At 45.6% G+C, this 68,612-nt stretch overlaps 9 protein-coding genes and 1 non-coding gene across 12 annotated transcripts in view; 5 read left to right on the top strand and 5 right to left on the bottom strand.

The window, feature by feature from the left end:
• The window catches only part of LOC136355579 (uncharacterized), a 2,926-nt gene extending 2,708 nt beyond the window's left edge, over window positions 1-218 (top strand). For both annotated transcript variants that reach the window (XM_066308314.1, XM_066308313.1), the window contains exon 5: window positions 1-218. This exon is cut by the window's left edge and continues 31 nt beyond it. The gene's annotated coding sequence lies outside the window, so the exon portion shown is untranslated.
• Window positions 219-15,136: 14,918 nt separating this feature from the next.
• LOC4333621 (WRKY transcription factor 28) lies at window positions 15,137-16,800 on the top strand. Its single transcript, XM_015774328.3, has 3 exons — window positions 15,137-15,304; window positions 15,761-15,952; window positions 16,042-16,800. Exons 1-3 carry the CDS (start codon window positions 15,276-15,278, stop codon window positions 16,265-16,267), a joined length of 447 nt encoding a protein of 148 aa, XP_015629814.1. The 5' UTR covers window positions 15,137-15,275; the 3' UTR covers window positions 16,268-16,800.
• Window positions 16,801-25,118: 8,318 nt separating this feature from the next.
• Window positions 25,119-28,221, top strand: LOC4333620 (U-box domain-containing protein 44). Its single transcript, NM_001418393.1, has 2 exons — window positions 25,119-25,897; window positions 25,982-28,221. The coding sequence occupies exons 1-2, from the start codon at window positions 25,364-25,366 to the stop codon at window positions 27,920-27,922; spliced, it is 2,475 nt and encodes an 824-aa protein (NP_001405322.1). The 5' UTR covers window positions 25,119-25,363; the 3' UTR covers window positions 27,923-28,221.
• Window positions 28,220-32,736, bottom strand: LOC4333619 (TATA-binding protein 2-like). Of its 2 annotated transcripts, none has more exons than NM_001418392.1 (9): window positions 32,422-32,736; window positions 31,357-31,444; window positions 30,678-30,749; window positions 29,704-29,754; window positions 29,585-29,629; window positions 29,394-29,486; window positions 29,207-29,308; window positions 29,059-29,132; window positions 28,220-28,654 (listed from the first exon to the last, which is right to left on the bottom strand). In NM_001418392.1, coding segments are annotated over exons 1-9 (612 nt in total). In that variant the 5' UTR covers window positions 32,508-32,736; the 3' UTR covers window positions 28,220-28,653. The 2 variants fall into 2 exon arrangements, with proteins under 2 accessions (NP_001405321.1, XP_015631682.1); XM_015776196.3 differs by lacking the exon at window positions 32,422-32,736 and adding an exon at window positions 31,674-31,847 and having other exon boundaries at window positions 28,272-28,654.
• Window positions 32,737-36,163: 3,427 nt separating this feature from the next.
• LOC4333618 (uncharacterized) lies at window positions 36,164-40,204 on the bottom strand. Its single transcript, XM_015775877.3, has 7 exons — window positions 39,800-40,204; window positions 39,634-39,710; window positions 39,337-39,471; window positions 38,586-38,640; window positions 38,373-38,460; window positions 37,018-37,116; window positions 36,164-36,929 (listed from the first exon to the last, which is right to left on the bottom strand). The coding sequence occupies exons 1-7, from the start codon at window positions 40,075-40,077 to the stop codon at window positions 36,798-36,800; spliced, it is 864 nt and encodes a 287-aa protein (XP_015631363.1). The 5' UTR covers window positions 40,078-40,204; the 3' UTR covers window positions 36,164-36,797.
• Window positions 40,205-40,391: 187 nt separating this feature from the next.
• On the bottom strand, window positions 40,392-43,181 carry LOC4333617 (glucan endo-1,3-beta-glucosidase 8). Its single transcript, XM_015775876.3, has 2 exons — window positions 42,676-43,181; window positions 40,392-41,617 (listed from the first exon to the last, which is right to left on the bottom strand). Exons 1-2 carry the CDS (start codon window positions 43,014-43,016, stop codon window positions 40,480-40,482), a joined length of 1,479 nt encoding a protein of 492 aa, XP_015631362.1. The 5' UTR covers window positions 43,017-43,181; the 3' UTR covers window positions 40,392-40,479.
• A 4,912-nt stretch (window positions 43,182-48,093) lies between these two features.
• On the bottom strand, window positions 48,094-48,164 carry TRNAG-GCC (transfer RNA glycine (anticodon GCC)). Its single transcript has one exon. It is a non-coding gene; the product is annotated as a tRNA-Gly (tRNA).
• Window positions 48,165-51,107: 2,943 nt separating this feature from the next.
• Window positions 51,108-53,386, bottom strand: LOC4333615 (cation/calcium exchanger 1). Its single transcript, XM_015775874.3, has one exon. The coding sequence runs from the start codon at window positions 53,122-53,124 to the stop codon at window positions 51,397-51,399; it is 1,728 nt and encodes a 575-aa protein (XP_015631360.1). The 5' UTR covers window positions 53,125-53,386; the 3' UTR covers window positions 51,108-51,396.
• A 9,924-nt stretch (window positions 53,387-63,310) lies between these two features.
• On the top strand, window positions 63,311-65,785 carry LOC9267554 (uncharacterized). The gene is made up of 3 exons (XM_015773548.3): window positions 63,311-63,535; window positions 65,106-65,367; window positions 65,453-65,785. The coding sequence occupies exons 1-3, from the start codon at window positions 63,410-63,412 to the stop codon at window positions 65,509-65,511; spliced, it is 447 nt and encodes a 148-aa protein (XP_015629034.1). The 5' UTR covers window positions 63,311-63,409; the 3' UTR covers window positions 65,512-65,785.
• A 624-nt stretch (window positions 65,786-66,409) lies between these two features.
• On the top strand, window positions 66,410-67,754 carry LOC4333614 (inactive protein RESTRICTED TEV MOVEMENT 2). The gene is made up of 2 exons (XM_015773697.3): window positions 66,410-66,649; window positions 66,747-67,754. Exons 1-2 carry the CDS (start codon window positions 66,550-66,552, stop codon window positions 67,523-67,525), a joined length of 879 nt encoding a protein of 292 aa, XP_015629183.1. The 5' UTR covers window positions 66,410-66,549; the 3' UTR covers window positions 67,526-67,754.
• The last annotated feature ends 858 nt before the right edge of the window (window positions 67,755-68,612 follow it).

The raw sequence follows: 68,612 nt of genomic DNA, 5'->3' as shown, positions 1-68,612 counted from the left end.
TTGAGGAGGTTCGCGAGGAGATAGCTAGCTTCATCCTCCGCGAAATAATTAACCCCAAAGGAATGTTTAGGCTTAAACTAAAATGATGAACAATGTTGAACTTCTATGTTTAGGCAATGATGAACACTTATTATGCAACTGTGATGATGTAACTGTGATGCTTATATTTATGTATATATTTCATATGTTTATGTTAAGACTTGCTAAATAAATATTTGATCCAATTAACTCGGTTTTGCAGGTGAAATATGATAAATATTTGAATGGATGTGAAATATGTGAATGGATGTGAAATATGAGATGGCTGTGAATGTGTGGTTGTCTGAAATATGTTGATGTCTGTGTATGTGAATGCATATGTATGAATGGGTGATGCTGGGGAGCTGGGGATATTGGATATTTGTGTTTGTTTCTGTCATTTTTGCTGCGGGCATGGCTAGCAAAGGCCTGAGGCTAGCCAAAAAACAAAATTTATTTTTTTTGTGGATTATAGTCATCTGTGACGGGCCATAACTAAATGCCCGATTGAGATGAGGTCATCTGTGACGGGCTCTAACTTAGGCCCGATTGAGGTCACTAGTCATCTGTGATGGGCTCTAGTTTAGGCCCGATTGAGGTCAGCAGTCATCTGTGACGGGCTCTAATTTAGGCCCGATTGAGGTCATCAGTCATCTATGACGGGCTATAGTTTAGGCTCGATTGAGATGAGTATCATCTGTGACGGGCTCTAGTTTAGGCCCGATAAAGGTTAGTAGTCATCTGTGATGGGCGCTAGTTGTGGCCCGATAGAGATAGGTCATCTGTGACGGGCTATAGTTTGACTGGTCGTCTGGGTCAAAGCTATCGGTGACGGGCTTTACTTAGGGCCCGATTGAGATATATTCATTCGTGACGGCCGTTTGCCCGATTGAGATAACTATTCACATCAGTGACTTCTAGCCTGTGACGGACGCTGTGCCCCATTGAGATAGGGCTTACCGCCCGATTGAGATGAGGGTATCCGTTCTAGTGATAATTTTCAATAATTTAATATCGTGATATGCTAGTTATATATGATTATAAGATTTTTTATTAAAATCATGCATGTGGTATTTACATATGTTAATTAGAATTTTGAACAATTTAATATCATGATATGCTAATTATATATGATTATTAGATTTTGTATTAATTTTAAATCATGCATGTGCTATTTACATATGTTAATTAGAATTTTTAACAATTTAATATCATTAATTGTTCGACTTTAAATAACTGTAATGCATTATTTACTATTTTAGAAACACATATGCAATGAAATTCAAGACACAGCTGCTATTATCATTAGTCCCGGTTCCTAACCCTAACCGGGTTTAAAAAGAATTTGGAAATAGCGGGAAAAGATCTTTAGTCCCGGTTGGTGAGAACAACCGGGAGTAAAAATATCTTTACTCCCGGTTGGTAGTCCCGGTTGTTGTTACCAACCGGGAGTAAAGATATTTTTACTCCCGGTTGTTCTCACCAACCGGGACTAAAGATTCGGGGGTATATATATTCCCGGTGAGCCCTCGTCTTCTCCACCAACACTTAGACGTTTTTCGATCTCGGCTTCTCCTTCGCCGCCACCGTGCCTAGGGCAACCCCACGCCGACACCGCCGTCGTCTCTCGCTGTCGCTTGGCGGTCCTCGCCGCCTCCGCCGCAGACGCCGCCGCCGCATCACTTGGGTGAGAGCCGCCGCTGCCCCTCTCTCTCTCTCTCGATCTCGATCTCGATCTCTCGCTCTCTCCACGGCCGACGACCGACTTCGACGCGACCGCCGCCGCCGACGACGCCGTCGCCACTGCCACGAACGTCGCCCACGCCTCGAGCTCGCCACGCCTCCGCACCACGCCGCCGCGACGCCACGCCGTCGCCACTGCCACTCCGCCGCCACCGCCTCGAGCTCGCCACGCCGCCGTGACGCCACGCCGCGGCCGACGCGCGCCGCCGCCGCGCCCCCACGCCGCCGGGCCCCGACGCCGCCGCCGCGCCTGCACGCCGCCGGGCCCCGACGCCGCTGCGCCCCCACGCCGCCGGGCCCCCTCGCCGCCGCCGCCGCGCGCCGCCGCCACGCTCGCACGCCGCCGGGCCGGCCCACGGTGCCCCGACACCACCGCCGCGCCACCACGCCACTGCCGCGCGCGCCCAACATTGCCGAACGTGATTGAAACGTGACCGAACGCGAACGAACGTGAACGATACGTGGACGACCTTTGAACGAACGCTGAACGAACATAACGAAACATTAACGAACGCGAACGAACGTGAACGAAACATTAACGAACGCGAACGAACGTAACGAAACGTTAACGAACGCGAACGAACGGACACGAAACGGTAACGAACGCGAACGAGCGTGAACGAAACGATTACGAAACGTGAACGAACGTGTACGAAACGCTTACGAACGTGGATGCACTTGTACTAAAAGTGTGAGAACGAACGCGCTTATACTAATACGATTTGCTGGTAATACATATATGATTATATATGTAACTTGGCCCGTTTAGACTAATACATTGTTAACGAACGCGAACGAGCGTGAACGAAACGCTTACGAACGTGAATGAAACGCTTACGAATGCGAACGAGCGTGAACGAAACGATTACGAAACGTGAACGAACGTGTACGAAACGCTTACGAACGTGGATGCACTTGTACTAAAAGTGTGAGAACGAACGCGCTTATACTAATACGATTTACTGGTAATACATATATGATTATATATGTAACTTGGCCCGTTTAGACTAATACATTTTCCTGGTAATGTTGTAGAGAAGACGTCGTCGTTGTCCCTAAAGCCGAAGTGGTAGCTAGCCATCGAAGGAATTCGCGCAGGCAAGTGATGTAAAGAAGTTATTGTTAGATATTTAATATAAGATTGTTAGACTTAGCATATATGATTATTACAATTTTAATATAAGATTGTTATCGATTTAATATAAGATTAGTAGCGATTTAATATAAGATTGTTATACTTAGCATATATGACTATTACAATTTTAATATATGATTATTAGAGATTAAATATAAGATTGTTAGAGATTTAATATAAGATTGTTAGACTTAGCATATATATGTATGATTATTACAATTTTAATATGCGATTAGTAGCCATTTAATATAAGATTATTAGACTTAGCATATATAACTATTACAATTTTAATATAAGATTATGTCACGACCGGAATTAACCCAACGGGCGTTCCTTACGTGCGTGTATTATTCCTTGTCCCAGGAGGCAAGGTACACCAAAAGTTGATACATTTCAGAGTTTATCAAGCGGAAGCGTAAATAGTTAATTTATTGCATGGGCGGCGAAGGCCCAGCACACACAAAGACAAACGGGAAACAGCGGAAGACTAGGGCGACGACCACAGGCGCTTGACGACAGGCACGAGCTAGACACCAAAGCCTTCATCTTCCAGGAACTCCTCTTCTGAGTTTGGAAAAAATTGAGCAAGACTGAGTACAACCACCGTACTCAACAAGACACACCCACAAGTGCAGAATAAATGCAAGGGAGTACAAGGGGTTATAATATAAAGGGTTAGGGTTTGCAGTAAACAGCATTAAAAGACACTTAGTTGCTCAAAGCTATTTTGTAAACACGATTCTAGAGCTATATAATATTATTAATCAAGGCCGTGAACCCACACGAGCCTGCCTTAACCCAAGGCCTACAATGATTCAGACCAAACTGGCAACCCGACCCTGGGTCCCAGCTCGTCCCAAGCCAACCCAGGCCAACCATTCCACATTTTAGTTGTTAAGCAGGTTTTAAGAATTAAAACACTAACTTGGGTACATTGCTCGGCTTGCCCATAACCGAGGGCGCGGCTATTCGAATAGGTTATACTCTGATCAGAGGTGTACATCTTTACCCACAAGACATGTCTTCCTCACGTGTAACCACGTGCCACATACCACCACGGCATACGGACGGAAGACATGACATAGTTTCCAACCCATCCTAGCCATAGACAAGAGTACCGACCCAACCCCACTTACGGCTGGAACCCCCGGGACAGGTAGGCAGGACTGAGCCCCTAGCAGCAGGACACCGGCCCTATGCCATGACATCTCGACTATGTCTGCTAAGAGCATCTCCAACAGCCTCTATAAATTAGACTCTCCAAACACCCATATAGTCAACTCTCCATTTGATTTAGCTAATCAAACTAGATGGTCACTCCAACAGACTCTCTATTAATCCTCTCCAAAATAACAACGGACCCACACGTCAGCCTCTACTCCTCTTCTTCCTCTCCCCCCCCCCCCTTCTTCCTTCTCTTTCCTTCTTTTCCTCTTTCTTTCCTTCCCGTCGTCAACCAGGCGATGCAGCGCGGGGAAGGCGGCAGGCGGCGGCGCGGCGCGGGCAGGTGGCAGGCGGCGGCGTGGCGCGGGGAGGCGGAAGGCGACAGCGTGGCACGATGCGGCGCAGCACGGCGCGGTGGTGTCCGTTCTCCCTCTCCCCGCCGGATCTAGAGGCCGCCGGCGGCCTTGTGAACCTCGCCCCGATCTGCTCGACGAGGCGACGGCGGTGGACGGCTTCGGGGGGCAGCAGGCGGGCCGAGATGAGGCCGTCGCTGCTGAGATCCACGTCGCAGGAGCTCCGCCGCAGGCCCGCAGCCACCGCCGCCGCCGCCGCGACTACTCCGCCTCCGCGGCTGCCACGACCACTGAGCGGAAGGTGGCCATCCTTGGCGTTGTGAGGACGACAATGGCGGCGCCGTGACGACGACGACGACGGCGGCAGCGCCGGGACGACGACGACGTCGGCACTGGGCGACGGGACGACGACGACGTCGGGATGCTGCTGTGTGCCTCGGATGGAGATCGTGCGGAGAGAGAGGGGAAGCAGGCGTGGGTCCCACGGATGGCAAGTTGGCTTTGGCTGGCCAAATTTGGCTAGCCAGGGAGCCGGTTTGGCCAGTTGGATGGCTTGGCCGTCCAGATAGCTAGTCTGTTGGAGTGCAATTTTGAGCCAAACTTGTCAAATTTTAGCTTGGAGAGTAAGATAGTAAGACTGTTGGAGATGCTCTAATAGAAGTGATGATCAAATTAAGGTTATTATATATGTAAATGTAATCAGCCTACAGATATTGATGGGAGATGACTTCATGTAACTAGGGAACAAAGCAATGTTAAACACAGGAACATAGAATTTTTAAAGGAATGTACATACAAAATAGATGATTGTAAAATATAAGAAAAAAACAAAAATGCATGTTTGGGTAGATCAAGGGAAAAAAGGATAAATTGGATGAGAGGAATAAACACAACGGAAATTTTCCAAGAGATCGTATCTCATGCTAACTTTTATCTAAAATCTCCATTAATGGAGCTAAGAAATTTTGTTTTATTCGAATTCAATGGTGCCCAATCCTTTACCTCAAATAGCCTTTTTTTTTTACAGTTAAAACAACTGGAGAGGCTCCTACTTCACTATATTAAATATATAGATAATGTAGAGGGGTGAAAATTTATAGAGGAGAGGGAGAGGAGACAGAAACGGGAAGGAAAGAAGGAAAAAAAAAGAGACGAAAAGAAGGAACAAATTAAAGTTGTGTATCCATGATTGCCAACTGGGTTTATTTGCATCGTTTACTTTGTGCATATGCCGAGTAAAATCGTCCTTGAAATTTTCTTTCCATATTTCAAAGTTGATCGGTATGTTGTTGAAAATGAGATCATTCCTTCTAGCCTAGATATGCCAACATCCAATTCCTATTATCTCCATGAAAAAAGAATGTGGGAAGATACTTATTGCTGCTGTGACCATATTCATGAATTCCATATTTATGTTCCATGTTATACCAACATGGTTCCAGCATTGCTGTGCAAAAAGACATGTGAAGAACAGATGAAGGTAGTCTTCAGTGGTTGTAGAATTGAAGACATTGTATCTGGTTCCCCCTTGGGTGCTGAAATGTTTTCTTTGGATGAGTTCTTTGGTGTTTAGTCTGTTCATAAGCAGCTGCCATAAGAAGACCTTTATCTTCACTGTGTATTTACTTTTCCATATCAAAGTGATCGGTATCTCTTGCTAAATGTGGGCAAAGAAAAGGTCCAAATTCTTAAAATAAATCTTATAAGGTTCAAATTCTTAAAAAAATCTTTCATTTACCCTTTGTTCCAAAAGGGTCTTAGGGTGGAGGGTCTTACTTATCGACGGTTGGGGTTCGCCACTCCACAATAAGACAGTAATCGTACAGCTCTCGTGAAAAAACCATGTAAAATTCAACTTTAAATTATTTAATTCAAAATTCTCAAACTCCCTCCCTCGATCGGTCATGGTCACCGCGGTATGTTTTTTTTGGAAAAAAAGAAAAGGAAAAAAAGGAAAACACATAGGAAAATTGTAGAACAATTTAAAAAAATATTTTGTAGAGTGAGGGAGAAGATATTTTTTTCTCTGTTTGGTCTAAATGGGCTTCATGAATAACTCTGTTGGGCCTATTTTGAATTCTCTTGGCCTATTTATTGAAATTGTATATATTGTTTTCTTCTGTTTTCAAATTTAAATTCAAACAAATTTTGCCAAACCATATCGGCAGTTTACCCTATCAGAACCTGTGGTAACAGCTGTTACTGCGCAATAACTGTTGGTAATGTCATAGCCTCATCGCTTGCCCACATTCCTTAATAAGCCAAAACGGCTTATTAGAAAATAAAATTAATTTATAGATAAAACTTTTATATATGTATTCTTAGTGACTTAAAAACCAAGATAAAAAAACTACGTTAAAATTATCTTAACATTAACTTTGAAACTATGTTTGAAAATTTAAATTTTGGTTTCTACTTTGGCTTATGAGGCCAACCGATGGAGCCTCAACCTGGAGGAAAGTTCCAAATTTTGAGAAAACTGGAGCCTGAAACGTATAATTTGATCATATAATTTTTTGAGAAAACTCGAACCCGACACGTACAATTTTTTAGAAAACTAGGGCATTTGATAGACAACTTTCTAATAATTGAAAAGTATTGTACGTTAATTTTGTTTATCATTTGATTAACACAGTCAAGTATCTAGCTTAGACGTAAGCTGACATATATGTTGAACAGCTTATCTTAGGTTGAGAGATGAAACAATTCCCTCGTCGAAAGAATATTAAAACATGGGATAAGTTAACTTTACACCCTTCAACTTCACAAAGATCCCGTCCAAAATCCAAATGAAATCCCATGTTCCTAAGAGCAAATAAGTATGATTTGAGCATAGGCGATGCGTCGATCAAATCAGATCTGCAGCCCCGCCGCACTACTCTACTGTGATTCTATCATCAAACATTGTATTGTCCTCCTGTTTGCCTGCTGCCGTTGACCGGAGCTGTCACGTGGTCTTCTTCAGGGATCACAAAAATCTGGCCATATTTTAGCGTTTACTCCAACTCCTACCTAGCAGGTCGCGGGGATGCAAAGCACTTGAACGTGTCGTCAGGACAATGACGCAAAGCGACTGGCGTCTGGCGACAATTCCGCGCCCCCTCCTCTTGTGCCGATCCAGTATTTGGACGAGAGCACACAGGCAGAAGAAGCACGCAGGAATGCGCCGATGCAGAGGAAATTTGTGAATGCGCCGCCGATGCAGTGGAGGAAATTTCCATCGCCTTCTTGCCGCTCCTGCCCCGGCACAGGCGTCGCGCATCTGGGAGCAGAAACCGATTTGCTCTGCTTGACTCCGAGAAGACTCGCCAAACACGACGGAGGCATCAACACCTCCGCCGCTGATTCTTGGTGATTTCTCCGTCCGTCCGCTGCAACCACGAGGAAGCCAGCAGAAGCTGGCCGCTTTTTTCCGGCAAGGGCCGAGTGTAGTTCTAAACTTTTTCTTCGAGCTTTCAACTTTTCCATCACATCAAAACTTTTATACACACATAAACTTTTAACTTTTCTATTAGATCGTTCCAATTTCAACCAAACTTCTAATTTTGATATGAACTAAACACACCCAAGATATGCAGCAGCAACACACAACCGATTAATGAGTACATTCGTACAAAGTGAAAAAAAATGGGGGGAAATTTCACTGACATGGGTGTTCTTGTTCCCTCTCTTGTGCTCTAATCCAACAGAAGCGACATTTTGTTCGTGAATTTATCACGTGACAACGTACGAGACAGCTTGTGTCCGTGGACAGTCAACAGCTCAGCCAGATACAGACGATGAGTAGTATGCACCGTTCGCTAAAGAGTTGATCATTCTTTGTCGACAGGAGGAAATGTGTGGTAAAAACGATATGGCCGAATGGGATTGGTAATACTATTCCTGGTGCTTGTGTTGGCTCCATTCTTATCTTTTCCTGATACAAATTTAAAAACGACAATAGAAATGTCGGCAAGCCATAATAATTTTAAGTTTTTTTTATTTTTTTGATTACAAGCAAGATAAGCAATAAATGAAGTAATATACACAGGCGGATATCCATGCGTCTACTTAACACACACACCTGGTCATTCAAAAACTAGTGCTAAATTCGTAAATGCGCCGTTCGTAAATCATATAAAAATTCGTACACACTGCTACGTGGCGTGCGCACACCTTTTCATACGAAAGTTTTCATATAAAAGTTATTTAATGATTTTTTATAAAGATTTTAGATAAAAAATTTTAAAAGAAAATGTGCGCTGGGAACACACGTGTACCCAATAACAGCCCCGATAAAATGCATTTGAGTTTGTCTTAGGCCTTGTTTAGTTGAAAAAAATTTTGAGTTTGGTTGTCACATCAAATATACGAACACTCATTTGAAGTATTAAATGTAATCCGATAACAAAAACAAATTGCATATTCCGTTAGAAACTGCGAGACAAATTTATTAAGCATAATTAATTTGTCATTAGCAAATGTTTAGGGCCTGTTTGGTACAGCTCCAACTCCTAAATGTAACTTCAGGAGTTGGGTCTGGAGTGGAGTTGTGGAGGTGCCTAAACCTAGCTCCACAACTCCAGTTCGTTTTGTGAGAGAGTTCCACCCAACTCCACTCCTAGTTTTGGTGGAGCTGAAACTATTTTGTTGAGCTCCAGCTCCAGGAGGGGTGGAGCTAGAGCTAGAGCTGTGCCAAACAGGCACTTACTGTAGCACCACATTATCAAATCATGGTGCAATTAGGCTTTGTCTCGCAATTTACACGTAATCTGTGTAATTGCTTTTTTTTCTTACATTTAATACTCCATGCATGTGTTAAATATTCGATGTGACAGTGTGAAATGTTCTGTTTTAGCAACTAAACAGGGCCTTAGTATGGATACCGTGAGCTTATAACCAAACATTGGAATTTGAACCTGATCTTAAATTCTCCGTACCGTGTTTGGATGTTGGAAAAAGGTCATGAATTAGAAAGTGGAATATTGTGGTATTGTCAACATATGTTTTTGTCAACATGAATTGAGGAATAAAACTTATCTCCACTGCGGAGAATTTGGATTAACCAAATTCCCTACCTTTTTTTTAATCTCCACTTTGGACAAAGCATTGAACTGATCGATCGAATTTATTCACTTTCGTCCCCATTCCCTTTCCTCACATCTGTTTGAGCTCCAACGTTGGTACTTCTTTTAGTTAACTATCTCCTCCTCATTTACTTATTTTCTGTCCGCCCGGCCACCTTCACATTGGCACATTGCTATCTTAATTTAGTTGATTTTTACTGTTTTAACTTTCACAACAAATGATCTTTAAATTACATTTAACGATTATGTTTAGGATACAACGATATTTCTAAGTGTTTATAAAAAGTTACATACAAAAGACAGTTTGTCCAAAATAACAAATAAATAGTATCCGAGATGACAAGTGTCTGTATGAGGAGGTAAAAATACGGTGGTTTCTTAAATTTCTACTTATTATAAAAATTAAAAATGTTTCTACTAATATTTTGGTACGTCGTTCATATTTGAGTCGGTCTTTTAAGTTCGTTCGCTTTTGGAAATACATAAGGAGTCGTATAAGAAATCATTTTAAAAAACTCGCATATTAATTTGGGATGAGAGTCGGACTTCTGATTACTTTAGAATTTTTGCCAGATCATAAGAAAGCAATGTACAAGATATGGCCATTATCTCAATAAGAATCCCAAATTAGATATCAATATTATCAAAATAAAAATTCCATATACTTTTTATAAAAAAAAGTTCTAACAATAATTGATTAAAATAGTTTTCACCCGTTGTAACGTACGGGTATTTTTTTTAGTTCTTGAAAAAAAGAAAGAATATATCTTGCTTTCCGCTGCATTGTGCTTTCGGCCGACCCAACGACTCTTGTCAAGTCTTCATGCATGGTGTGCCACAATACCAGCTGGCAAACCGATCTCTGGGCGCGCGGTGCCGGAATTGATAGCGAAACCAGAGCGAAGGAATCACCAGTACCGGATCTCAACCGGAGACGGATCAGCCGAGAGCCGCGCGCGACGACGTCGCGAGGTGGGGAAGAGCCGGAGAGGCATACTATGTGGTTTGGCTAGCAGGCAGCTTCTGAGAAGGAAATTAAACGGCGTACGTGACGACGCCGCCGCGCGCGCGAGCCCAAGTGGCGTACGTACCGCGAGGCCCCGTCCCGCACGCGTCCGCGCGGCTGCTGGATTATTGTGCATGGATCGATCGATCGATCGATCAAGCACGCGGGCGCGGGCGCGGGCGCGCGCGCGGCTGTATCGATCGATCGGCTCGGCGGCGGAAAGATATGTGCGCCCGGTGATGTTGAGAGTCATCCACCCGGTGAAGTTGGCGAGTCATCCACGAGTCGTTTCTCCCGTGTGGACGCCTGGATTTGCCTTCATTCGTTTCTCACGTTACATCCAAGATAAAACAAATGAAGATATTTTCTTAAGGAAAAAAATTATCTACGCTTGCGTATATATAGTCAGACTAGTCTAGGTGGAGTCTCTACACATCCACAATTTAATTTACTACCACACCAAAAGTGATGTGTACTTCTCTATCTCGTTAGCAAAGAAAATGCTCACAGATATCATGCATGCACACGTTAAACCGCTATTTAAATCTTAACACATTCCCAACAAACTAGATCGCGCAGACAAACAACACAAAGAAGTTGCCATACTTGACTCTATATTTAAAAGCAATTTTGCAAGCGACCGGTAACCTGATTATGTGGACATTTAACCAGTCGCCCTGCAGTCTAGCGTGCATGCGGATTTGGCATCTGATGATCCATAAGTGTGTGTTCTTTACGTCTTAGTGGAGTTGCTCCCAGGGGCGGAGCTAGTACTGGATTTTTCACATTTTGGTCCTTTTAAAAAACTTATTTCGCAAATAGACCCCTGAAAAAACTTATCCCAGAAATGGTCCTTTTTTGGACGCCAGAGTGGCTGGCGCCGTCATCCAACGGGACGGCGCCAGAGAGGCTGGCGCCGTCCTCCTACCACCGTGGCGCACGCGAACCGACGTGGCAGGAGGAGGGCGCCAGCCATGCTGGCGCCGCCGCCTCCATTCCTGTTTCTCTGTATGGAGTTGCAATGGTGTCATTTTTATTTTATTTTTTCGGATGTTTTTTCACACTTAGGATCACGATACAACCAACCACAAAAAAAATTTAAACTCGAACTACCACTTAACTAAGTCTGAAAATAGCTACCATACCACTTAGTCTACTTTGCACCTTCACTAAAATTAGACCATAATTCCTTTAGTAAAACCCTTTGATCAGCATGTTAAACATAATGCACTCTACCACTATATGAAATTACTTAATCTAATTCAAAATATAACCACATAAAATGACATATATAAGTTAAACAGTACATAGAGATGCAATTTTTTTTATTTCATTTTTTTGATATTTTTTTCACACTTAGGAAAACATAGGAACCAACCGTATAAAAAATAAACTCAAACGGACAAAATATGTGACTTGTAGAATTTTCCGAAACTCTACCGAAACGGACAAAATATGTCATCTATTAAAATAGGCGTAACTTTCTCATACGGACTCGGAATCAGGCAAATAATATATGCACGGACATCTACAGAAAATGTTACATCCAATTCTCCCCACTTTTCCGGGTTTGGCGATACTAAAACCTCCAAATTCCGCTTGCAAGATTGTGTTTTCAAGGAGAGAAGTTTTTCGGTAGAACTTTGGAAAATTCCACATGCCACATATTTCGTCCGTTTGAGTTTATTTTTTACATGGTTGATTCCTGTGAGTTCCTAAGTGTGAAAAAAAATATCAAAAAATAAAATAAAAATAAAAAAGTTGCACATCTCTCCTTTGCACTAGTTCGGAGAGAGAGGAGAGGAGAGGAAAAATTCTACAGGTCACATATTACGTCCATTTGAGTTCAATTTTTCTATGGTTGGTTTATGTATGTCCCTAAGCGTGAAAAAAATATCAAACAAATAAAACAAAAATAAAAAATTTCGGGGGGGGGCGCCAGCCACTCTGGCGCACTCCCTAGCCACCTCAGCATCGCCCCGCCACGTCGGCAAGGGGACGGCGCCAGAGAGGCTGGCGCCGTCCTGTTGGACGACGGCGCCAGCCACTCTGGCGCCCCAAAAAGGACCATTTTTAGGATAAGTTTTTCTAGGGGTCTATTTGCGAAATAAGTTTTTTAAAAGGACCAAAATGTGAAAAATCCAGGGAGCTAGTATATGTTAGGGGGTGTCTAGAAACCTGGTTAAGAAATTTTTTTAGCTATACTTTATCTATTTTCACCATGTATGCACCCCCTCAATATAAACTTAGACACCCACATTAGCTTAAACTCGATCTAAAGTAGAGTAAATTAAGCAAGTGGCACCACCCTCTATTTCGCTCTAGCTCCGCCCCCGGTTGCTCCTGGGGCTAGGAGCTTCCACCCTGTCCATCTCTATTATCAACCTCTTCGGATGATAGGACATGGTGCTACCGGTGCATGCTCCTCGTCACCCTTTCCTATTGCCAGTCACCTCCATCACTGTCGCTGCCACCACTCAATGCCGAGGAGGAGGTGATTGTCATAGATGTAGAGCCAATAAGCATTGATATTAGTGACGCCTGCGGGTGCTAGACACCTTCGGGAAGGCGATGTCGTCTTTCCTCATCTCCGTGCCTTGGGTAGATTCTCCAGGTGAAGCCCTAGCTTTGAAAGACTAGAATAGCGACACTGGATATCGTGGCTTTTTTGGAGTCGTCGCATTGAAGGTTACATGTTGATTCAGTATCATTGGCTATGCATTTCCGTCGAATTGGCTTCGATGGATATGGTGGCGCTGCTAAGATCTATGTACATGACCGTTTATAGTTAAGTTAATCTCCGATGTTATCTTCTGCATTGGTTTCATGTCAGTTATCAGTGGTAATATGTGTGCAATTCAATGGCCACTATTTTCATATATTTTAGAGTAAATTTCACAAAACTACAGATACTATGACCAAATTATCACAAAACTACAGATTTAACTCGGTGTATCACAAAACTACACATTTAACACCAAATTTATTACAAAACTACACATTTAAGATGAAGTGTCACAAAACTACATATTTAGTAACTAAATTATCACAAAACTACATGTTTAGAATTAATTTAATCACAAAGTAATGATGTTTATAGCTCCACCATAACAATGGTGCTAGGGATTTAAACTCCAAAAGTTATAGTTTTGTGATAAATTCAATATTAAATATGTATTTTTATGATACTTAATCTAAAATCTGTAGTTTTGTGATAAATTTAGTGCTAAATATGTAGTTTTGTAATACAACTCCTTAAATATGTAGTTTTGTGATAATTTGGTCAAAATACCTGTATTTTTGTAAAATTTACTCTATATTTTATTTTTGACTTGAGGAAGATAAGGACTGCATACCTTGGACCTTTGGCGTGGTTGCCACCTCAATTTGTTTTTTTTTTCTTATTTTCTATTTGGTTTTCCTTCTCTATATCTTCTCTTCTTCCTTCGATTGTTGTCAAGAAGTGGTGATCGTGGTCACTAGCGTCGGCAATGGAGACCCCTGGCAGCACAACACGAACGATGGTGGGAAGGAATGACACACTTGAACGAGTTCTAGGATCTAAATCTGTATTTTTGGGTTTAGTGATCTCTAGATGGCACTTACAAATAAGTCTAAAAACAAGCCATGCAATATTTTACTCTTTTGGATATTTGATAACAACAAGCACTCGGCTATGTTCTTTCCTCAATGTTCCTCACTTCACCCCTTTCGTTTTTCGTGCACACGCTTCCCAAAATGTTAAACGATGCTCCCTCCATCTACTTTTGATATGCGTATTTCTAAATCTAAAAAATTTACTTTTGATAGGCATATTTCAATTCAACCACCTATCATCTTAATGACTTTATCGGATTTAATGCGTGACTCTCCATTCTTTCATACAAGATTGGCTACATGGGCATCGAGAAATATAAATATTAATGAATCGCTTGTTTACGAGGAATAACTAGTATTTTCTCCGTATTTTAATGTATGACGCCGTTGATTTTTTTTTACTAATATTTGACCATTCGTTTTATTTAAATTTTGTGTGCAAATATGAAAATATTTATGTCATGCTTAAAGAACATTTGATGACGAATCAATTAACAATAAAATAAATAATGATTACATAAATTTTTTAAATAAGACAAATGGTCAAACGTTGGATAAAAAGTCAACGGCGTCATACATTAAAATATGGAGATAGTAGCATGTTTAAATGGAGATAAGTAGAATTACTTATCCTTGGTCAGTGTGCCAAGATGAAATATAACTATCAAAACTAAATGGAGGGAGTATGTTTTTTTACACAATTTTTTTAGAAAAGTTACTTAAAAAATCACATTAATACATTTTTCAAGAAAATAGTTAATACTTAATTAATTATGTGCTAATAAATCGCTTTGTTTTGCTGTATGGGAGATGAGTTCCCAACTCATTAAGAAGAACACAGCCAGAATAGTTGTATTTTGGGATAGAACTTGATGAAGAAGACAGAAGGAATAACAAGCAATTTTGGGTATTCTAAAGCTGGGTAAGCAAGAGTGTACCCGAACGGAAAGACTTTGCTCCTTTCGTCTTCACGACGTTAACGTTGCATCTAAGAAGCTTCGAGTTGACCAAACCAAACATTGATAAATATACAAGACCCAAGGAGCTTCATTACCACTTCTCCATGCATCTCTCTCCCATCGATCACATGCATATATACAACTATACAAGATCTTCAGCAGCTGGCTCCCTCCATTTAGGTTGCAACTGACATGCAACTACCTGAGTTCTACGTACGGTGACCACCTTCTCCCATGGCATCAAATTCACAGACTACCACAACGTATGCTCTCGATCTCGCCCTCTTATCTCTCTTTCTCTCCCCATACAAGCAGCATATGCAGTAGCTTGTGTGCTAAGCCCAGGAAGATGCATGGCTAGCTAGCTGTCCGTTTATGTATAATCACCATTGCAAAAGGGTGATTATTCCACAGTTTTTGCTTCTCCCAATCCAAAAATATGACTTTGCTATCGTTCTGCATGTTTGTCTTATACATACACACATGCATGATTTCGTTTTTCAGCTATACGGGTGATCATAATTTAACAGTTCTCATCTATGCATGGTGGCCGGCCTAGTAATACAAAGCATACATCCCTTTCATATTGTAGAATAATTAGCTATTGGATCAGTCTGAAACTCTGAATATATAACTTGTTAGTGAGGAAGAACATCGAGCTCATAAACCCGTTCTTGTGCCGAACTGCCGATAGACTTATCGTGATCCATGAATAACAGAGGGGCCGGAGGAGGGAGAGGCCAAGGCGACGACGAGGAGCCGACGCCGACGCCGCCACCTGCGCCGCCGCCGGAGACAGCGCCATCCACTGTCGGCGGCGGCGGCGACGGCGTTCAGCTAGTGATGCCCGAGGACGGGTACGAGTGGAAGAAGTACGGGCAGAAGTTCATCAAAAACATCCAGAAAAACAGGTTCACTGTCTACCCTCACCGGAACGATCTGTGTTCATCTATCGGCCACATGGTGTGACACTGACAAGCGGGGCCCGCTCTGCCTGCAGGAGCTACTTCCGGTGCCGGGACCAGCGGTGCGGCGCCAAGAAGAAGGTGGAGTGGCACCCGCACGACCCCGGCCTCAACCTCCGCGTCGTCTACGACGGCGCCCACCACCACGGCTCCCCCTCGTCGGCCGCCGGCGAAGGAGGCACCTCCGCTGCCGCCGCCGCCAACCAGTACGACCTCAGCACGCAGTACTTCGGCGGCGCCGGCGGGCCCCGCTCGCAGTGAGCAACGGTGGCTGGCCAAGAACGGCTAATTCTCTCTTCTTCCATGTACGTACTACGTCTTGATCAGCGTCTCTCTCGCCGGAGTAACTAGCAGGGCGCGAGCGGGGGGTGGGGCCCACGGCGGCGACCGGCGGGGCGACGCCGGCCGGCCGCCATCGATCAGATGCCTACGTGCTTTGCAACTTGCAAGTGGCGGGTGCCGGTTGAAGGCTTGCGCCGGTAGCTGTGTGCAATCGTGACGTTGACCGGCAATTATAGAGGGTCAACGCTGTTGGACGCCAGCCAGCCGTGCGTGCATGACGATTATTAGTAGAGTTAATTAATTAAGCACCTGACGCTGGCAGCTAGCTGTCACGTACTAGTACTACTGGTAGATTAGCTAGACTGAATATTAGTAGTAACTAGTGCTATTGTTTTCTTTAGATAATGGATTAATTAGTGGTTAATTACTAGTACTACTACACATTTCAACACATATGTACTGGTAGTAGTTATTATATGGAGTAACATTGGTAGCTCTCTTAATTTTTTTTCTGTGCCTTGTAACTCATGGCGCGCGTCTCCTCCATGTGGTCAGCTGATCAACTTGATCTCGAGCTGTCAATTACCAGGAGGGGAGCTATCCAAGCATAATTTCTACTCCAGTAGCCTCTAAAGTGCGACATGGACTGCGACGATGTGATGTGATCAGGCGACCGATCGATCGATCTGCGAGGGCTAATTGAGCATGATGTAGTGATGTGGATACATGTGAGTTGTGACTGACACTAATGACGGACGGAGATGGAAGGACGTAGCCCTGGAATAGTTGTGCAGTGAAAGAGCTCAGCACACGAAGTCCTCCTCCTTTAGAATTTTGTACATCCGTCGCGCACGGTGGGCGCGCACACGCGCTGCTGCTGCTGCTTCCTGCGGGTTCGGCCCATCATTCAGCTGCAACTGAGCGGCTTTTCCAAACTAATTAGAGCATACATGAAAGTAGTAGTAATATTAGCATATGCTATTCCTAAAAAGAATATTATCGTTGCAACCATTTTCACCAAATACTTCATAAGGTTTGAGTATCAATACCATACAGGAAGCTGTTTAGAATAACCGACCTACTGGTATAATCATGTGGCAGTGTGGCACAAGAGCTCAGTTGCAAGGCGACCCAGCAATGCGGCCTTCAGAAACAAAGCCGCCGTTGGCTTGTGCGGCCCATGCATCCTGCCGCGTTAGCGCTCGGGCCGGCCATGCTGCAGGTTCGGCTTGGGCTAGCTCGACAGCACGCGCGGTGCTCGGCCAGAGCCCACATGGCAACCTTATTCGTATCTTTTCTTCCGGGCTCCGTGACTTCTTCCGGATTCCTACAAATAGGCAAGTGGTGTATTCATTCTAGTTAATAGCAAAATTATCAACTGTTGATGGTGTAGAAAAGACCCAAAAATTATCAAGTCTATTTTGTTTTGTTTATCTTGTTATTTCTCAGTTACAAGACTTACAATCCAAATATTCCCATTAACATTTAGATGTGTGAATATAGAGGCGAAATTTCTATCTATTAATCAAACGAAAAAGTTCAAAACACCCCATGAATTTTTTTTTAGTTAGTCCGATTTACCCCCTACACTTCAATACTAGACATCCTACACCCCTAAATTCTCTAAACCAATTTTAAGATGGTATTGGTCCTACATGGCAAACACGTGACAACGGTTTAGCCATGTGACAATTCAGTCATTAAATTAAGAAAATAATATTTCAGAAAATATGGTGAACTCACGTGTCATCCTCTACCCACCTTCTTACCCATTCCCTCTGTCTCTTTCCCGACAGAAGATGGAGGCAAGTCAGGCAACGATGGCACTGCCAAAAAAAACAACGACCACAACGGCACTCGCCAATGAGGCCGAGACCCAGGAGCCATGGCTGTCACTACGAAGCTCTTGCGCCTCACTACCTGAAGGTTGTCGCCGTCACTATGATGCCACAAGCTGCTCGTGAAGGTTAACGCCGCTTCCTCCTTGATCCCGCTGGTAGAGAGAAGGAGAGGAGAGGGAAGGAGGTGGAAGAAGGAAGAAGACTATGATAATGACAAGTGGGACCACTCATTTTAGGAACATTTATTTTATTAAACGTTGCTGACTAGATTGCCACGTGACTAAACCGTTACCCATGTTCGTCACGTAGAATCAATACTGCCCTAAAATTTGTTAGGCAACAATTTGTCTGGTTTGGAGAGTTCGGGGTGTAGAATGTCTAGTATTAAAGTTTATGGGGTGATTTGAGCTACATCAAAAGTTTAGGAGTGTGTCGTCGGACGCACGGCAACGGCTGGGGCGGGCTTGGCGAAGTACACCGGTGCTTGCACAGCGTGTGGAGGAAGAGCTTGGGGCTAAGCGTAGAACTGCTGGGTTTGGGTCTTGGCTTGTCTTGCTGCTTCGTACGCTTGCTGCTACTCTTACATCTGGCGAAGCGTGTCTTGAAGTTTAGCCATACTCTGACGCATGGCCCCCATGTCAACTTCGGCTTGAGCTTTGAGATTGGCGTTGGCTTGTGAGGTGGTTATTGCCATCGACATCGTGGCCTGTTGGGCGAAAGCGGCGGCTGGAGGCACCCCCGGTACTTGAGATGACAAGATCGCGCCCCTGACCTAGAGGGCCTTCGCCCCTGCCTCCACTTTCGCCGCCTCCGCATTAGTCGAAAGTGTAGGCACCGAAGGCGGGAGAGTTGGCTGCGCCACCGGAGGAGGCGCCGCTCCAGCTTCACCCTCGGAGGCCGAAGGCTCTGCTCCCTCTTCGGCTACCATCTCCCCTTCGCTACCGCCCTCCTTTCGCTTGGCAACTCTCTCCTTAATGATCTTCTTCGGTGACATCAGTGGTTTCGCTCACTCTCAGTGGTTTCGCTCGGAGGTCCCCACGGTAGGCGTCAGCTGTTGTCGAACCGATAACTGCGTCACGTCGAAAGGCGTGGTTCTCTCAATAGTAGTTGGAAGTAAAGACAATTGTATTACTTAGTGAAAATTTTTTTGGATCCCCCCATTACATGGCCCTAGGGAGTTATTTATAGTCCTATTACAGGTCCCCCTTTAGGGTTTAGGTTTTACAGGGGAATTTACATGGTTACCCTTATGATAGGGACATTGTTAGGGGCACACAGTGTCCTTTACAAGCATGAGCACCTATTGGGCTAAATGTCTTGGCCCATTTATTTGTCGAGATCCCCCGAAAGCACAACGGCCGCTGGGCCTCCTCCTGGTGGTGTTCGGTACTTGGCGGAGCCCGTGCCTCCGTGTCAGGGCTTTCGCCTCACCGTCTTCGCCTGTGTAGCCCTCTGACGAGGTCTTTGCCTGGCGAAGTCCGCGTATTCCGAGCCACGGCTTTCGCCATGTGGCTTTCGCTCATACGGTTGCCTCCTCGACCTTCGTCATTTGCCTCCGGTCTAAGCCTATCGTCTAACTTCTTGGCTTCGGTAGGTTCGGCCGAAAGCCCTCGTGGTGTACCTCCAACAGAGTATAATTTGGACTTTTTTTTCTTATTAAAAATTGTGAAAAAAAAATTCTAATCGAACCAATCTTCTGTTTCGATCATTTTCCGTTGTTTGATTATCTCTGATACTCCAACTGATGCGTAAGAGATAATGAAACTAATTGTTCATTTTTTTGGCCAGGAATCTCTTTTTCAACTTGAGGCATAGTACAAGTGATAATGAAACTAATTGTTCATTTTTTCCGTTCGTTCAAATATGAATGCAACACTTTTAGCTGACCTTGACCTTTACTAACTCACGCGGTCGCACTTACTGTGAACTCGGTTTCTCATAATAGCTCAACAGATGCTTCTGTGATTTTTTTTTTCGACGGTGGCGATGGTTGTTCCGTTGAACCGTACATGATCAAACAATGCGCGTGTGGTGCACTAATATGAGTTTTTCTTTTTTTTTTTGAACTAACCACTTTAAAATAAAGGAAGCGCGCGAAAAAAAATTAATTAGAACCAGCCCTCCACGCTACCTTAAAACTTGCCAGTTAAGTCCTCATCATATCGTTTTAAGGGACTGTTTAGTTCCAAAAAGTTTTTTTCAAAAATATCACATCGAATCTTTGGACATATGCATGGAGTATTATATATAGATTTTAAAAAAAAACTAATTGCACAGTTAGGGAGAAAATAGCGAGACGAATCTTTTGAGTCTAATTAGTCAATGATTAGCTATAAGTGCTACAGAAACTCACATGTGCTAATGATGGATTAATTATGCTCAAAAGATTTGTCTCGCGGTTTTCAGGCGGGTTATGAAATTAGTTTTTTTATTCATGTCCGAAAATCCCTTCCGACATCCGGTCAAACGTCCGATGTGACACCTAAAAATTTTCTTTTCACGAACTAAACAAACCCTAGTTGAGTTTCTTAATGGATATAGGAAAGATTCAAGTGGCTATAGCCCTTAAATCAAATAAAGAGGATTGATCTTATCCAGAGTAATTTATCTTTGCTTCAATTGGACAGGTGGATCATTAATACCGATTGATGCATCCGCAGAAAGAATATAAACAATACTTTGGTGATGAATGGGCACTTGCGTAGAAAAAAAACAGTAAGCAATTGACAGCGATGGTTAGATTAGTTGCATGGTCCCATCGCACCAAGTCGCAAGTAGCAAGCTGAGTACCAAGTACCAACGGTAGAGAGACAAGTTGGTCCTGTAGTGTCTGCATGGTGGTTAGCGGCCTCCTTTGTTAACGCAACATTTTATTTTCGATTCTCAAGTGAGGAACAGATGTTGTGTGGAATCATTCCAAATAAGGCCCAGCAGCAATTGTTAAGGAAAGAGGTATATTTCATAACCCTAACTTAACTTATAATACCGGTTCGACATCATTCGTCAACCAATGCCCGCAAAATTTCGATGGTATTAATGTGATTGAATATATAGTTTTGGGTGGTTAACCTTAGAAAGTGAACAATTGTAATAGTTCTGTTTTGAATCTAGATTTATTTTCTACTAATCCAAAAGTTAAGTGTTCTTTCCAATGTTGAAATGGTAAAACACGGCAATGAAAAAACACTACCTCTATCAGAAAATATATGGGACCAGGTTTTTGGGCTATGCATTTGCATAGTCAAATTAAAATACAAGTGATTTTGGCTATGCATATATTTTGGAGAAAATTCGATACATAGCACAGAAAACAACCCGATATCAAAAAATAGCACAAGAATTTCCCGCTTTCAACTAGAAGCATAGGACATCTTTTTTTTCTCGATTCTTAGCACTTCCGTCGTGGTAGTAGTTATGGTCGAATGTTTAGCCGTGAGTTGACACATGCAAATACCAATTTGCCCCTGGTTCTATCCCTGTGGCATATGGGACTGTTTGTGTTAGATTGTACCTGCTCCTTTTGTTAGTTTGGTCGGTTTTGCAAGGTGTTCTCCAAAATAAAGGATGATGATGGTGGTTGTTTCCGAGGTGTCGCATGCCGCGGAAAAGGGCGACGACGGCTTGCAAGGCGCCACGGGGTGGGGCAACGACGGCGGCTGCGAGTCGCGGTCGCTTGGTTGACGACGGTGGATGGTGGAGGGGAGACGGCGGCTACTTGTCACTATTACTGAGTACCGGAACAAATCAGTGAATAATTCTTAGGATTTTTGCTTCTTTTGCTATCTCTACCATTCATTGGCAACTAGAAATCAGCAGGATTGAAGTTCTTGTAAGCTAATGGTGGTTACTGCAAATGATACAGCTTTAGCTAGCTTATAGTGTTTGAGCTCGATTAGGATGAAAGAATTGCTCAACGGATGGAGAAATGGCCGGATTAGCAGTCAATCCAGTCGAGGCTCTCGGCGACGGCGCGCATTACGGGGGCGCAGGTCGGCGTCGAGCTCAATTGGTGCAATCGAGGTCGGCATGGAAGTGGAACATGGTGAGCACCTCACTGGGCAGTGTCAGGTCGACGACCTCCGACGACAGCCGCTCCTCCTTGAAGACGTGTTGTGCCTACACCTCCAGCTCTCAGCACTGCCCCTCTCCTCGTCAACCCGCGCCACGGTCACCGCCTCCAGCAGCATGATCCCGAGCGCGAACACGTTACCCTTCTGAGTCACCACGGCCACTCCAATGCGATGTACGCCAGCGCCGAGCCACCGATAGAGCCTCGCCCTCGCTACGCAGCGAGCGCGCCACTCTGCTGAGCTTCTTCGACTGCGTCGTCTTGTGAGCGTTGGCGACGAGACAGGCGAGGCCGAAGCCAGAGCTTGTCGTCGAAGACGATAGTAGGGGAGAAGCTTCTCGTCGGTCTCGTGGTAGTAGGCGCAGAGGTGGGTGACGTTGGGGTAGCGCGCGCGGCCGACGGCGGCGGCCTTTGCCTCGAACGCGCGGCGCTGGCGCCACCCAAAAAGAAGGGTAAATTAGTCTGACGATAATGTTATCTCCTCTAATCTAACGTCGTTTAATCAAAATGGAACGGAAGTGTTACAGATCAAAGAAAAATAGGTGGCATGTGCTTTTGAGCGAAAGTGAAAACTTCTTGTGCTATTTTTTGGTACTGGGTTATTTTCTGTGCTATGGATCAAATTTTCTCTATATTTTGAGGGCGGAGGTAGTATTGTAATATGAATATATGTGTAAAACATATATAAAAATGCATTTAAGGTTGTTTGAAAAGAAGGTGCAAAAATCATTTCTATAATTATAAAAATTGAAGATGTTTTTGCCGGAATTTTAGTACGTTATTCGTATTTGAGTTGGTTTTTAAGTTCGTTCGCTTTTGGAAATACAGATATATGTTTAAGTTGGATTTTAAGTTCGTTTGCTTTTGGAAATACAAAAGGAGACATATAAGAAATCTCTTTAAAGAAGCTCGCATGCATGCTAATTTGAGATAAAAGTCAGACTCCTAATTGCAGCTCATGATTTTCTAAAAAAATATCCAAACGAATTCCGACAGTGAATTTCATCGTAGCTAAACCATATAACAATAATAAGATTAAAATAACATTCACCCGTTACAACGTACAGGCATTTTTTCTAATAGAAGATGATATTTAACTTAAAAAGGAATTTTTTGTGACGTTGGATATCATGTTAAATTTCTTATAAAATTCTCGTGGGTTCAGAAATACCCAATACATTGGCCCAAAGGACCATTGGGCAAAGTGTTTGAAGTACTCAAATCCTACAATTTCCTCAGCAAATCTTTCGTTCAAAAGAACTATTGTAGGTCATAAAATAAACTTTTCACGTCATTTCAAAACCGAGAATTCCCGTGCATTTTAAGGTGAACTACAAAAGCCAACAATGTTTAGCATTGTGAATTTATGATGCAGATGTTGTTAGCTCATGCTGCATCAGACCTCCACCCTCACCTTACGGGTTGTAAGTGGGACGGGCTGTGGCAGCCCGCCCCACATCTGTGATGTACCCAAGCAAATTAGCACCTACGTCCTACTGTGAGACCGCTTGTATGCCCGTTGGGTATTTTGCGGGTTTTCACCAAACCTGTTGCATATGACAGGGCCGCCAATGAGGTCGTGCCGAGTGAACGATCGAACAGGGTCTCAAAATTTGGGGGCCTCAATTTCTTTATACTTTAATATATGCCAATGCGTTCCGGTGTATTTAAAGGCATCTCTTCCAGTTTTATAATTAAAGTTTCACTCTTACTCATCTATTGATTTGGCTAGAATGGACTTGTTTCCTTCGGTTTCGATAAGTACTGTTTGATGGCAATCATGGCTAACTAAAAGAGCTATAGCTCATGATGATTGCTAACTAAAAGAGCTATAGCTCATGATGATTATATGAACATCATCTTACAATGTTTGCCTATCACTAGCAGAAGCGGCAAATTGGGGCGTTGATTGATCTGCAGCTGGATGTGGAGCTGATGAAGGAGAAGGATGACAACATTGTCCCCGTCATCAACTCAGACGTTCCTGTGCTCGAGACCTGTGACAGCGCTGCTGTTGGCAGCAAGTACGAAGTTGTCAGACATGCTGGCGTTCGATGGCTAGTGGATCGATGCTGGAGCAGATCAACATGCGGCTGGTGATGGTTATCTTTTTATGGACAGTGGCCATGGAGGCATCCCTCGGCGATAGCCTCCTCGCGTAGGTTGCCAATGGTAACAGACTGGCATGGTTCACGGCCACCACTATCGTGTTGTCTTTGTGTCGTTGTTGCGGCCACCGTCATTGTGCTTTCCTTAGCGTCACTGGTGACACTAATTTGTGACAAGAGCGTGGAAGTCAAGAGCGATGACGTGATGAGCACCGGTGTCGAGCTCTAGAATGGGAAACCCCGGCGCGCTCGCCTTCATCAAAGCATGCGGATTGTTGTGGTGCTGCTAGACGATGCGGGCCAACCACATGGACCCACATTTACCCAAGTGGACTAGTTAAAGTGGGTTTGGTGGGTTAGTGGAGAGGGGTAACCCAACAGGTTAGCGGCAAACATGTCCCACTTTAGGTTAAATATCTCCTAAACCAGGGCATTTAACTTTTTGTCACTTTTAATATGTGGCAATTAAGAATTTACCACTCACAATCTATAACACGTGGATCCTCATGTGTCTATGATATATGGGTTTAATAACAAATTCTTAATTAACACTCGTAAGATTGACAAATAGTTGAATATCTCCTTAACCAGTAGTACCAAGTACCAACCATCGAGGCACCCAGGAATTGTGTGTTGTATGCAAGTATGACATCCACAAGTAACATTAACCGCTCAACCACGCCATATATATTACCCTTATCATTACCATGGCGGGAAAGAAAAGAACGTACGGAAGAACTCCCTCTGGTTGACGCACGCGGGTGAGGCTTGACTGATTAAAAAGGAGACAGAATCCTCCCTGGGTTGGGTTTGTTCTGGCTCGCACACAGCTCAGCAGCTAACTAGTCCAATGGAGCAGCTAGCAGGTGAGAAAATAAAAGCCAAGAACAAGTCGACGTGGCCGCCTTTCGTTACCCACCAACCCAACCTCGTTCTACGGTACGCCACGCCTCCCCTCCCCTCCTCCGCCGCCGCCGCCTCAATTAGACCGAAGCTCTAAACTCCGGCGAGCCCTCGCCGCCGCCTGCGTGGAGGGGAGGTCGGGAGGAGGGGGTTGATGGCGGGCGAGGGCGTGGAGATGTCGGAGGAGGAAGGCGCGTTCGAGGCGTTCGTGTGCCCGCTGACGAAGCAGGTGATGCGCGACCCGGTGACGATCGAGACCGGGCAGACGTTCGAGCGGGAGGCGATCCTCAAGTGGTTCCGCGAGTGCCGGGACAACGGCCGCCGCCCGACGTGCCCGCTCACGCAGCGCGAGCTCCGCGACACGGAGGTGTCGCCCAGCGTGGCGCTCCGCAGCGTCATCCACGAGTGGCGGGCGCGCAACGAGGAGAAGGACCTCGACCGCGCCTGCGCCTCCCTCGTCGGCGGCTTCGCCGGCCACGCCGGCGACGAGGAGGAGGAGGAGTCCGCGCTCCGTGCCCTGGTGCACGTCTCCCAGATATGCCAGCGGAGCGCCGCCAGCAAGGACCTCGTCCGCCGCCGCGGCGTCCTCCGCGCCGTCGCCGAGATGCTCAAGAGCGGCAGCCGACGGCTCCGCCTCAAGTCCCTCCAGGTCCTCCGCGTCCTCGTCGAAGACAACGACGATAACAAGGTCGCAAATCCCATCCATCCCCCAAATTTCAACCTCCCCCCAAACCAAGCGAGAATTGATCGATTCTTGGTTTTGATTTTGCAGGAGGAGTTGGGGAAGGGCGACACGATACGCACCATCATCAAGTTCTTGTCGAACGAGCATGTCCAGGAGCGGGAGCTGGCGGTGTCGCTGCTGCACGAGCTGTCCGGGCACGAGCCGACGTGCGAGCGGATCGGCGCGGTGTACGGCGCCATCCTGCTGCTGGTCGGGATGGGGAGCAGCAAGTCGGAGAGCGCCGTCGCCGTCGACAAGGCGGAGAGCACGCTCCGCAACCTCGACCGCTTCGACGCCAACGTCAAGCAGATGGCCGACAACGGCAGGCTGCAGCCGCTCCTCACCAGGCTGCTCCGCGGCGAGCCCGACACGCGGGTCGCCATGGCCGACTACCTCGGCGAGCTCGCCCTGGCGAACGACGACAAGGCCGCGGTGGCCGAGCAGGCCGGCCCGCTGCTGGTGGGGATGCTCCGGACCGGCGCCACGCCGGCGAAGGAGGCCACGCTCAAGGCGCTCAGGGAGATCTCATCCAGCGAGGCGAGCGCCAAGCTGCTGCTGCAGCGCGCCGGCGTCCTGCCCCCGCTCGTCAACGATGTCCTCTTCTCCACGGGACACCTACCGATGAAGCTCAAGGAGCTCGCCGCCACCATCCTCGCCAACCTCGTCGCCTCAGGCGCCGATTTCCGTTCCATCCCACTCGACGACGACGAAGACGACGACGGCGGCGGCGGCGGACGTGGGCGCCGCAGGACGCTCCTGTCGGAGGACGTCGTGCATAGCCAGCTCCACCTCATCAGCAACACCGGCCCCGCCATCGGATGCAGACTCCTCAGCGTCCTCGCCGGGTTGACCAGCTCCCGCGCGACGGTGGCCGACGTCGTCGCGGCGGTCAAGAGCTCCGGCGCCACAATCAGCCTCATCCAGTTCATCGAGGCAGCGCACCGGGACATCCGCGTCGAGTCCCTCAAGCTCCTGCGCAACCTCGCCCCCTACATGGGCGCCGAGCTCGCCGACGCCCTGGGCGGAAGCCTGAGCAGCCTCCTCCGGGCCATCTCCTCCGACGGCGGCGGCGTCACGGAGGAGCAGGCGGCTGCCGTGGGGTTGCTCGGCGACCTCCCGGAGGGTGACTCCAGCCTGACCAGGCAGCTGTTCGACCTGGGCGCGTTCAGGGCGCTGGCCCCGAAGCTGGCGGAGCTCCGGCGGGGCACCATCCGCGGCGGGAACCGGTACGTGACGCCGCTGACGGAGGGCGTGGTGAAGGTGATGTACCGGGTGACGTGCGCGCTGGAGGAGGACGCGGAGTACGTGGAGTTCGCGCGGGAGGCCGGCCTGGCGCCGCTGTTCGTCGAGCTGCTCCACACCAACGGCATGGACACGGTGCAGCTCTACTCGGCAATGGCGCTGGAGAAGCTGTCGCTGCAGTCGAGCCACCTGACGGCCATCCCGGCGCCGCCGTCGCCACCGGCGGGGTTCGGGTGCGCGTGCTTGGGGAGGAGACCCGCGGCGGCGGCGGTGCCCGCGGGGGTGTGCCGCGTGCACGGCGGGTTCTGCTCGCTGCGGGAGACGTTCTGCCTGGCGCAGGCGGACGGCGGGAAGGCGGTGGAGCGGCTGGTGGCGTGCCTGGACCACCTGGACGGGAGGGTGGTGGAGGCGGCGCTGGCGGCGCTGTCGACGCTGGTGTGCGACGGCGTGGACGCGAGGGAAGGGGTGGTGGTGCTGGGGGAAGCCGACGGGCTGCGCCCGGTGGTGGACATCATGGTGGAGAGCCGCACGGAGGCGCTGCAGCGGCGGGCGGTGTGGGCGGTGGAGCGCATCCTGCGGGTGGAGGAGATCGCCGGGGAGGTGGCCGCCGACCAGACGGTGGCGTCGGCGCTCGTCGAGGCGTACCGCAACGGCGACCCGCGCACCCGGCAGACGGCGGAGCGCGCGCTCCGCCACCTCGACCGGATCCCCAACTTCTCCGCCGCCTTCCAATCCAAACGCTCATAGCCTCTCCACAGATCTGCCATTGCCAATGTGCAACTGCAACTCTGCAAGGCTCTCCCTTCGCTGATTATCCCATTCCCCTCTTTCATTTCACTTGCTCTTTTTCCCATTCCCCTCTCACTTCACTTGCTCTTTTGCTGGATCGGATTGCTGATTTTTTTTTCTTTTTTTTGGTTTGTTTACAGCAGCATGATGCTTGTATAGCATAATCGTCTTAATTCTTTCAAAGCAAAATGGATGAAACAAAATTGGTTGCACCTCGAGTGCATTTTTCTGTGAGAATTAATCGAGACTGGGTTTGTAAATACACTAATGTTTCCAAGAGCAATCACAACAATCTCAGTCAAAGAGCTCCACCATCCAAACAGTCCATGACATTCTACTGTAAAACGCAACGCATCCACAGTACATATGTTCTGTTTGTTAAAAGTTAGCCGCCCATTTCTGTAATAAAATGTTTCGCTACAGATCTATTTGTGAAGGGAAAAAAATCAGCACGGGCTAAAGTACGATAACTCCACGTCTCCACCTCGTTCGACTGAACGCGATACTCAAGTCTCTCAGTCACCCAAGCTACAAGCCTACTACAACAAGTCTACAACACTCGTGCATCGAGGGGCTCACATAAATTACAAGATGCTATACGCTCCTCCAGACCATATGTACAGTTAAGATTAGCAGTCACTAGGCAGCAAAATCTCAAGGAAGCTTGTACTTGTGTATTCCATAAGTTTTCTGCAAATTGGAAGGAGCAAGAAACCATCAGTATATCACGCGGTATTGCTTCATGGCATCTAAAACCATCAGTATATCCTGTCTAAGATCAAGGTAGTGGTAAATTAAAATCTTTTTCTTGAGATAAATTGTGCCTTCAGTTTCTGCTAAACCATCTGGATTCTAATTGGAAAGTTTAGATTTATTAGGTGCTTACACTACAAAGGATAGTTTACAACCATAGACCAGTAACAATATTAAAAGATGCAACATATTGCAATTTAGTATATGCCCATGGTCCACTCACATATATAATATAACAAAAGACAGATAAGTTGCAATTATCCACTATCATTCCTACTTCATGTATTGTTCCGATATTTGTACAGCACACTGCATACTTAAATAACAAAATAAAGACATACCACTGCTGGACTTTTCTGAACTCCGTTAGCACAGGGTATATGTTCTCAAAGGCGGTATACGTCTCATCCCTCACCTATAAAGACAGTATATTCAGACATACAAAAAGGAATAGGCAATCAAGAATATACAAAAGGAAAGGCTGCTAACCTTTGCTCCGGTCAAAACAATCTTGCCTGAAACAAAAATCAGAAGAACAATCTTTGGTTGCTTCATCCGATATATCAGACCAGGAAAGAGTTCTGGCTCATACTGTTAACACAAAAGGCACAGGACATAAGAACAACATAACAAATGTGAAAGGCGTCCTAAAAAGGCATGCAAGGACTCAACTTACACTTGAGAAAGCACCATGAGAATATGCAAGTCCCTCCAGCCTGATTGGAAATTTAACATCACAAGAGCCAACAATGTTCTGAATCTTGAAATCCTGGTATAGTGCAATGAGTTAAACAGTTAGGTACAATTACAGAATGTATTTGGTAGGCACATGCACAGATGAAAATCAAGCAAGCTTGAAATAGTTACCTTGAATTTAGCAGGAAAGCCAAGCTTCTGGATAATACGAGCGTACTGGTGATAAAAACTAGTGTTAAGACTTCAGAGAGACAGATATAGCAAAATAAAATAAAAACTACCGCTCATACCTTTCTTGCTGCAAGCTTGGATTGTTGTTCACTCTTTGCCCCAGTACAGACCTGGTATAGGACACAAAAGATTTATAAACAGACCTCTAATTTAACCATAGATGCCAGACATCACGGTGGACACTGAGAAATTTTGGTTAACAGCCATATTTGTTTTTTTTATACAAAGGAAAAAAGAGAAGAAAAGATGCAACAAATTGGTGCGTCAAACCCATGGCAACCCTTTCTTTAAGTTCACTGCCTAACAGACAGGCCCCATACGACATACTAGTAAGCCTAAGGCTTCAACAGGTAAAGTTATTTGGATGGAGATATTGAACCAAAAGAAAATTCAAGTGATTTTCAAGAAAAATGAAGATATTGACCAGACAGGAAGCATGTGATGTGCTATTGCTGATTATCCTTCAACAAATAAATATGTTAGGTTCAATTTATTGTGAATAAACAATTCCTATTATGCTTTAAAGCCATAAAAAAGTTAACAAGGACAAACTATACATTCACAGAAAGAACAATACTCATGCAGTTATTACTATATGACACAGCAATGCAACAGCAAACATTTCATAAACTCAGAGCAAAATTAAATTTACAGATTCAACATTGAACTACAGGCTGCTTGGATCAGATATGGATGTGATAGCTATTGACACACCAATGCAACAGCAAACATGTCAGAAAAATCAGAGCAAAAGTAAATTCACAGATTCAACATTGAAATACAGGCTGCAATGCGGCACGGATAAAGGTAGGGATGTGATAGCTGTTAACAAGTAAATAAAAACTAAAAAGATAGTATGCTAATAGCAAAAGCAGTTACACAGCAGCAAAAACAGTTCATGAATCAATATGCATTATAATAGCTACAAGATCAACAGCTGGCCATTGGACAGATAACAAAACAATTCACAAGTCAATAAGCAGATGAACAAAACAGAACATTTGCAGTCACGGTACAAGAAGTTGAACCATACCATTTTACCCGATGCAAATATCAGAGCTGTAGTTTTTGGTTCTCTTATTCTCATGATAACCGCAGCAAAACGCTGTTTATGAAAGGAGGAATTAGCAAACTAAAACATAAATTACAGCAAATGAGTATGAAATTATATAGTGCGCCACTGACATAGTGTAAATCAATCTAAGATACTAGATAGAGATGTTTATAACCCCAGTGTGCGCTATGTCTGTTCCTTCCAAAATGTATTTATTATTAAAGCAAACATGGTACACCTAGATTTAGCTTACGATATTACATATAGTTACAAAATCTCCCAATACCTCGTGCTGCGTCTGGTACATGCAGCACAGATAAAAAGCCCAAAGCACTAAAAAGAGTAATTTTTATAATCTTATTTGTAGAGCAATTTGTTTATCTGTGGGACAAGCTGTCTTCACTATCTTAACTGAGACTTGCCTTACAAAACTCGACTGTCAACTATGGATTTATCCATACTGACATCTAAAATTGCACTAACACTTATGTTATACACAAAGGAAATATCACTCTAGGAACAGACCATAGGAATATATGGACCTTGTCTACATATTACATGCTACTAAGAATAACATTGGTATCATTTTAACATGCAATGAAGATATCCTTTTGAGCCAAAACAGAGACACTAGAACACACCGAAGCCATCATAATACCTTTGGATTATATTCTGCATTGCGAGCTTGCAAAGCTATAGCTTTGAGGTCTAATTTGCAATCCAAATTGACCGTCGATACGATGTTTCTGCCATCAAAATAAAAGAGAATGCATAATAAGGACCACAATTTCACTGATGAGTGTAACCAAAGGAAGAATCATAAGCTTAAACAGAGTGGGACACATGCAGACAGCAGCTATGATCCCAACACTGCAACATAAACAACCCAGCAAGGCAGCAAAACAGACATGCGCACTTCTGAGAATGCATGGCAACAAGTATACTATGACAGGCAGCAACATAAGCATGTCCAACCTTTTAGCAGCGCACACCAGCATGCAAATGTACATGCTTGGTAGCAACGCAGGCAGCCACACGTTCCAGAGCACACCAGCAAGTACATCATGCTAATAAACGGCCGTGCTTGCCCGTATTGGCCGATACATGGATTAATAAAGCCTAAATGTGTTGTTTAGAACTTCGAGCTGTCTAAAAACAAACAGTGACTCATGTGAACTGTATGCCATAAGAACCCTAAGGCCTAAACTCTCTACAGATATAACCCCTCTAATATTGAAAACCGTGAGCAGAAAGCATTAAATCTAAAATCAGATGCATGATTGATTATTATCTGATTCCCCCCCCCCCCAAAAAAAAAAAAGCTGACCAGCGGATTCAACCTGTATATCATATAAACTATATGGTAGCTAAAAGAGTTGAAAGACCGGACAATGGATCTATCACAGCACAGCACAGCACATCCTCTTTCTTCTCCACCCGGATTCGCAGATCTCAGATCGCCCCCCCTTTCAAACGCTACATATTAAACCCCCCCCCCAAAAAAAAAAAATCCAACCCAAGGCTACCACCTTTCCCACGATTTGCAACAATCCCCCCAAAGAACAAAACCTCGCGCCGCGAATCAACCATTCCATTCCACCTCAACCCCCCCCCCCCCCCCCTCAACACACAACAAGCTAAAAGGACCCCAAATCCCCCCGCGGACCGAATCTCTCACCCCACCCACAGGAATCCCGCAGATCCGCGCAGATCCGGGACTTACTGGAGCGTGGGGATGATGCCGGAGGGGTGCTTGGCCAGGTCCACGGGCTCGCTCCCCTCCAGCGCCGCTGCCGCCTCCGCCGCCATGATCCGACGATGGCACTTGACCAGGCGAATCCCACCCCCAAAAAAAAGGGCGCGACGGGCGTGGGGGAGGTGGCGCGCGCGCGCGGGGCGGAGGAATTCGAAATCCGAGGTCTTTTATAGAGATCGAGAGAAGGAGGAGAGGAAGAGGAAGGGGGAGGCTAGGGTTATCTATGCGCTCTCGCGAGAGAGGAGGCGTGTCTGCGCGGGGGAGGGGAGGTCGATGGGTGAGGAGGAGGGGAGGGGGTCAGTGGGTGGGGGTGTAGGTGGTGGGTGGACGGGGAGTTGCCGGTCGGTGGGATATTTATAGTGGGGCGGGGTGACTTGCTGCAACCGGTCGCGCGGTGGGATCACCGGTGGAAATTATGCCTGTCTGTAAGTCTTTTTTTTGTTTAATCAAAATAACTCTAAAAGCGGTCTTGGTTTAAAGGGATCAAATCAAATTTGGTTCAATTCATTTTCGAGGTTTAAGTTATGTTCAAATTGAATTGTAGTTACATTTCTACATATCGGGAAAATCAATACTAACAGGAAAATCCTAACGGTTGCTTTGGCTTGATCATGTATTATAGTTTTTCGCTAAATCAATACTAAGTAGTTAATTTAGATATTATTTAACCACTACATCGTATTCTTATGACATGTTTAAAGATAGAGTTTGACACGGACAAGTCAATACACATCACATAGATTATAGAATTTGAAACAACAAATGCTTTAGCTATTGATGCACCAAAAGAATTACTTATTTTACTCCCTTTATTTCCTTTTTCCTATCCATCTTTTATGAATGTTACTCTCTTTATCCCATTATATAAAGAATTTGGAGGGATGTGACATTTTCTAGCAGTACGAATCTAGACATGGAACTGTCACATACCTTCAAAATCCCTTATATAATGGGACAGAGGGAGAGTAAGAGTTCTTGAGTCATTGTTAAGCTTAACAGAATATTTGTTTATCCTATCATCTCTTTTTCTATCAACAAATTTGTTTAGTTAGCAACTCTAAGGATGAGTGCAGTGGGGAAATCTTACTATTAGATGCTGGCATAGTTAGAAGAGAGATTATAAGGAGAGATAGAAGCCATCGACTAATTAGTCAACTTCTTGCACGGTGCCTATGAGCGGCGTCCTACAATAACCCGCATGATTGGTGAACAGATTAGGAGAGATAAAATAAAAGGTAGGCCTAAATAAGAAGATAATTAATAATGCGACATAACTAATATTTATAATATATGTGTACGCATATAATAGCCGAATACTTATGTTGTGTTCGGAAGTAGAGGTTGGAAACTCCACCTCTTCATATGAAAAATGGAGCGATCCATTATCATATGATTAATTAAGTATTTGCTAAAATAAACTTGAAAAATATATTAATATGGTTTTTTAAAAGCAAATTTACTTAAAAAAACAAACAGTTTTTTAAGTAAAAGCGGCAAAAGACTTGCTGAATACATTAGAAGAAAAGAGAAAGTAAAGTGGTCATAGGACAATTAAGAAACAATTAATTACTTCTTACAAGGACTCGCAGTCCCTTAAAAGACGATTATAAGGGTATTGTGGATAGGTCTATTTGGTTTATATTTCCCTGAATCAAGAATGCCACCTGGTTTTCATTCTGCTCAACCTATTGAAAAATCTTTTGATTTCGCTCAAGCCAGACATTCCACCAGGTTATGATCAAGTCTCCAAGAATTATTGAAAAAACACACCATTTTGAAGTATGGAAATAGTGCGTGCGAAAAATGAGGAAGTAGAAGTTGAGAAGAGGCAGTAAAGAACACTGTAAGTTACTCTGTAATTGAACATGCCCTAAGAGCCTACTGTTCATTTTTGTTGCACATACCCAAAGGCCTAGAGTTATTCCAATTCCAATTACCAATCAATGCTCTAAATCAGCGTTTTTACTCCCCTTTAATCCGGTGAACGCCGTAATTAAATTATGTGGTGTTTACCTATCCAATGTTCCCCTTTTCTTTCCAATAGACCAGCTTTTTTTAGCAAGTGGAAAAGAAGGTTGGCTAGTTTTCAAATTTCTGTCTTGAGATAGTAAAAGAAACAAATACGCTATTTTTCAATGCCATTTTTAGTATAAATAAACCAATATAGCATTTGCCTCATGGTTCTCAGGACTTATTTTGACACAACCATCGATTATATGTGAAAGTGATGCACGTCACATGTGCACGGTGACTAGTCGATTGAAATGAGGAACATATCTTCTTCCTCTCATCCGTCACCTCCGTCAGACCACCATGCTACTCACATGAGCTCACCAGTGACATGCCTCGATCGGCCCGTTGCCAATGCCCCTATATAGTCGATATCCCAGCGTCATCACTTGTGCAATGCCATCATAACATCCATCTCTAATAGGTGCGTTCATGCCATTTTGACTTTGACTTCTTAATAGCTGTACAACCAAACAACTCTTGAATTTGATTTTGATTTGTTTTCATTTTAATAATCAACGAACCAACAAAAAAAACAAGCATTGAATTCGAGCCTCATATCTCATCCTTACATGGATTTAAATAGGGAACTCAATTCAATACATTCAGGATTTGTATGGCAAATGGGTTTGGGAAAAAATATCCCAACCATCGAAGGGTAAAATTCAATCCTAGCTATTCATTCCTTTCAGTTTATTTAATCCTAACCATCCACTTATTTCTATTTCCCAATCCCACCTCCCACAACCCATTTATTAAACAAGGTCCTATAACATTAAAATAATCCCTTTTTCATGTGGAGGATTGTATTTTTACCCCTTTTTTTATCCTATGGAACTGTTTGGAGCTTGAGGCATGTTTTCATGCTTATAAATCGAACTTCATGAGCAAAGTTTGAAGTAGAGCTGTGGAGCGGTCTGAACCCTATTTCACCCTCTAGTTCATTTTTTTTTAAAAAAATAACTGTAGCCCGCTTCGCTTTGTTTTTTTTTGATAAATATGAAACCGTACAATTGGACTACAACTCTATGACTCTAGAGCCCAAGCCCCTGGATTTTTTTTTACATTTTAGTATTTTTTTTGAAAACTTTGTCTTTTACAAACATACCCTTGAAAAAGCTTATTCTAGCAATAGACCTTTTCCTCAGCACCAAGGTCGAATGCCTCGGCGTCAACGACGCTGACACCCTCGCCCCCATTGTGGAAGCTAAGTCACTGATATAAAGGGGAGCAACGTCAATAACATTGACATCGAGGACCTAATTGTAAAAATAGCTAAAATATGCCTGTTTGTAAGAAAAATATTTACATTTTAGCCTTTTTAGAATTTTTTTTACAAATGTTTCCTTAACACCAATGACATATGTGTTGTCCCCATTTACATCAATGACTTAGCTTTCACAGAGCAAGGATGTAAGCACCAATATCATTGGCACTGAGACGTTAGACATTGGCGTCACGGTCATTGGCACCGAAAAAAGGTCCATTCATGAGATAAACTTTTTTAAGTTCTATTTATGAAATAAATGTTTTAAAAAGAACTAAAATGTAAAAAAAATCTAGGGCCGAGCCTTGCCAAACAGGCCGAATTGTAAGTTGTCACAGACTTGTAGCTCAGTTCAAATGCAACAGTGCTTCGATCAAAAGAAAATTGGAGCTTTTGAAGTAAAATAGGAGTATATCCTAAAGAAAAAGAAAATTCTCCTGCAACAAACTTATTAATTAAAGCAGCAATCATTGGATCGTTAAGCAGGTTACAACCCATGCTACTTACAAAGAATTTCGTAGGAAAAGTTTGCAGCCATATACAATACAAATACTATTAGAGGTGTACCAAATTTATATTTGAACAGAACTCGTGTGCAGGTAGAATTACACAATATATCATATCCAAATCTTGGAGAAAATGCATCTTCCATAGTATCAGCTGCAAACTCCCAACTCCCAACTTACTCAGCAGCTCAAGCACGTTATTGTGAAATTGAGAGATGCAACCCTTACCTTGCAACTTTACACATACACTATGATACAGGTTCTCTTGTCCCATTAAGCACAGGAATCAGCATGGCAAAAGCTGTTAGAAGTAGTGTCATTTAGTTCTTCAAGAAGAGTGCATCATCAGTATATGGCTCAACATATCTAGTCTAACCACCAGCTAAATATTGAAGATACTTCTAGTTCTCCACAAGTCCAGCATGTTTGCCTCCTTTCAACTTCACCAATCAATCTTTAAACAACCAAAGGAGATCAGACAAAGAGAGCAGGATTTTCTCCGTGCTTCTATTCTTTGAATCATATTTGTGATGATTCATATTTTCATATTTGCAAAAACTTCACGCTTTTGACTCAGCTGGAGCTGGCTGACTGGTGTCAATGTTCATGTGATCCTTCACAAATGTCCGAAGGCATCCATTGATTACCCGAGGAGCACCACCATCACAGAACCGTTTTGCCAAATCCACAGCCTATCATCAATGGACATAACAAGATAGATATTTATATGTTTCTTTTGTCAAACTTAAAATATGAAGGAGATTGTGATAAAATGGTAACCTCGTTAATGACAATTTTGTGAGGTGTTCCTTTTGATGTCATCTCTGCCATGGCAATATGAAGAATACAAAGTTCAAGGATCCTTGCAACAGGTTCGTCCTGCCCACAGAATTTTGGCGAGTCAGCAAAAATTAAATAGAAGCAAAACATGATCATTTAAATCAGCAATTAAGCATGTGATTGGGCAACCTATTGTCTTTCATATTCTTAAAATTTTTGTTTAGAAAAACAGGGATCTTTGGGTAGAATCAACTAACATTGATGGAAAATTTCAGATATTTCAAGAAGGTAGCTGATGTATTAAATAACTAGCACCTCTATATGACAACTATGCCTGTAGGAAATCAAGCCCCATAGAAGGGGAAATGAACCAGGTGAGCAATGCAAAGATAACAGGGAAATCCTGGCTTTTGCATCGAGGGATGCCTACAGCCATAGCAAAAGGTGGTGAACAAGCACCTAACATGGTTCAAATGTGGCTTGCTCAAGATGCACGGGCACGAAAAATTTAGAGGCCTCAATTTTTGTTTAGCTTTTAATTACTATTAACGAATCCTTTATACCCTTCTTTTTAGTATAAACTTAACTACAATATCCTCTTTTCCCACCCCTCTAAGCCCTCTCTATTAATGATTCATTTACAGCCTGTCTGCTACACAACAACTACGCTAATAATAAACTTATACTACCCAAACATTAATCATTACATGCAACCAATCAATACAATCAACTCTCATTTACTGTGACTGAGAGTTTCATTGTGAGCTCAATCACACCATTTACTTTCAGTTTTGATCCCCATAAATCAAAGTTGTGGGGCTCTGGTGCTACACCTTTTGGTCATTATAGTAGGCCAACTGTGCACTCGCTTCGGGGCTTGGGAACATCCCAATCCATCACATTGACAGCTGTTTAAAGTGGAAACTATACATAGTAGTCTGAAATTCCATGAGTTGACTTTTTTTTAGTGGGATGTAAGTTAAAGGTTAAAAAAATGTATTAAAAATATTATGTGACAAATGGTTTTATTTGGCAAGTAACCTACTCCTAAGATGCAGGTTTTACTTGAGAAATTGATCATAGGAATGATCAAATGGCAGGTATAACCCTGTTCCTAAATGTTCGATAATTTAGCACGGTGATGAGGCAAAAGCAGCTCCAACTAGATTGTTACACAATATAGTAACAAGATGCATATATAATTCAGTACTAGTGATTACTGAGGGATTATGTTCTCTAATAATATATAGCGCCTTTCAATTAAATCAACAAGCATTCTACTTATGCACGATTTAGCAAGCAAGTACAAAGATTTGATGGATCGATATACAACACTGGGAAAAAAAGTATCCAACCTTCCAATTCTGGGGAGTTATTTTGTTGATGATATCAACATGCTTGTCCCATCCACTGGCAACAGCCACTAAAATTTCTCGAGCCAGTCTGTTCAGAAAGCATGTAATTAGAAAAATACCTACAAGGACCCCGCACGTAAAAACACGTTACCTAAACAACAGTGTCCATTATGTGATTATACCAACCAAAAAGAGGAGAGAAGAAAAAAATACCGTAACACAAAGTTGTTGTACACCAGCTTTGGAGGAGCTGAAAGAACTTCTGCTTCTGAATTACAAGACAATGAATCTTGTGTCAAATTAAATAATTCATCAAGAATATACTACAGAGACATGTTGTGAACATACTCCCTCCGTCCCATAATATAAGGGATTTTGAGTTTTTGCTTGTACTGTTTGACCACTCGTCTTATTCAAAAAATTTGTGCAAATATAAAAAACGAAAAGTTGTGCTTAATGTACTTTAGATAATAAAGTAAGTCAAACAAAATAGTAATTCCATTTTTTTTTTTGAATAAGACGAGTGGTCAAACAGTACAAGGAAAAACTCAAAATCTCTTATATTATGGGACGGAGGGAGTATTATCTAAAAATACTCACAGTTTTTTTTTAAAAAAAAGGATACATTATTTCCTGAATAAATATACTGCAAAAAAACACATATTATATTCCAAATGTTTATAAAAGGCAAGCATAATATCATTGCCATAAAACCAATAGCATTGCGATTGTGACATTGACTTCGTATTAAGGACAGGATTAGGGTAATCTAGGGGACTTTTGCTCTTGCAAAATGGCAAGTGATTGAACTTGCAGGATTAGTCATTGCGATTAGCCGATTAGTTAATGAGCTCTTGAAGAAATAGTTAAGTAAGATCATGTGCCAGTGCTATATCCCCAATTTTCATCCAGCAAGATGCAGAACTAGTTTCAATGAGAATAACATTTGCAAAAAAGTTGTTACCATTTGCTGAATCCTTCTCGTTCTGACTCATGAGCTTCTCAGCCTCCTCCTCTGTCCCGACCTCCAGAGGTCCCCCACCGAAGCTCATATGGTTGTAGTTCACCACGCACGCCTTATCGAAAACATAGCCAGGTTCTGCAAAATCATATAGAACAAGACCAGAATGAGGCAAAGAGAAACCAAATTCATCTATCCAACGAAGGCCAAACAATTGAAGCCATTGTGCAGCACAGTGATGCTGCTAGTGGATCACAAGGATAGTGCAAAGAAGCTAAGAGGCGTCAGGAGGAGGCTCACCTCTTCTCGCGCTGATTCTGCGGTCGAAGAGCCGCACCACGTCGGCGCCCTCAAGGCAAGCCGCGTAGGAAATCATCCTGCAAGCACGGTGGCAGGCAGCCATTAGCGACAAATACGAACCGAATCAAGCAGCCCAAAGTTCTCGGGCTCGAGGGCGAGGACTCACAGCGCGAGCTCGCGAGCGGCGCGGGGGCTACAGAACCGCCCGGACCGGTCGACCTTGGAGGGCGCGACCGCAGCAGGAGCGGGTGTCGGCGGCAGCGGCGGCGGAGGAGGGTTCGAGACGAGGACCGTCGCGCGGGAGGAGGCGACGGCCCGTGGTGGCAGCGTCCGTGCGCTGCGCCACGCCGCGGGGCTCGCCAGGAGACGGCCGTGTCTAGGCGCCGCGGGACTCGACGAGGACGCGGTGGAGAAGGCGGATACGGCGGCGCCCGTCGCTTCCATGTTGCTCTGCGCTGCGCTGCGCGGCGCGGCGGCGAGGCTGCCGTAGAGAGGCGGAGGAGGAGGAGGCGGCGGCGGTGGCGTCGCCGGTGGAGGTGGGAGAAAGAGAAATGGTGGAGGTGGGGATCTCGGAGGTGGGAGGGGATAGCGAGGGGATAAGGTGGTCGCTTCCTCCGAAGCTACGCGGGCCGTCACAGAAACCGGCCCATATCCATATATAAATGGGCCGTAATTTGTTTCCAACTTACAAGCCCATCTACTTCATGGGCCGAAATTTCAGCCACCCAGTTAGACATCGAAACGACCAAACGAGCGTGTATCGATCAATCGCTGTATAGGCAACACCAAAGTATCTACAAAATCAAGCAGAAAACCTCTACAAATGTAACTATGTCCTCACGCCAATCAGGGCGTCGTGACCATGGCGGCGAGAACCGAGATCAGCATGGCCGTCGCCACCGTCACGGCCACCGCCGCCGGCCGTCGGCCGGCGGCCGCAGACGGCTCGATCTGTATGGTGAAGTTGCAGGCGTTCGTGGACGGGTCCTGCTGCGTCTGCACGGCGAGGCCCTGGAAACCGCACGACTCCTCCACCTGGTTCTGCACCTGGAAGTAGGCGTTGAAGGCGTAGGAGGCGTTGCCGGCGGCGTCCATGCCGTTGCACGTCGAGCCGTAGCCCAGCGAGGTGCAGTCGGCGTACGTGCAGGCGTAGTTGACGTTGTCGCCGACCCTGCTCATGGCGTCCGGCGTGGCGCTCGGGTTGAGCACGCACCACGCGCGCGGGAGGTAGGCGACGCCGCGCGCCGCCACGAGCGCCGTGTCCCGGCCCTGCCCTGCGAGGTCCATGGAGTACTTGGGCTGGCCGTCGTACCGGAGGATGCCCCAGTGGCGCTCGAAGTTGCCCGGCGCCACGCTCTTGGCGTCCTCGTCGACGAGGCTGAACAGGTACACCTCCACGTACTGGTTCGGCCGCAGCGGCGTCCCGGCGTTGGACGCCAGCTTCCGGAGCAGCCCGGCGTAGAACCGCTGCGCGAGGTCCGCCCTGGCGTGCTTGTCGCCGTCGGTTGGCCACCCGACCTCGCCGACGACGACGGGGAGGCCCCCGACGCCGGCGGCGACCAGCGCCGACACGAGCGTGTCGAAGTTGGCGTCGAACACGTTGGTGTACTGGATGCCGTTGGTGTCGACGACGGGGCTGGTCGTGCCGTCGAAGAAGGCGTAGTCGAGCGGGAAGTTGTCGTTGCCGTACAGGCTCAGGAAGGGGTAGATGTTGACGGTGAAGGGCGCGCCGCTCTGGTTCAGGAACTGCACGATCTCCGTCATCAGCCCGGCGATGTCCGGCCGGAACCTCCCCGCCGACGGCACCTGCATGTTCTCCGGCGAGTTGTACACGTCGGCGTTCAGCGGCACGGTGGCCTTGATGGTGTCGCCGTGGCCGGCGTCGTAGAGGGCTCGCTGGATGTTCTGCAGAGCAGGGAAGGTCACGTTCAGGAACGTGCCATTCAAAGACGACAGGAATGGCTCGTTCCCGACGGCAACATATCTGCAGGGCAAATTTCATCAAGAAATCGATATTACCCCACCGCAACCAGAAGAAATCTCAATAATTTTCCAAATTAGCGCATCTAGTGAGTAATATCAATGTGATTAGACGATATAAACATTGTTTATATGTACATCTTTGTGCAAGTGTTAACCTTTCTGAACAAACAAACAGTTCTTTCTTTTTACACTTTTTTGTTAAACAGTTCCATGTCATAAAGACACTAGTCATCTAGCGCATGCCTACAAAGTACCGATGGCCACTAAAATTAGATTAAGTGCCCTACTTCAAGATAGCTTTTTTTTTTTTGTAGACTAGAATTCAGAGGGATGATCCTTGTAGGATCGCTAGTACTGATGACACATCATATTCAGATCTTTTGTCAATATCTAAACACCTAATACATCCTCGATCCCAAATAAAAATCAACTTCTAAAGATGATTATCCTTAAAAGTTGGTTTTTTAGACGAAGAAAATATAGTATCAGATAATGCCTAAAAGAGTACTACTATATTCTTCAGACAGAGTTTGGACGGAACAATTGGACAAATGCGACGCATATGCATAATTTTAACTTTCAACTTGTTGATGTTAAGGTTGCCACTTTACTGATCAGAAAGCTTCTCCGAATCAGCCAGCAGAATATCCACGTCACCCCATAGTAATCAATCACTTCAAAAACTACTCCAGAGCATTATTCAAGATCAGCTCAAAAGGACTTTGGAATTAATGCATAATAGAACCAGAACCATGACCAATTATGCACGAGGCAAAGATAATTAATATGCACATATAAGTATGTCATAATCATAATCAGAATAAAAACTCAATAACTATTTTGAAAAAGAGCAACACATCAATCCAAATCCTATCGAATTCTGACAGCTACAACTAATATGTGACACCTGAAGAAGCAACAGCTGAATGTAAGAAGGATTTTTTTTTCTTTAAAAGAAAAAAAAAAGAGGATTGCACCATGCAGAGCATCTCAATATCTGAACCATGGATGGAGGAGATGATCATGGTGGCATCATGCAGCTGTGGTGCGTGGACTCACTTGATATTGACGCCGCCGTCGAAGCTGTAACGGCTGACGTTCTCGTGCACCCAGTCCCTGGCCGCGTCGTAGTCCGTCAGCAGGTCGAGCAGGTTGTTTGGGATGGCCACCATCACCTCGACGCCGCTGCCGGCGAGCGCCTCCATCGTCCCGGCGTCGGCGTCGAACAGCTTCACCTTGCTGATCCCATTGTCCTGCAGCATCCGCACCACCGCCCTCGGCGGCAGCGGGTGCGACGCCATCGTGCCCCAGTTCACCCCGAGCCCCTCCGCCGCCGACAGCAACACCGCCGCCGCGAACGCAACCACGGCCAGCCTCCGATCACCAGAGCGGCTCGCCATGATCGACAGCGAGCAAGCTATAGATAGCCAGCCCAAGAAAGAAGAGAGAAAAGCTAGAGCTAGAGCGCGAATCGAGTGATGGGGAGATTGGAGGAGGGTGGGGGATCGATTATTCTAGTGGACTGCTTTTGTGGAGGAGGGGACAAGGACAGGGGATTTTGGATAGAACTGAACGTGTGATGACGAAGAACCACATAGGAAGAGAAAAAAAAGCAGCAGCGGCGGGTAAAAGCTTTTTCAAACTTTTCCATTCAAGGACGACTGTTACATTTGCTTTCGTGTGTATCACAATTCACAGTGACTGGAAACGGTGCATTTGCAGAAAGATTTAAGAGAGGATTGGGGGATTAGGGGATGGGTTAGAGATGGCAAGAATGGATTGACAACAACTTTCGGTCTGGGGAGAAAGAACAGGGAAGCAACATATGCAAAGGTGAAAGCTAAGTCAAAATGTAGAGTGAAAAATTCAGTGGTGTGATACTGTGATTAGCTTAAGCATCTAGCTGGGAGTGCTTGATTTTGACTTTTTGTTTTGGGGGGTAGAGATGGAGGAGAGAGGTGAATGACGAATTAGAAAAACCTACCTTTTTCAGATTGAAGCAATGTTAAACTGTGGGTTTAAACAGCTGAACTAGAGGTGAGGCTGGTCTTTTTCGTTCATACAAGCAACACATATTATTCTTTTCTGAAACAAGCTTTTCGAAATTTTGTCAAAAGGAATCCGAAGACCGGCTGAGATATGCTTCGCAGCTCGTTATCTTATAAGCCGTAGTCAAATTTAAATTGAAACGTATAGAGAGTCATGTTTGGCGTGCTTGTCGCTATTATTATCCCAAAAAGGTCGCATCAAACATGTTTAGATGCATCACGCATGAGGAACACACATAAACGGGCTCACATCCTCTGCTTATGCTTAAGCTGATCAGAGACAGAGAAATAACACTGATGCACAGCGCTAAGACAAAGATAGGGCAAGGTTAATGTACTGTAGCAACAGTTACATCACCGCCCATGTACTGTGACACCAGTTTTCCCAACAACCTCAAGAACGTACTCCGTACATTAAAAAAATCAAACTAAAATAGAATGTGATTTATTATAGGACAATAAATATGGATACGAGCTTATCCTAATTGATTTTTTGGGACAGAAGGAGTAGCTACTGATACGGAGCTTTCTCCTGTGTTTCCCATAAAAAAGAATAAATTATTAAAAAGAAGATCTGAATGTGTGTTTTTCATCCAACGGTTACCTTTGCTTAACTAATCAAGCCAGATGAACAGCGTGTGTGTCGACCTTGCGTGATGCTAACTACTCATGGATAAGTTTTTTTCATGGCGTGACATCAAGGCCATGAAAATTAGTGGTGTTACTCCATTACAGCTCATGGTACCGTAGACAGCTGCTTTTCGTCTTCCCTCTTTTTTAAAAAAAGATAAAACAGTAAGGTAGGATTAGCTGCTACCATCATGCCATGCCATGTGTGAACAAGAAACAAATACGGTAGTAATCTCATTATGCGTGTCCCTGTATCGTCAAAAAAGTATATATAGAATAAAGTTGTTATCCGAACAAGATGGTTGATCGATGCGAATAAAAAAGAAAGAGATCACAGCCCCACGGGAACCGATTGAAAATTATCTCTGCACGTACCGTCTATTTAATTTTTCGTTTCCTCGACAAGGGATGAATCCAATCGACTTTTGCTTCCCGTCCATTTTCATGTAACCATTGTTCATTCACGCTCACACCGGCGAGTTGCTTTTAGCTAATACTCCTGTATATCTCACCTGATCTCGTGGCTGTTTGCAATTTGATTCTGCCCAGCCGGCCGGGGGGGGGGGGGGGGGGGGGGGGAGTAGGTCGCCGGGGGCGTCGCTGTCTACGGAAACCTTTTGAGTTCTGGAAGATCATAACGTTTTTGTTGTTTTGTCAGGACGAATAATGAATGGCTCTTTTTTAGCAAAGTGAAACAGGTTTCTTACTTTTACCATTTTGGAGGATCTAAACAGGGTCTTTCTTATGTTTTATTTCGTTGTTGCCGCCTCTGTGGTGAGAAGGGTGTGCAGCTGTGCTGTGCACTCGGCACTGCCTGACAGCGTAATCTTGCAGTTTGTTTTCAGCTTGAGACAGCGAAAGGAAAGGGAAGATTAAGCTGAGACGGTGCTAGAACAAACGACAGGTAGAGCTCGGCCCATATAGTGGGAATCCCTGGAGGTGTATATGGGCCGTGGCCCATTTAAGAAATAAGTCCACTTGCTATCCCTCATATTTACGTCAAGTTTAATCTACATCACTTAACCGCCATATCAGAAATCTTAAACCCCAACTTACAAACCGGGTTAAATTAGGTCCTCCAGCAGTATAGATGGTTTCTTTTGGTGACGTGGCAAGTTGACCCAATCCATTCATACTAATTAGGTGTTTACGTGCCAAAAACACAAAGTAGACCCCGTATGTCATCCTCACTCTCCTCCACGTACCCCCCCTACTCCCTTAACCTATCCATCTCTCCTCCTTCCTGGAGCTCGACGCATCGAGCACGTCGGCACGGAGCAGTGACTGGGGAGGTGGGGGTTGGCTTAGGGAGAGGAGGTCCAGTACAACGGTGGGCCTATCATGGCGACGATGAAGGCTGAACCAAAGCAGGACTGACCGTATCGAAGCAGGGACGACCAAATTAGAGGAGGAGCCATGACCGTCATCCAGGTTAGGGCCCTCCCTTCTCACCTTCTCTCGTGATCAGTGCGAGCGTCTTAGTGGATTGAGACAACGTGCTCTCTTCTTTTGCCACCACAGGCAGCCACGACCCCATCCTCTCTAGCCACCCACCATCACCGATACATTCCCATGAATGGCTAGTGAGCTCAAACTCCCTGGCTCCATCACCTCTCTTCTCACATCCTACACCGCCACAAACTCTGGAGCTCTTTCGTCGCCGACATCCCACTGCCGTTGCATCCTCCCATGAATGGGGTTGCCGATCATCGCCCCTCTCCCCACCGACAAGCTCCTAGGGAAGAAATGGGGGAGGTGGGGACAGGTGAAAGTCCATTTACATGTACACACCACATGTTTCAATTCTTCCTTTTCTATCAAAAGGATGTCACATCAGTCAAAACAACTACTTCCTCCGTCTTAAAATGTAGACATTTTTTAGGTTGTCACGTGTATTAAGAAAGTAGGTGAAAATAATTAGAGGAAGTGTGTTATTGGTTGAAAAGAGAAAGTAGGTGGAGAATAGTTGTGATTGGTTAAGGAGGTAAGTAAAGAAATAGCTTCATTTTGGGACAAGGTATTGTGCTAGAAATAACTATATTTTGGGACGGAGGTAGTATCCATATTATCATGGGATCTGACTTGAACGGTTTTGTCAATATAAGAGATGAAGATTTTTCGTATTGCAGTTTAGGGATATCTACTAAACTCGATGGAAAGATAAGGGGCGGTAAGTAGACTTATCCTTTAATTAACCATTCTGAGTTAACCGGGTCTCAACACGATAATCATATGGGCCTCATCATTGATGATAGGATGGAAAGCCCAAACTACGAACAACGGAGCACCGTCACGTTTTCAATTACTGGAATTAACGTGACAATGTTGTACCAATGAGAACAATTAATACTCCAATCTTATGATGCTAGCACAATGACTAGTAACGGGTGAAGATAATTTTAATCTCATACGATGTCAGGCGCAAACATAACCAAAATGAATGATCTACGCCTTTGTACTGTGTTTACAAATCTACGAATAAATCAAACTATAAAACATGAGGCCTCATTTTAGTCATCCAATAGATTAAAGATTTACTGATTTGCAAATAGTGAATGAAAAATTAGCCGATATAGCAAGATAGCGATTTAATTTCAGTCACTTACCGGAGACCCCAAACAGTAGCCTTATCTGATGTTACATTTTATACTTTATAACGGATGGAGTATGCTAGCTTATCTGCTCGCTGCAACGTCGTCTGACGGCATGCACTGCTAGTGCTACCTACTGCTGTTCAGCACCCGGCACTTTGGGCCTCGGCGGCTCGGCGCCGCGGCATCGTTTCCCGCTCTCACGGTGCCCACGACAAGCGGCCGACGTCCTCCTTGCAGTCCGGCCTGCTCTGCGTCTTCACGCGCCTCCATATCGCGTCGGCGCCTGCCAGCTTCCGCGCTTGCATGCAAGGTTTTCCAGGGCCGGGGTTACCATGTCTCGGCGGTAGGTACGGTTACCGCGCGGTAACCGTGAAAAACCGTGTAAAATTTATCAAAAATTTAAATTATTTTTTAAATTTATTTAAATTTAAGAAAATTACTGTGGTATTTATATTTCCGTACCCCCACGATAAGCCCTTAACTTAAACCCTGGTCGCCTGGCCTCCTTTGCTTGCTCGACGCGGCGCCGCAGCTCGAGCTCTCAAATACGAACACACGTGTAATAACAAACTCATTATTCCCTCCGTATAGTCTTAGCACTGTTCATGTCCAACGTTTGATCTCTCGTTTTATTTGAAATTTTTTTATGATTAGTACTTTTATTGTTATTAGATGATAAAACATGAATAGTACTTTATGTGTGACTAATTTTTTTAATATTTTTTATAAATTTTTCAAATAAGACAGATGGTCAAAACGATAAACACGGATATCTATGGCTGCATTTATTTTAGACAGATGTAGTAGACATTATCGGATCGATACACGTGTACAGCTATATTGAGTTATGGAGCATCAGGCATAGGCAGGTGGATCGTGCGTGGCGCGCATGCGCGCGAGAGAGTACGTGTGTTGTGTTATAGGCCTATGCCCTTCGCCGACCGCTGCGGTCCACCAGTTCGTTTCTTTTATTCATCCCGTCCTCCGAGCGACTGCGGCGCGTAGAATCCATCTGCGCATGTCTTTGGCGGATTGGCTAGTTCTCAATCTGCGCGAAATTAACTGCACAGTGGAAGCATAACAGACAACAGACAAAACGAACGAAGCACCAGTACTGCAAGTCTGCAACATCGCCCAACAGACAACAGATGACAACAGAAAATTAAAAGACAAAACAGATAACAGAAAATTTAAAAGGAAAAACGTGCACCAGCCGGGAATCGAACCCGGGTCTGTACCGTGGCAGGGTACTATTCTACCACTAGACCACTGGTGCTTTGATGTCAGAGTTTAGACAAAAGACATTAAATTCTTTCCCTTTCGCCGTATGTACGCCGTACACGCAGGCACGCGGAGCCGTGAGCCCGTTGCGGCGGCAGTGGGCAGGACGACGCGGACGGGGGAGCCCATCCAGCGTACGCTACAGTCCGTAGCACAGCACATGCGGACAGCGACACTGTTGTTGGGGGGGAGGTCGTCAAAACAAGATGCAGAGGGGAAGGGAATAGGGATCGGTCCCTGCTACCTGGACCACGCGTCCTCCGTCGTGTCGTGCCCCCCGCACGTACGCAGCGAACGGGAAAAAAAAACCACCACCCAATTAAAGCGGGGATCGCAGCGGCGCACGATTCTCGTGATGCGCGGGCCGGCGCGCGCGCGGTATACCTTGCTCTGCCCGCTCACCGGCCGAAAAGGCAGTTAGACGAGGCCAAGAGGGGAATCGTGTTCGTTCTCGCCGTGCTCCCCTGCTACCACGATTTGGTATCCCATATGGAATAGGAACTGAGGCAGTGTTCATCAAATGTCCAAGGAAATGATTTCCCACCTATCTTTAAATCCCAACCATTCATTCTCCCTTATCCATTTAATTCTAACCCTTCATTCATTTCTCAGTACCAATCCCACTCCTCATTTCCCATTATTCAAACCCATACCCTGAGTAGTTCAATAATTCATTTCTAGACCACTAATAAATTATTATATTACAATTTTCCTGCTAAAAAAACATGTTCAAAGCAGTTATTCACACTCAAACTGTTTCTTCTTTTTAATTTTTTTTATGTTACAAGGTGAGCTTCTTGGCGATGGTCTCCACTGATATTAAAATTTAGGCAAGGAGTATAGTAGTGATAAAGAGAAAGCCAACGAAGAAGTAGATGTTCTCAAAAAACGCAGCAGTAGAATTTGCCCGGAAACATGGCGTCAACCTTTGCCTAGTGAGGATCAAGTGGATTTTTACAAACACCCAAGCTAAAGTAGATAGCTGCCACTCGACACAATGAAGCAGATGCCATGCTTCTTGCTTAACCCCAACTAATCCACGCAAAAAGGTAAGAGAGAAAAAAAATCAACAAGAAACCTGCCTTTTACGATGACGAATTTGATCACAAGGTCTCGCGTTAGCGCGTGGAGACCCGAATCGAAGCCACGACAAGCGCGTTCCAGCTGAATAAAGTAGCGATGAGATTAAGGCTCATTTCTTTTTAAATTATTTAACGGGCTGTTGAAATAGATTATATATATGTTTGACTCTTCGATAAATATATTTTGTTAAAACGTTTTACTACTTATATTGCATAAACCACTTACTATTCTAAATTATTTATATTAAGTTCACATATCAAAACATTTAATTGACGTAAGTCAATAATCTACTTAATAAATTTGTTTTAAACTCGTGTTTCTACTCCAAGAATGGGTTTCAAACTCTAAGGAAACTCGTACGTCACTTAAATATTTATATTTTTTTTAAAAAAACATAATAAGATAAATATGTGGTATGCCACTCTATAAACATTTTAACTTTTACAAGTTACAATAAAAAACAATTTAAATCATAGCTAGTTAACGTACATTTACAATCTAATTTATTTTTTCGTTGTACCATTTAGAAATTAATTAAATTTAATCTTGTTGCGAAGTAATCTATCACTTTATTGAATTTTTTCATAACAACAACTTGTATATTACCGTATATGACGAGGGAATGTACCTAAGAATAAATTTTCCTCCTACTGTTCGCTGTTTGGCATTGTGTGCAAGCAGGTGTTTGCGCGCGTGTCAATACGGGTCACTACCTTCTGAACAATCGGGTAGACGTACACTAGGATCAATGACGGCATTTCTATATTACTTGTACTAAATACTACCTCCGTCTTAAAATAAGTGCAGCCATGGTTTTCCGCGTCCAACTTTGACTGTCCGTTTTATTTAAAATTTTTTTATAATTAGCATTTTTGTTGCTATGAGATGATAAAACATGAATAGTACTTTACTTGTGACTTATGTTTTTAATTTTTTTAAAAATTTTTTCAAATAAGACGGATGGTTAAAGTTGGGCGCGGAAAAATATGGCTGCACTTATTTTAGGACGGAGGGAGTACTCGCTTGACGTTATCTTAGAGAAGCTCAGCACCTTACATGCTGCGCCCAAATAAAAAATGCCGCAAGTGTGCGAAAATGACAAACGTTCAGTGCACCAGGTTGATAGGAAGCAAGACGAAGATGATGCAATCGGCTAACTTTTTTCTGGAAGGGGCAATGCATGTAAACTAAGTCCTTATTAGTTTCTACAAACTTTTACTCAAAAACATCACATCAATATTTTTATACATACATAAATAAAATAAAAAACTAATTTTAGATATATGCATGAATAAAATGAAAAACTAATTGCACAGTTTGTATGGAAATCACGATACGAATCTTTTGGACCTAATTAGTCCATTATTAGCTATAAGTGCTACAGTAACCATATGTACTAATGACAGATTAATTAGACATAATAAATTAATCTCGTGGTTTACGAGTGAGTTATAAAATTAGTTTTTCATTCGTATCGGGAAATCCATTCCAACATCCGGTCAAACGACCGATATGATACCAAAAATTTCTTTTTCGCGAACTAAACGAGCCTTTCACTAAACCACCAATTAGGTGACGTTACGTCCGGTTCGCGAAACAAGACAGACCATGCCCTCGTGCCGTTCTCCTCAATTTGTCCCCGAGCTCGGACTCGTCAAGTCCTTTGCCCGGAGACGAGGAAGACGACGACACCCAACCAAAAAGGCGTCGTTAACACTGGACCGGAAATCGCACGTGACGAGCTAAATAAAACGCCCCTGGGGGTCCCCCGGAGCATGGCACGATCGATGCACGGAGCGTCGTAAAAACATGTGAGATCAAACGATCGATCGGGAGGATTGTGAGTGCAAATGAAGAAATTAATCCTTGTACTGCTCGTTAATGTCGGGATTGCGACAGGATGCCAAACGAAGATATATGAACAATTGCTACATCGCTGTTAGCTAAAGGCTTGTGAGTAATATACACAAAAATCTGGTTTTTGATCTATCAGTCGATGTTACTAGGCTGCTAGCACAAAGCTAGGTGTAGTACGTGGCTACGTTCTACAATCAATCAGTGGTCGCCATTGATGGCGCTCCGAGAGCAGCGATAGGTTTGGTTGCAACTGCTCGATCATATCGATCGCTAGGTGGGGGGTGTTGCTATGCTGGCCACCAGGAGTGTGTCCAGAGGCCGAGGCTGTCGAAGACGCGGATGGTGACGAAGGCGAGGTAGATGGCGATGAGGCCCATGCCGTACACCCGGTCCAGCCGCATCCCCCTCGCCGGCACCACCAGCAGCGCCCATGCCAGCCCGGCGCCGAGGAACCCCACCGCCTCGTACACCGCCCCGCCCGCCGGGATCGCGAACGGCGCCGGGTACTGGGACCCCGCCGCCAGCGTCAGCGAGAGGCCCAGCCCCACCACCGTGTTGAACAGCGGGCCCGCGTAGCAGCCCGACACCGCCGTCTGCGCGCCGCCGGCGCCGCCGTGCAGCGCCATGGCGACGTTCGACACCAGGTCGCCCAGCGAGTCCCCCCACGCCAGCACCGTCACGCCCAGCACGCTCGCCCTCACGCCCACCATGTACCCGATCGCCACCAGCAGCGCCACCAGCTCGCGCGCCAGGGTGTACGCCCACAGCACGCTCATCAGGAACCCCGCCGCCAGCCACGGCACGCGCCGCCACCGCCCGCGGGGTGGGGAGGCCGCCTCCGTGGTGGCCGCGGCGAGCGCGGCGAGGAGGAGGCCGAGGAGGGCGCCGCCGAGGAGGACGGCGAGGGCATGCCGGCACGACGATGCCCAGGTGGCGGCGAGGAGGACCGGCGCCAGAGCGAGGGACGCCACGGCGCAGGGCCGGGACCAGCGGTGCCCGGCGATGTCCGGGATTGTCAGGCGGCGAGGGAGGTACAGCGGGATGAGGATCGCGGATAGGAGGCAATGAAGGTAGGCTCTTTTTTTCGAGGGCGCCGAGTTCTTGGAGTAGGACGGCAGTGGCGTGACGCCGCCGTCGTCGTCGAGGAGGAGCGGCGCGGCGAGGTCGGCCTGCGGCGGCTTCCCCGGTTCAGAGCAGCAGTGGGAGGTCCAGACGAGGAGGACATACGCGACATAGAGCGAGACGAAGGACGCGGACACCCAGACGGTGACCGTGCCGGTCACCAGTATGGCGAGGAGTGAGCAGAGCGCGAGGAGGAGGAAGCAGATGTCGCGCACGAATCCCCGCAGCTCCACCACAACCCCGCCTCGGCCGGCACGCGAGGCGGCGGCGAGCGCGACCACCCCAGCAACAACGGTGGACACGAACAGCGCGCCACCGAGCGCGCTGTTGAGCCCGACGCCCCCGCCGTCGCCGGCCGCGAAGGAGACGACGCTGGCGAAGACATCCGGCGCGCCGTTCCCGAGCGAGAGCAGCGTGACGCCAGCGATGGCCGGCGGCAGGCGCAGCTCCGCCGAGAGCCCCTCGAGGGACGCGCAGAAGTACTCGGACGCGGTGTCGCCGAGCAGGTAGAAGAGCACCGCCAGCCAGAGCACGGCCGCGGCGTACCCCGCCGCCGGCGCGTGGGCGAACCCGCAGTAGAACAGCCTGAGGTAGTCCACGTACCCCGCGGGCGCGCACGGCGGGTGCGTCCGGAGGTACAGGCACCTGGCCTCCCCGCCCTCGATGGACTGCAGCTCCTGGCAACTTCCCTGCTCCTCGCCGGCGGAAGAGGACGACGACGAACCAGAACGAGAACGAGAGGCGCTCCCCCTAAGGGCCAACCCTTCTAGGACGCCGCCATGGCCTCGGCGAGTGGGCAGGAGGTGGGAGGCGGAGAGGACGAGCAGCAGGAGGAGGAAGCAGCAGGCGCTGGGGACGGCGGCACTGTACCCCCGCCTGCGCAGGAGCGCCATAAAACGGGGGAGAACGCGGGGGATTCCTAGGACGGCATGCGGCCCGCAGGGGGGGATCGGAGGTGGGGTGGGGGCGTTTGCGCGCGGGGGATCTCGGCGTGGAGGCGGAGCGGCGCGGAGGGATTCGCGGCGCGGGCGGTGGGCGAGCTCACCTCAGCTCATCAGCGCGAGGCGTGTCCGTGTGCGTAGTGCGTGCGTGTACCGCGCGAACAGAGCGAGTGGGACGGGAGGCGAGGAGACGCGACGCGAGCGAGAGAGCGATAGAGAGAGAGAGAGCGAACACACCCTTGTGGGTTAAGTAACCTTGCAAGTTGGGCACGCGGTGGTGGCACGTACGGGCGCCGAGGAAGCGGAATGGAAAAAGATTGGGGATTGGGGGGGAGGATATTGGGATCGGGGCGGGTGAGGTGTGAGGTGGGGGTAAACGTATCGCTCGCGCCGCGTGCGGTGCGGTCCCTGGAGTACGTGGCGGCGAGTGATTGTGTGGTGGGTGTGTACTCCCGTGTCCCCGTGAAACTCTTGTGTCCCTGCTGCTCTCTACTACTCCCGGGACCGACTACCGCGGTAACTCCTGCGCATGTGTACCGACTACCGACCACTACAGATGTGCCAAACTGTATCCCGTCGCTTGTCGGGTGTGTAGTTTCTACCGGATTGCAACGCCTCTGCTGCTGCTGCGGTTCATTTTTTTTTCTCTAACGAATTTCTGGTGCGATTCCTAGCCCGTTCGTGCCGCCGTTCGCCATCTTGTCTCTGTCTTGTGTTTATAATACTGCTAGAGACTAGAGTATTGAGGGGTACCCAGTAACTCAGTCAAGAAAAATTTATAGCTATACCTAATCTATTTTCATCATGTGTGCATTCCCCTCATTACAAATTTAGACATCCACATTAGCTTAAACATGATATAAAGCAGAGTAAATTAAACAAGTGGCACCCGTCTCCATCTCGCTCTAGCTCCGCCCCTGCATACAAAGATAGCGATCGTCTGCCCCAGGTATATGTAAAAATAGTAATTTTTGTAGGTAGACATCACACCCATGTGTAAAAATAAATTTTCGCAAGAAGGCACTATCGGAGTGCAGGACTCCGAGAACGGGGAAGCAAAAACCCCTACTTTGAAGATTCAACCAGGAGGCTAGTTAAGCCTGAGTCACCATCAGGGAACATATGGACATAAGGAAGTACTACCTCCATTTTTTTACTAGATGACACCGTTGACTTTTTCTCACATGTTTGACCATTCATCTTATCCAAAATTTTATGCAAATATATAAGATATAAATCACACTTAAAGTACTATAAGTGATAAAACAACTCATGATAAAATAAATTATAATTACATAAATTTTTTGAATAAGACGAATGGTCAAACATGTGAGAAAAAGTCAACGGTGTCATCTATTAAAAACGGAGGGAGTATATAGGTTCGGACTGCATAGATACATAACACCCTACTTCTATATGTATGTGGACTATCGGTGAGGAACCGGGATTAATTACAATGAAATATGGGACTTGTGTGAGCTCTAATCGCGAAGGAATCTAACCATCTATCTGTTGGCATGGATCCTCCTTTGATAGGTAATTGGAGTCCATAGTGCCAATACGTGATATAGGAGCAGACCCCATTCAAAAGAGTGGGTACGCTTAATCTTGTTGATGTCCCACATCACAATCGCTCAAAAGGGTGACAATTTTGCTCTCCGGTTGACACATGATGCTGGTGCGAGGTGATCTTCGCCCGGTCATTGTGGGGCCTACCAGTCAGCCCTTGTGAGGCGGCAATGTAGAACTGAACTAGAGTAATGGAGGCACGACACGTGGTGTCCCTCCTATTCCTTCAGTAGACGTGGGCGTGTGGGAGGCTGCATGCAATGCCACATCCCTAAAATGCATGTGGATTAACTGTTCTCCAAATGGTTCTCTCCTGCAATGAAAACCATGATGTTAGGTTGGATTTAAACATCTAGTTAGTCCGGGGCAATGGGGCGTGCTCGGACCCTAGGTTGGGGCCTCTATCTGGCCCTCACTACTACAAAAGTGATTTTTCTGCACGAGGCCCCATTATTTTTCCATGCGAACCATAACTAGTGGCGTCTGCAAAAATCGAGGGTCATTTTCCCATAAGGCTGCTTAAGTGGCCCGTATGGAAAAATCGATTTTCCCATACGGGCCTTTTAAGAGGGCCGCATGCAAAAATGAGCTCATTTTTGCATGCGACTCACTTAAGCGCCCGCATGGAAAAATCAATTTTTCCATACAGGCCACTTAAGAAGCCGTATGCGAAAATAAAATTTGAAAAATTTGAAACTAGTGTATCTCACTCATATAAACTCTAAATTGGATGATTTTTTCCCTAAATGTTCTAAAATCATGCTCTATAATATTATTGTGTTCTTACTGGTATTATTTTGGCTATTTTTTCTTGTGACTTTGTTTTATCAGTTAAAAATTTGAATTTCAAAACTTCAAATAATATTTTGAAGCAGTAAATGATTTCATCTGAAAAAGTCATCAATAACAAAGTTGTATAACTCATCAAGATCTATAACTTCTATTTTGGTCATTTCTTCATCCGACAAAGTGATTTGTAAGATTTTTTTTACAAAATGTACATCTCTTATATAGTTTTATAAAAACTATATAAGATATGTTTATTCTGTGAACAATCTTACAAATAACTTTGTGGGATGAAGAAATGATCAAAATAAAAGTTATATATCTTGATGAGTTATACAACTTTATTGTTGATGACTTTTTCAGTTGAAAACATTTAGTATTTGAAAATATTGTTTGAAATTGTCATATTTTGAAAATCAAATTCAAACTGTTCAAACAAAATCATATAGAACAGTGACCTAAACAAAAGTTGTAAATCTTGATGAGTTATACAACTTTGTTGTTGATGACTTTTCGATTTGAAATCATCTAGTACCCGAAAAATCATTTGAATTTCTTATATTTTAAAATTCAAATTTTATATAGTTCAATCAAACTCAGATGGAGAAATGACAAAAAGAAAAATGGTAGATCTCAATGAGTTCTAGAACTTTATTTTTAACAACTTTTTCATATGAGTTCATCTAGTGCCATAAAAATCGATTTGAAATTTTAAAAAAAGCCACATATAAAAAAAAATCAATTTTTGTATGCGGACGATTAAGTAGCCCGCATGTAAAAATGAACCCTCTTCCTTCCCTCTTCCGCAGTTCAAAAAATTTCACACCTAACCCTATCTTATCCTCTCCTCTCACATTATCCTCTCCTCTCATTCTTCTCTCTCTCACTCTATCTCTTCTCTCTCTCTCTCACCGAGATCGAGCAGTGCGGGGCGTGGCGGCGGCGCCGGCCGAGAGCGGCGTGGGACGGGGCAGGCACGGTGGGCATGGCGGCGGCGACAGCCGAGAGCGGCGCGGCGTGCGGCGGCGGCGGGCGGGAGCGGCCGCAGGCTCCAATGCCAAGGACGGCGGCGGCGCGACCTCGGAAGCCCGTCCCCGCGCGGATCCGCCGCCTCTTCCTCCCTCTGTCGTTGCCGTCGACTTCCCCGCCCTCCCCCGCGGCGCGACGACGGCATCGATCCGGCGGCGGCGGCGGGACCTCGGCGTGGTCGCGGCGTGGATTCGGCGGCGGCGGCGTGTCCCGGCGTGGATCCGTTGGCGGCGCGACCTCGACGTAAATCCGGTGGCGGCGGCCCGTCCCTGCACGAATCCGGCGCCGACGACGACGGACGATGGTTGGAGCGGCGGATTGGCCGACGACGGCAACGAACCCGGCGACGCGGAGGCTGGCTGGATTAGGCAGCGGTGGGCTAGGGTTTGGAGCGGCGGATTGGCCGACGACGGTGACAAATCCGGCGGCGTGGAGGCCGGCTGGATTAGGCGGCGGTGGGCTAGGGTTCGGCTTTTTTCTTTTTTTTTATTTCGCTGAATTCATTTTCGCATGCGGCTGGTATAGGGGACCGCCCATTTTTGCATGCGGTTGCTCTAGCCGTATACAAAGATGACGATATTTGCAGATGATTTCGCGCAGCCGCATGCGAAAATCGTTGCCGTCCGTCTGCAAAGATGTATTCTGTAGTAGTGTCTATTGCGCCCTGAGCAGCCGTATGCTTAGGGCATCAAATTGTCTAGGTGAAATTGAGAGGATGAGGAGTGGAGAGGTTGTTGAAGTGAGGAGATGAGAGGATAAGGAGAGAGAGAGCGGGGGTAGGGGAAATGATATGACTTATAGATATTGTAAGGAAGAGGGAAGTGGGCGTTGGACTGGTGGGCTGATTGCGTGCAGGCATGTCTGTTAATTAAGAGTCTCCGCCGTCTGTGAAAATTGAATTTTGCATGCAAGTCTTTTTTTCAATATTATTGCAAGTGGACGTTATTATGGTCCGTCTATAAGTTGGTGGAGGATTCGTTCGCAAAAATCGATTCTATAGTAGTGGATGCAAATTAATTATTAAATAGGTTATACCTTGGCGGTTGGAATGTCTTGAATGAAATGCAAATAACGTAACATGGTTATACGAAATTATGAAAATTTTTGACGGAAAAATCATAAAAATAACACTTGGGATGTTTATAAGTTTTGGAAATGCCTACAGCTGTGAATGATCCATAGCTGCATCTGTGAGTCGTTCTTAACAAGGTGTATATATATTTATCATGTTCTTTAGCACGATCTTAATTTAATGGTCATATGGCACATCCCATATCGAAAATAATAAGTTACCATGATTCTTTTCACTCTATATATGACTGCATGTTCCTTCATGGATTTGTATATGCGATGGATGAAGATGGAAAAACTACACTCGGACAATTCCTTGTTTTCGTTTCAAAGGAATCTAATTTAATCACTTTCATTTTAGGGCAGCTTGTCGAAGACTCTAAGAGCAGTTACAATAGTAGACTATTAGTCAGCTGTAAATATATTTTAATAAGGTAAAAGATGAGAGAGAAGAATAGCGGGCTACAGATATATAGCCAGCTACAGCACGGACTTCAATATGCAATGTATGTATGACAGGTAGGACCATATATTAATAATAAGTACTTCCTCCGTTTCACAATGTAAGACTTTCTAGCATTACCCACATTTATATAGTTATTAATGAATCTAGACACATATGAATATTTAGATTCATTCACATTTTTATGAAGCCTTACACTATGAAACGGAGGAAGTATATATTAATATAGTAAGCAACTATTAGAATTGACTATTAGAATAGCTATAAATGAATTGAAGCTAACAGTGGGTTATACTATTAAATTGCTCTAAGTAGAAGCAGTGTATACTCTCGCCGACTTATCAGGTAGCGCCGTAGCGGAAGAATTATTTGATATAGGCAATAATTGGCACACACTGATTAATGAATGAATGACCCGGTAACTTAAACCTGCGACGCACACGGTCTATGCATGCACTGGGCATTAATTGTAGCACACACTTCCGATCGATGTGCCCAACGGCCAACGCTGGCCGTGCCGACCGATCTAATTAACGCGCGTACGGACACCGCGCCCCGTGCAACTGTCTTTCTAGCACGCAGCCGCGCACGTACGTAGTACATGGACATGGCTTCATCTATCTCCCACTGTTTGTCTACGTACGCCGGTACGCGCCATCTCCAACTCCACGCACGAGGCACCTGACCCGGCGTCTCCGTCATGCGACGGGATCGCTGAGCCCTGGCAGAGCAGCGGGTGGAGGAGGACGGCGAGGAGGACGTAGGTGAGGATCACGGCCTGCACCTTGATGGAACCCATGGCCATGGCTGGCTGGCTAGCTAGCTCAATCTGTCCAAGAACGGACGGTGAAGAGAAGATATATATATTTGCTGCTCAATTTCTTCTTGTTCTATGTAACTTTGCAAGAATGAACTGAACTGAACTGAACTGAACCGAGCTGAGCTATAAGCTGTTGCTGATACCAGTGTAAGAAATCTCGTCAGAATTTATAGTTAAACGGATGCAAGAACAGTAGGGGGGTGATTTCTGATTTGGGTTGTTTATTGCTGCCTGTTTTGATCAGTTCAAACGGTCCTGCTTCTACATGTTTTGAAGGTCTGATATTGGAGGCTGTATTCTATCATAAAACATAGGATATGATAGTGTTATGGAGTGGTACTAAGTTGAGGAGTTCCTCCGCGAGTCTTTTTTGTCTTGACTTTTGATTGGCAGTGGATAGTCACAGGGACATAAATGAGCACAAAAAGGGTTGAGAGGGTGAACATCTCAACATCTTCAGAAAACGATTAAGCCAGTGAGAGAAAAAAAAAGATAGTCACAGCGGGACAGAGGTGAATAGGTGATCATCTTCAGAAATGAACAATTTTGGTGCCAACTAACCCTTGATTCCCAATTTCAAAAATAAAAAATGCAAGTTGTTTTTAATTTCCCTTTGTGTATGCTCCCTCTTTCTATTTGAATCAGTGTCATATTTATTTTTGAAAGAATACAAACAAGTGAGAGAATAAAAAAGAATTGAGAAAAAAATGACTTACCTAGAGATCGGTGAGATTCGAACGTAGAACCATGTGTACACAAGTCAAGCAACCAAATCATGGCACCACTACCTTGGTAGGCTACATAGAACAAATCAAATGGTTAATTAGCAAGTATATGGGGTCAGCGCCGAGGTATTTGACGCTGACCCCGTGCCACATGGAATTTAATGTCAGCTCAACAAAAATCTCGACGCCGGCGCTGATGGTTGAAGTTTTTAGTAGAGGCTATTTTCAAAATAAGTTTTTCTGAAGGACCAGTTTATCGAAAAAACGGGCCGGTCGACCGAGAAATAGAATTCTCGTGATATCACCGGACGTACGTGTCTTTCGGGGAAAAAAAGGACGTACGTGGCGCGGTAGATATAGTAAGATACACACGTACCGATCGCGCGCGCCGTGCAAAATGGGCACCCCAACAATGATGCCGTGGCCGACCGAGAACTAGAATTCTCGTGATATCACCGGACGTACGTGTCTTTCGGGGGAAAAAAAAGGACGTACGTGGCGCGGTAAATATAGTAAGATACACACGCACCGATCGCGCGCGCCGCGCAAAATGGGCACCCCAACAATGATGCCGTGGCCGATCGGTCGATATATCTCTCTCCCGGCCCGGCCGGCCGCTATCTGAGGTTCCGAGGTTAATTTAGCGCGGAATTGTTTTCGTCGGAATATATCCATGTGTGTTTTTTTTAATAATGATCTATGTGTGGCCTTGTTTTGAAAATTTAATTGCAACAAATGTAATGGTGCAATCGGATCATGATTTGGATAAGTAATTTAAGAGAAAAAACAGTTTAGAGTGGTTTTGCACGTAAATCGGACACTGACGTCATGCTAACGTCAACGTCCGATTTTAATCTCCTCTCATCGGGTGCTCGAGCCAGAGTCGCGTCAGCATGCGATATTATCAATCGTTTACAGTTAGGCGCCTGGAGTACGTGCTACATGAGCAGGTATATCGTTCTATGGGGCGGCTTGACGCGTCAGCGAGCTGGCTATGCAACAGAGTTCGGCACGCGCGCGTGTATCGAGGTCGATTACGTGTAGCTGTGTAGTACGTGCTCGTACAGAAGCAGGCCCTCGTGGCCTCCTTTCGGTTGCCTTTTTTTAAAAAAAGTTTTTCCTTTGCCTTTTGGTTTTGAGTGTCCTTGCACGCTAGGGTTGAACTAGTGCAGATAGTTTCCATCCGATTGGATTCTATATTTTCGGTCGGAACTATCTATAAATTTTCGGATTCAGAAATGAATTCGATTTTTTTATTCGGAAACAAAAACAAATACCAGCAAGAGTTCTATCCGTCGGAATTGGAAAACGGTCGGAAATTATACGGAAATTTTTTTCGATATCCGTAGACGTGGATAAAATTTTAGAAAAAACACGTATATATACATACATTTTTATATGGAGTCAGATGAAAATAAACTTTGTATCAAAATTGTAGAGCTCGATGAGATCTACAACTTTCTTATTGACTATTTTATTATTTGAGGTCATTTAAGGGTCTAAATATTTATTATAAAATACTATATTTATTTTTACAAAATCTCATATCTACAATTCAAATGGCATCTGATGGAGATGTGTTCCATATCACAGTTGGAGAGCTCAACGAGATCTACCACTTTGTAGTTTATAACATTTGTATTTGAAAATATTTAAAGTATAAAACAAATATTATAAGTTTCAAAGATGTTAAGTCAAATCAATAACACCTCCAATTTATACAAACAAGAACTTAATAATGAGTGATATGGTAAGTAAGCTATACATGCATGTAGTAAAAGGTATTGGTATTAGAAAATAAATAAACATATTTATATATGTATCTCTTAAGAGAATGGCCATGAAAATCGATTTTCACATACGGTTGTGGGACCGCCTATAAAATTGACTATATAAATGTTGGAGATGTTGACCTAAAATAATAAGAAACTCAATTTAAGGGGGGTTCTTTATATACCGGCAAATATTCATTACCGTATTTGTTCAGCTCGTATTCGCTCCGTATCTATATTCGATAATATTCAATTTCATTTCCATATTCGGGTTTTCGATTCCGATTCCAATTAAAAAATTATGAAAATGAATATGATAAAGCTTCCGTTCGTTTCCGATCCGTTTTCATCCTACTTGCAGCTATTGACGTCGTCTCCGACTCTCCGTGCTCTCGTGCAATGCGCCCTTGTACACCAGCCTTTTCTGAGAGGAATAAGTCCACTTTGACTCCCTTTAAAGTGACCCGAATCTAATCCATGACCCTAAACCGCAAAATCGGATATCTCAACCCCCGAACTAGTGAAACCGGTGCAATTTGACTCCCTTATGGTTTTGGAGGACGGTTTCGCTGACGTGGCGGTGTTGACCTAGTTTGTGGGGTTGACATGGCGCTTAGGTGGCATTTGAATTAAAAACATATACGTGGGACCCGTTTGTCATTCACACACATAAAAAATTGTAGGACCCACGTGTCATCCTCTCTCTCTTCTTCCTCCCCTCTTCCTCCCTTCTCTCTTTCTTTCCCTTTCTCTTCTCTCCCCTTTGGCCGGCCACGGGGAGCATGGGGCTGGAGCGGCGGCGGGCGGGGCTAGAGTGGTGGCGGCCGGTAGGAGCTGAAGTGGCGGCGGTGGCAGAAGCTGGAGCGACTGTGGCGGCGAGAGCGGTGGGCTGGACCATCCGGCTGCCACCCTCCCCCCATCTCCTCCTCCTCGTCATCCTCCTCCTCCTTGTAGTCGTCGCCGACCTCCCCGACCACACCGAGATCGGCGTCGAAGGCGATGTCGTCCTGGAGCATTGACCCGAGGAGGATCTCCGACTGCGCCATCGCTGCTGTTGACGCCAACGACACCGTTGCCAGATGTTGCGAAGCCTCCCCAAAACCCCATCGCCGCCTCGAGCCCCTACGCGCCATCCTCCCGCTTCGTGCCGCCCGGCCCTCCGCTAATGCGGCCTCCTCCCCTTCGTCGCATGCCTCCCCCAACACCCCGCCGCCGCAGGGGGCAGCTTCCACGCCGCACAGTCCAGCGCCCACCCGCTAGCCCTCCTGCCCGCCGCCGCTTCTGCTCCAGTTCCCACCCACTGTCGCCACCCCTGCCCGTCGATTGCTCCACGAGAGAGAAAGTGAAGACAAAAGGGGGAGAGAAGAGAGAGAATGGAGAGAGGGGGAGGAGGAAGAAGAAGAAGAGAGAGAGGATGATATGTGGGCCACAATATTTTTTTGTGTGAATCACAGATGTGTCCCACAGGTATTTTTTTATTCTAATGCCATAGAAGCGCCACGTGGGACGAAGACTAAGTCAACATTGTCACGTCAGCGCCACATCAACAAAACCGCTCTCTAGAACCGCCGGCGTCGAGGGAGTCAAATTGCACCGGTTTCAATAGTTCAGGGGTTGAAATATCCGGTTTTGCGGTTTAGGATCATGGATTAGATTCGGGTCACTTTTTAAGGGAGTCCAAGTGGACTTATTCCTTTCTGATAGGTGTAACGGCCCACCTAACTGAGCCAACTTATCAAATGGACCGATTCTAAGGCCTTTCGTTCGGAATGTTGGACCAACCCATTTTACTTACAGTAGTCTGCAGGCCGTGACTACTGCCAGATAGGACCCACACTTCACTCACTGCACGTGGGCCCCACGTCCTTTCGATGAACCCGAAGCTCCTCCAGCTCGAGGAGCCAGCCGCCCTCCTTTTCGTCGTCTTCTCCCACCGCGGCGGAGTTCCTGGAGACGAGGAGAGATTTACCGCTGCTTGCCCACCTCGTCCGCACCGGAGCGCATGGAGGTCTCGGCTAGGCTCCGCGCGCCGCCCGCCTCGGCGGCTCCGCGCCGCGGCCGAGGATCCCTGCCATTGCCAGGGTGGTTCGCGTCGGCCCGGCCCGCCTCTCGTGCGGTTTCCGCCAAGGTGAGGTGACCTCCCCTCTCGCTTCCTTCCTCTACGATTTCTCCTGCGAGCTATCCGGACGCAGGATGCGTTGGGGGGTCGGTGGGAATGTCGGGGTGGGGGTTCGTTTCAGCGGTGTAAAAATTTGATGCGTTTCTTCCGGTTGGTGCTTCCGAGCCGGTGGGATTTTTTCGATGTGGCGCTTTGCGGGCGCCTTTTTGTTTAGATTTTTCTTTTTCATCTTCTTTTGACCCAAATCGCGTAGTGCATTGCGTAGTGGGGAGAAAGTGGGAGCTCATCTTGATCCAAAGGGTACCATATGAAGAGAGATAATTGCTAAAATCCTTGTCCCTGAGAATCGCGTTGTTTCGAATCAGCTAAGATAATGCTAAAAATCAAGACATCCAAATGAACTAGAGTAGGGTGAGGAGATGTTGAAATGCTGGTGGTCAAATTCGCGAGGAATTGATCACACATATGTTGTGTTTGTGCCCCTAGAGGACTCTAAAATACCCAATAAATATTGCCGTCTGATGGCCTAGCTGGATTGTGATATTGCCATATGCTTTTGGTGGTTCTGGTGCCTTATGAGTTATGTGAGCATCTGCTGAAACTCTTGAGTGAAATAATTGATGTACGTGCCAAGATGAACCGAGTGGCAAAGCTGTTTGGGTTCTCAGAAGTCCATTGCTGAGAGTGATGTCTGATGATATTGTGAGACGGAAAAGTTCGAAGTTTCTTTTGCATGTATTTAGCATACTGCTTGAGTAAGAAACTGTCGGTTATAACAATGAGAACATGATACTGGGATAGATCAGCAGCAGAAGGATGTGGATTTAATTAACCATGCCAATACCAGTCATTCTTATGTGTTTTTGTGCGTGAAGCAACACTAGTTTCCTCTGTATGAATAATCTATGCACTGAACTGTCACTCGCTATAGATATTTTTCTGCACATTAAGGTGGACACTGCATATCCCTCGGGCAATTTCTTTTTGTAGATATAATGCGTAACAAATGTGACTTTACATATTGTAGAACCTGGCATGTAACTATGTAAGTTCCTCTCATTTGTAACTGACACTTATTATTGATGCACACTATGTGTTATGTGTCTATTTGGAAGTTAGTGTTCTTATCGTGAACTCTAGCCTACTGATACATACAGTCATCTATGATAGAAAATTCTGCTTAACACGTCATGTTCAGGATTTAGAGCCTTGTAGCATCGATGTAGATGAATCACATGAAAACATTGGAGGAACCGTAGGGGAAATAGTAGCAAATTTCTTGTATTCCCATGCAACTTCTTATTGACTCATGGTAATTTTGAGTTGTTGACTTTTTTTTCCAAGGTGTTGTTCTTAGTGTTCTAGGCTATTATAGCAACTACTTTTGTGAATTTTTGTAGCAATATACTGCTTAATATCTGGTGTTCAGCGTCAAGAAACATTGAACTAGCTGTATAACACTCACTATAAATGTTTTTTTGGGTGGCAATGATACTAGTTCATATTAACTAGCTAGGTAGCTGTCTTATTTGATAATAGAATTATGTGTTAAGAGACTCATAAATTTATCTCCATTCAGATTAGAGCAGGTGCAACTTATGACCTGCAAAGAAACAAGAGTAACCTCGAATCATTATTCTGCTATGACAAATCTGTTCCAGAGGAGGATATTGGAACACCAGCTGGTTTAGATTTGGAAAAGAAGAACGTTGGGAAGAATCCTCCTTGCATAAGCTGTGAAACTAAAGGTGCAGTGCTGTGTGCAACTTGTGCTGGTTCAGGCTTGTACGTCGACTCCATATTAGAAAGCCAGGGAATCATCGTAAAAGTCAGATGTCTAGGTATACAAGCTGATAATCATCTGTTTACAGTATTTTCCTTGCTACTATATGGATGACTCATGATCTGGTGTTGTAAATTCTTTAGGCTGCGGGGGCACTGGGAGCATTATGTGCTCAAAGTGTGGAGGCCGTGGACACACGTGAATTGACATGGTTTGGGTCTCAAAAGCAAGGCAATGCAGTTCAAGTAACATCTTCTAAGGCTACTTCGGTAGGGAATTCTGTTGATGTAAAGAAGCAAAGATATTCATAGTTGATTTTCACATAGTGCTGTTCGAACAATTTCTTTGTATCAATTAATCTGATGCTGAGGCACCAGCTGTAAAATGACTTTTGTGAGAGCACCTGTTACAAAGGCAACGAACGATACCGGGGTTGTTTATATACGCAGCCTGCTGGTGTGATTTTCGACTGTTCAGATGAATCAACTCTACTGTTGTGGTACAGACGCTCAGACAGAACAAACCCCAGGAAGCAACACCTTCAGCTTCAGAGTTGCGCTTGAAGTGTATGCATCTGTATCGTTTTCCCTTCTTCAGTCTCAAGCTTAGTGCTGCTGTCATTTGTGAAAGAATGTTTGCAAAGAAAATGTTTGTAAACCGGCTACATTAATTCGTTATCAAATACTATAAAAGAAGCTAGAAAATAGAAACTCAAATGACAAGGAGCCATGAACATGAATAGCTTGTTATCAAAGTTTACAAAAGCTTGACATATATATGTAACTTGTGGTACTAGATGCAAAAAGTGATGCAGGGTCATCCTAATTAATACCTATCCCACCCCCAACTAATATGCTTCTCTTGAGCGGTGGAGCAACACCCCCCTGCAAATCCACATGCATTTTCCAAGCCCCAAAACCAAAGCAAGGAATACTTGATCACCTTGCCTTTGCCCACGCAGGTATCTGGCAATGTGGCGTTCTACAAGAGAAAAACAATGCAGCCAGGCAGCCGATTGGTCACTTGTCCACAAAGGAAGCCATGTCCGATCCATCCAAGAATCATATTCTTCTCCTCTTGAGCCTGCCTATCACTGATGACTATATATGCATCGGCCACAAGAGGTCATCGTCATCAAGCATTCCCACATCGATCAGCAGCAGCAGCAGAGTAGAGGCATATTTGCAACGAAGCGATCGTTCTGCAGCAGCCCGAGGTAGGTAGCGATCTAGCGAGGGCCATGGACACGAGGGGCGTCATCCGCACCTTCGAGGAGTACGACGCCGCCGTCGAGTGGAGCCGCAGCGCCGAGGCCGACGCCGTCAAGATCTCCCTCCCAGGCAAGAACACGATCAACTCGATCCATCTCTCTCTAGATCAGCTGGGTTTGCTTCGCGTCCATTGATTTTTGCGGATGCGCGTGTCATGGTGGTGCAGGGTTCAAGAGGGAGGAGATACGGGTGCTGGTGGACAACCACGGCCACCTCCGGACGCGCGGCGAGCGGCCCGTCGCCGGCAACAGGTGGAGCCGCTTCCAGAAGGACTTCCAGCTCCCCGCCGACTGCAACGTCGACGGCATCCGCGCCAAGTTCGAGAACGAGGCGCTCACCATCACGCTCCCCAAGAAGACCCCCTCGCCGCTGACGCCGTCGCCCACGCCGTCGCCGGTGACGCCGCCGCCGCAGCAGCCGCCCCAGCCCGAGCCCAGGAGGCCGCCCGCCGCGCCGCTTCCCGGGGTGCGGACGCCGCCGTCGCCGCCTCGCAGAGCGCCAGCACCGGCGCCGGCGCCGCTGACGCCTGCTCTTTCCCAGAGGTTCCTGGCGGAGCGCAGACCAGCGCCGGTGCCGGAGCCGGTGACCCGGAAGAGGTCCGACCTGGGCACCCTCATGAAACCCAAGGAGGACAAGGTGGAAGAGACCACGAAGCCTCTGCCGCCGCCGGCTGCAGCGGCGGCGGCGGCGGAGGAGGAGGAGGAGAGGATGGCAAGGGAGGCAAGAGGGAAGATGGAAGAAGACAAGAAGAAGGCCAACGAGGAGGTGACGGACATGGCGCAGCTGAGGAGGCCGGCCTCGGCGAGCCGCCGGCAGCTGGTGAACGTGGCGGTGGCGGCCGTGGTCCTCCTCGGCATCACCCTCTACGTGTGGAACACCCTGAGGAACGCCGCAACCGGCGGCGGCGGCAACGGCCATGGCGCGAGCTACAGCGACGAGATGTGAAAAGAAAAGAAAAAAAAAAGGGCGCGAAAGTGTTGGAGGTGTCGCCGATCGAGTTTAAATGTTTAATGCGTGCTTCGTCTGGGAAGGGACAAAGCTAAAGTATATATGTGTGTGGATTGTTAATTTAATCACGCGGTGGTGTTACGACTTGCAAAAGACATGTTCTTTTGCTTTGGTGGATCAATTTGATGAAATAAGATGGTGAAAGAATGAGCACTTAAATCTTCTACTTGTCGTCTCTTTCTTCTTGTTTTACTCCTTGTGATTTGCAATTATAGTTCTAACTCCTCCCCAAGCATGCATATTGGCTAAGATGGCACAAAATCAATATGATTAATGAAAGGTTTAGTTACGAGCCCCAACTTGGCAAACCTCAATTTGTTGCGCTGAAGTGTGGTATATATGCCACCGATCCACAAAAATCTTGGATAAAATCAACACATTGATAGTATGTGGGGCAAAAGACTTAGCGAGATTTTCTCTGATTTCTCTGTTTCCTCTGTCTTTCTCTCCTTCTGTTTTTCGTTCTCTGTCTCCTCACCGTTTGGTGACATTGTACAGCTCTTCGCTCACTTGATATAAAACCAGCAACAGCTGGCTTAGGTTTCAAAAAAAGAAAAAAAAATCCACCATCTTGCTTCATATCACAAACCATCTCAGTACTTAGTAGGGCTTATTCGGAATGGAGGGATTACAGAAGATTTTTGTAGGATTGACAAATCTTTTGGATTTGGCACTGTTCATGCATTCGGTTCATAGAAATCACGTGAAGGAATTTTGTAGGAATACTGTAGCAACCCTGTGAAAACGTAGGAATTTCACAGGATTATGAGGGCCCCTTTGATTTGTAGGAAAAATGCAGGAATTTTGGAGGATTTCAATCCTATGAAAAAAAATCCTATGAAGGCCTTTGAAACAAAGGATTGAATCCTATCCAATCCTTTAAAATTCCTATGGAATGGGTAATCCTATGCACATTTTGGAGGAAAGTTAGCAAGAGGTCTAACCTCTTGGAACATTTCCTCTGAGTCTATCTCTCTCATCTGATTCCTGCGTTTTTCCTGTGGTCCAATCAAACAGCCATTCC

The sequence above is a fragment of the Oryza sativa genome, chromosome 3 (assembly GCF_034140825.1).
Source record: "Oryza sativa Japonica Group chromosome 3, ASM3414082v1".
Lineage (NCBI taxonomy): Eukaryota > Viridiplantae > Streptophyta > Magnoliopsida > Poales > Poaceae > Oryza > Oryza sativa.
This window is presented reverse-complemented; position numbering and strand designations above follow the sequence as displayed.

What these genes read in the sequence shown, in the direction of transcription:
- LOC4333621 (XM_015774328.3), top strand. Translation starts at nt 15,276, where the DNA reads ATGGCATCAAATTCACAGACTACCACAAC. An exon ending in AATTCACAGACTACCACAAC is followed by an intron (nt 15,305 to 15,760) that starts GTATGCTCTCGA and finishes CATGAATAACAG; the next exon opens with AGGGGCCGGAGGAGGGAGAG. An exon ending in AAAAACATCCAGAAAAACAG is followed by an intron (nt 15,953 to 16,041) that starts GTTCACTGTCTA and finishes CTCTGCCTGCAG; the next exon opens with GAGCTACTTCCGGTGCCGGG.
- LOC4333620 (NM_001418393.1), top strand. Translation starts at nt 25,364, where the DNA reads ATGGCGGGCGAGGGCGTGGAGATGTCGGAGGAGGAAGGCGCGTTCGAG. An exon ending in AAGACAACGACGATAACAAG is followed by an intron (nt 25,898 to 25,981) that starts GTCGCAAATCCC and finishes TTGATTTTGCAG; the next exon opens with GAGGAGTTGGGGAAGGGCGA.
- LOC4333619 (NM_001418392.1), bottom strand. Translation starts at nt 32,507, where the DNA reads ATGGCGGCGGAGGCGGCAGCGGCGCTGGAGGGGAGCGAGCCCGTGGAC. An exon ending in GCTTTCCTGCTAAATTCAAG is followed by an intron (nt 29,487 to 29,584) that starts GTAACTATTTCA and finishes GCACTATACCAG; the next exon opens with GATTTCAAGATTCAGAACAT. An exon ending in CTCATGGTGCTTTCTCAAGT is followed by an intron (nt 29,309 to 29,393) that starts GTAAGTTGAGTC and finishes TTGTGTTAACAG; the next exon opens with TATGAGCCAGAACTCTTTCC.
- LOC4333618 (XM_015775877.3), bottom strand. Translation starts at nt 40,077, where the DNA reads ATGGAAGCGACGGGCGCCGCCGTATCCGCCTTCTCCACCGCGTCCTCG. An exon ending in CGAGAAGGATTCAGCAAATG is followed by an intron (nt 38,641 to 39,336) that starts GTAACAACTTTT and finishes CTTGTAATTCAG; the next exon opens with AAGCAGAAGTTCTTTCAGCT. An exon ending in TACAACAACTTTGTGTTACG is followed by an intron (nt 38,461 to 38,585) that starts GTATTTTTTTCT and finishes CTTTCTGAACAG; the next exon opens with ACTGGCTCGAGAAATTTTAG.
- LOC4333617 (XM_015775876.3), bottom strand. Translation starts at nt 43,016, where the DNA reads ATGGCGAGCCGCTCTGGTGATCGGAGGCTGGCCGTGGTTGCGTTCGCG. An exon ending in GACGGCGGCGTCAATATCAA is followed by an intron (nt 41,618 to 42,675) that starts GTGAGTCCACGC and finishes TTTGCCCTGCAG; the next exon opens with ATATGTTGCCGTCGGGAACG.
- LOC4333615 (XM_015775874.3), bottom strand. Translation starts at nt 53,124, where the DNA reads ATGGCGCTCCTGCGCAGGCGGGGGTACAGTGCCGCCGTCCCCAGCGCC.
- LOC9267554 (XM_015773548.3), top strand. Translation starts at nt 63,410, where the DNA reads ATGGAGGTCTCGGCTAGGCTCCGCGCGCCGCCCGCCTCGGCGGCTCCG. An exon ending in CTCGTGCGGTTTCCGCCAAG is followed by an intron (nt 63,536 to 65,105) that starts GTGAGGTGACCT and finishes ATCTCCATTCAG; the next exon opens with ATTAGAGCAGGTGCAACTTA. An exon ending in CGTAAAAGTCAGATGTCTAG is followed by an intron (nt 65,368 to 65,452) that starts GTATACAAGCTG and finishes TAAATTCTTTAG; the next exon opens with GCTGCGGGGGCACTGGGAGC.
- LOC4333614 (XM_015773697.3), top strand. Translation starts at nt 66,550, where the DNA reads ATGGACACGAGGGGCGTCATCCGCACCTTCGAGGAGTACGACGCCGCC. An exon ending in CGTCAAGATCTCCCTCCCAG is followed by an intron (nt 66,650 to 66,746) that starts GCAAGAACACGA and finishes ATGGTGGTGCAG; the next exon opens with GGTTCAAGAGGGAGGAGATA.